The sequence below is a fragment of the Mus caroli genome, unplaced genomic scaffold (genome assembly GCF_978045245.1).
Source record: "Mus caroli unplaced genomic scaffold, Mus_caroli_1 scaffold_1, whole genome shotgun sequence".
NCBI lineage: Eukaryota > Metazoa > Chordata > Mammalia > Rodentia > Muridae > Mus > Mus caroli.
Window position 1 is genome coordinate 31,353,333 of NW_028227256.1, and position 69,490 is coordinate 31,422,822.

The window sequence follows — 69,490 nt, forward strand, 5'->3', positions numbered from 1 at the left end:
GGGGTTAAAAGTAGGTATTGCCCTAGCATAAGATCTGCACTCGTTTCCCAGTACTCACATGACTGGGGCAGATTACAACTGCCCAAGAATCTGGCCCCTGAGGTCACCTGCACATATGAGGCACACACATATACACATCAATAAAATGAAAATAAACATTAAATCACCGTGTGGGGAGTGGGGGAGATGATATTGGAGGTGATGGTGTTTATGCATGTGGACCAGAGTTCTGGCCCCTCATACCCACACGGATGCTAGGCAGTCATGGCAACCCACCTAATTTCAGCATTTGACAAGTGAAGACAGGAGTCCTCCAGAGCAGATTGGCTAGTTCAGCTGAGTGGGAAGCTCGCCTGCTTAAGAGGCCTCTAGTGAGGCCTGTTGATTTTGATAGCCAAACACAGCAAGGCAGCCTTGTGTGTCTACGAAGGGCCTGTAGTGTCAAGACCTTTGGGGCTTTGGACTTGACCTGGCAGGGCAGATGAGGAAAAGATAAAAGGACAGACACAGAGCCATGCGAACAGAAGAGCTGGGTTAGCTAGGATCTGCTGAGCCGTGAACTCTGCCTGATGGAGACATGCTGCCAAATCAGAAACTCAGTATGTTTACTGTATCAACAGCACCTCAGCGACTTCTGACAGTTTAGGTCTAGGGCAGGAAAGTCAGCTCCAGAGTTTGATCTACCCACTGCCTCAGGCTCCTCAGATGCAGCGGCGGGGGTGGGGTGGGGGCGGGGGCATGTGTATCAACCCAGTGGGTATGTGTTTGGCTAACAATGATTTTAGATGGCGTAAGCAATCTATATCTATCAATAGTCTCTGGAACATTAGGAATTTTTCTGCTGGTGTCCCACATCTAGGATGGCTCCTTCCTAGAACAGTTAGTGGTTTGTCTAGTAATTAGAGTTTAACCTGAGGACAGGGCCTAGTGTATAAAATGGAGGCCTGGTTACAAAGTGGAATCTATCTTGTCACGTTGGGGTCCTACATTCCCCACTTCACAAGAAGGCCCAATCATGGGGCTTCAGTGTCCATGATTTCTGGGTGCAAGGGTTGATATTGAGATCTGAGGACCACCAATTGAACTGCACTAATCCAGTCTCTAACGAAATTGGTTAACCCGTCTAGTATGCACAGCCCAAAGGTTAGTAAAGGTATAACTAACAAGTGGTCCAGCAAGGGTAGAGATTAAGATAGTGAGTCAAGGGGATCCATTAAACCTGCTTTCACACCATCCTTGATTTTGTTCCATTTCTAATTTTCTGTTCTATATTCTCCTTCTTGGCTCTGCCATATTATCCCTAACTATGCCAGTCTGGTCTACATAGACACAACATTCTTCTCTTTGTACGACATACAGTCCACCTTGCTGTAAGAACAATAGACCTAATCCTCTTCTATTCTGCAACCCAATTTCAGCCAGGGAAGAGGGTGATTTTTCTAAGTCAGACACTGATTTTTCTAGTCTCTCAACATCCTGTCAATAGCCAGCCTCCGTGCCTGATAATGAGCATCTTGCAATACCAGAGCAGAGGTTCTAGTGCCTATGGCCCTAGCAATACCTATATCTAAGAGGGTAGAGAGAGCAAGGGCAGTTATGGGTTCCATTTTGGATCATTTATGAGCCCTAGGAGTGAGATGATTAAAGACATCTTTTCCTGAACGATATGCTATTCTTAGGATGAGTTGTACCAGGACACAGAAATCAGAGGAGGCATTTAAGACTCCAGTGGAATGCATGGAGTTAGACCAATAGAGCATGCCCACCGTATGTTTATCAGGAGGTGCCCTAACCTGCAGGGATAATCAGCGGGGACCTAGGGCAGGGGAGAGAGAGTGAGAGAGACAAGAGACACGAAGAATGAGAGCAAGACAGTTTGTCTGATCGAGCTCTGAAAAACTTTATTCTGGGATGGCAATATAAGAAAGAGGAGGCTTCAAGGGACGGGGGAAGAGTCCGGGGGCTCTCCAAAGGTCAGGTGGCAATCTTCAGTTCTTGGAACCAACTGTCACAGTGCCCTCTCTACCCACAAATATTCTTTCTGTTATGACCATGAACATTTTCTCAGGGCTGTTTATGTAAGCTAGAAAATTTCCACAAAGCCATGGTTGAGGCCTTGGCTCCCGGCATCTCCTCCCTTTTAATTATTTTGATTAAGGCATTATGGGACTGGGGTGATCAATAGTCATCTCATCCTTGGATGAGTGGGCGTTAACCAGCAGGAGGAGCATTGACCTGATTCCTCCCGTGGGTACCATCATGACCCATAATCATGGCTCTTGGTATCTTTTGGGGAGGGGAGGCAGAGCCTTAGAAAAAAATCCTTAGGATAAGGTTGAAAAACAGATACCAACTTCCTTGAAAACTAGGTTTGTCTCACAAGGAATTCAGAGATGGTCCGAGTGAGACCTTCCCCTGCGGTGCTTAGCCTTGCAGCCCACACTGGTGCCCATACTGGATTCATTTTATGAAGAACCAGTATGCACAGGTCTGACTCCTATGCAGTTCCAGAAGGGGAATTATCAACCTCAGGTTCAGCAAGGCCTCTGTCAGCCAAATCAAGTCTATGATAATGAATCTGCAAAGGTCTTCATGCCATGGAATCAATCTGCTGTCTTATAAAACCAGTAATTTTGTTAAAAATGAAAGGCCCCAAAGTTACTAATAATAAAATGCTTATTAAAGGTCCAGGGAGGGGCATCAAGAGTGTGAACATGGAGGACTTCCACCAATTATCAGCAGCGGCTGGAAACTGTTTTTTCTGGAGCTCCAAATTACGTTTATGTAACTGTTGGATTTGAGTCTCCACTATGCCTGACTCTTCAGAAAGAGACAGGTGCCACCTTTCTCAGTGGTCAGCAAATCAAGTGCTTGTCGATTCTGTAAGGCAACTTGGGGGAGGGAAGTAAATTGTCCCTATAAAGAAGCTAATGTCTCAACTGATGCTTCCTCTGCCAAGGCAAATTGTTGGGATAATTTGGCAGTGGTGAGAAGAGAATGGGTTAAAGCTCCTCCAGCCAAACTGGCAGCCACAACAGAGGTTACCAAGGAGATGCTGGCCACTACAGGGAGGAAAACAGCTCCCTTTACTAATATGGGGGATGGGATGGGAGGGGGGACTATTCCAGCCCAAATACTAGTTGGTCAACTCAAATAGTTAGCAAGATCAACAGAGGAACTAGGGTCACAGGAAGACACAACAATTCTTTATCTATGTTTTTGGATAGAATTTTAGTAAGGGTACCATTACACCAAAAAAAGAACCCTTCAGGGGCAATCAGATCCTGACTAGGCGAGCTAGTTTGATTGCACAATTTATCCTTGGAACTAGTATAGCAGAATTTAAATTGCTGTTGTTCGGGGATCAAAAACAAGGATACTTCAAAAAATTGGAGAAAAAGCTTTATGACTGGCACCAGACATATTAAAAGGGATGGGATAAGGGACAGCTGTCAATGGAGGACGTCCTAATGCAGCACAAAGGAAGCAGGCTGAGACATTTCCTAATCCAGTAATATTGGCAAGTGTCAGGCCCTCTCTTTTGAATGATTGATGTAAAAACAACAGTCTTCCTGGAGGGCTGCACAGAGTCCTCCCTGTTGAAGGAATAAAAAATCAAGTCCCCTCCTGTTCTGAAAAACTACCTCAGACAAGGAAGTTAGAGGTTCTTGCAAATAAGAAATAGAAGTTTCTATTTTTTCTTTATCTGTATCTATTGCTGCTCTAAGAAGCTCATAATTTTTTTCCTGGCAAAACTAGGGCAGAAGTGCTTGTAGCTGTGCCTCCCACAAAAGCATATGGAGACATTAGTTCTAAATCTCTAGTAATTAATTTCTCTATTGATAGTAAAATTTCCTCCAGCAGGCATATTCATCAACTTAGTGTTGCTTACCATTACCACAACTTCTAGGCCTTCCCATACTGTTGGATGTAAAAAGGGATGGATCAGGGATGTAGGCCCAATACAGCTTCTCTATCGTCATTGTCAGGACACTCTACAAACTCACGATCAGCTTCATCCTTTGTCCCAGCATCAGCATGTCTCACTAACCACTCTGGCAGCTAGCATGCTCCTTCAGCATCCTGCAGAAAAAACTCAAACATGCCTTCTTCCCCACACTCAGAGAGTTCCTTGGTATAGAAATTTTAATATTTTTGTGGTGTACAGGGATATGATTCCCCCTTTTTTTTCAAAGCCAATTTTTCAGAGTGCAACGTGCACGTTCAACAGTTCCTTGTCCCATGGATTATAAGGAATTCCAGTTTTATGTTTAATTCCAAATTCCTTACAAAATTGTATAAAGTTGTTTCCAGTATAAGCAGGGCCATTATCTGTCTTGATGATTTTAGGCAACCCCATAGCAGTAAAAGCCTGTAAGCAATATCAATTACATTTCTAGAAGCTTTTCCTGTGTGTAGAGAAGCAAAAATGAATCCTGAACAAGTGTCAATACAGACATGTATATATTTCAATTTTCCAAATTCTGAATAACGAGTTACATCCAGTTGCCAAATATGATTGGGCATAAGGCCTCGTGGATTAACCCCTAAACGAGGAACTTGAGACAATGGAAGATAGTCAGGACATTGTTTTACAATCATTCTAGCTTGCTCCTTATTGATCTTATGTCAGAACCTTAAGGTATGACTAGAAAGATGAAATTTATTATGATCACATTTAGCCTTGATAGAGGGATCCCACCAAATGTGTCCTATACTCACGCAATCCCAGGAGGAGCAGAAGAAGGATTCAACTCCCCACATCATCACCGCTGGGTCTTGTTGCCATTTTTTGCACTGGGGTTAACATAGAGGTGAAATGTGCTGAGGAATCCATCAGCCCAGGATAGTCCAAGTGGGTGAGTTGGGTCGAAGTAGAGGTTGAGGAAACAGGTGCCAAGGGACACAGTCATGCTCTGCTGGTAGGAAATGCCACTGGTGAATGCATCTCTCAGAACCCAGGTTAGGTTCCAGAGCAGCTGAGGGCTAGAACCAATGAGAGAGCTGGCAACTCCTGGAAGCAAGAAGCCCATGCCAATAAGCTTAGAAGCACTGGAACTTGAGTTTTTATGGAGTCTCTTGGTCTCAGGCAACATGTCACCTTGGGGAGACATAGACTGGGTTTGGATGTGGGTCTGCAAGACATGGGTGTGTGTGATGTATCCAGGTAGCAATCTCATCAATCCTGAGGGCAGTGGGTGTTCTTAGGACCACGACATAGGGTCCTTCCCAGCAGGGCTCTAGGGTTCCCTTCTGGTGCCTTGACAGGAAGACCCAGCCTCCAGAGCAATAGCAGTGGGGAGGATGAGGTGGTGCAGCCTCAAAAACAGCCTTCAGGTGAGGCCAGAGCTCCTTTTGGGTGTAGGCTAGATGCTCAAGAGAGTGAAGTAAGTGGCAATCATCATTTTCAGCTAACACTTCAGATTTTAGGTTAGGTAAAGTGTGTGTGTGTGTGTGTGTGTGTGTCTTCTAAACATGATTTCATAAGGGGTTAAACCCAACGTATAGAGTATGTGTTGAACCCTATAGAGGGCGAAGGGGAGGAAAGCCATCCAGTTTCCGCCAGTCTCCGGGTTTAATTTAGTAAGGGTCTCTTATAAAGTTCTATTCATCCTCCCTACCTGTCTTGAGCTTGGGTGCCTATAAGCACAATGTAGTTTCCAATCCACTCCAATGGCTTTAGCCATCCCCTATGTTACCTTAGTGAAGAAGACAGGTCCCTTGTCAGAGCTTGGGAGGGCTGACATTCCATACCTGGCAAACACCTCCTCTGGTATCTTCTTGATCACTATTTGTGCTGTTTCATGCCTGGTAGGGTAGGCTTCAGTCCATCCTGAAAAGGTGTCTACAAGCATGACCTGTTGGTACCTGTAACCATATTTCCCTGGTCTTACCTCTCAGTAAAGTCTATGTCCCAGTGAGCGTCCGGTTTGGCATCCTTTATCCTTTGGTTGATTCTCTGCATTAGTGAGCTTACAGCTCAAGCATTTGTAGGCTATCTGTCTGATCTGGGACCTGAGGTTGAGGATCATTAGGTCTGCCTTTCCTACCAGATCCTCAGTTTTCTTGGTCCCCAAGTGGGTTGTCCAGTGTATATGCTAGAGCAGACTGGCTGCCAAATTGATGGGCAGGATTATTTTGCAGTCCCTGGTGAGCCACCATCCATCAGGCTTATGGGTCATAGGCAGTTTGTGAATAGAGAGAACATCCTCTTTGGAGTATTCAGGCTCATCTGGTTGGATTGGAGCTCCTGGGTCAGGCAGATGGAAAGTCAAAGCTGCCACAGGATTGAGAGCTGCTGCCTTGGCTGCCGAATCTGCCCCATTGACTGCCTTTTGCTTCAGGCATCATTGCCTTTTGGTGTTGTGGGTAGTGTATAATAGCCAGTTTCTTTGGAAGCCAAAGGGCCTTCAACAGGTTTAGGGTCTCCTGGTTTTTGTTGTTGTTGTTTTGTTGTTGTTTTGTTTTTTGTTTTGTTTTTCAAGACAGGGTTTCTCTGTATAGTCCTAGCTGTCCTGGAACTCACTTTGTAGACCAGGCTGGCCTCGAACTCAGAAATCCACCTGCCTCTGCCTCCCGAGTGCTGGGATTAAAGGTGTGCGCCACCACACCCGGCTTCCTGTTTGTTTTTAATAGTCTTTCCGTCAGCTGTCATGAGTCCTCTCTCCTGATAAATGGCCCCACGGACATGGGCTGTAGCAAAGGCATTTCTGCTATCTGTATAAATGTTGAGTCTTTTGCCTTTTTCCATTTTTAAGGCTTCTGTTAGGGCTATGAGTTTGCCCCATGGTGCAGAAGTGCTGGGTGGCTGGGCAGACGCCCATATAGTTTCTGAGTCTGATAACACTGCCACCCCTGCATACAAGCACAAAGCTTTACCGTCCATAATCCAAGTGGCTTCTGCATTCGGCAGAGGCCCGGGCTGTTAGGTTTTTCCCAACTCTGTGCACCTGGCTTAGTATGCCCATACAATCATGTACTGGGGTCTCCAAATCTGGGTCTGGTAGCAGAGAGGCTGGGTTCAGGGCAGCGCTTGGTAGGAAGTGGATACACTCAGGGTTTAGTAGCAGGCTTTGGTAGTCAGTCATGCGTGCATTGCTCACCCATTGATCTGGTGGTTGTTTGAGAACCCTTTCAATGGCATGGGGAGTGGTAATACAAAGTTCTTGCCTCGGAGTCTGTGTCCTTGGCTAGCAAGGCAGTGGTAGTGATAATTCTCAAACTCGGAGGCCATCCAGAAGCCACAGGGTCTAATTTCTTTGATAGGTATGCTACTGGGTGAATCCAGGATCCTAACGTTTGAGTGAGGACTCCTTTAGCTATGCCTTCGCTTTCATCTATATATAGATGAAAGGGCTTGGTGATGTCAGGTAGTGCCAATGCCGGGGCCACCAATAAGGCCTGTTTGAGTCTATTGAAAGATCTTTCCTGGGCCTCAGTCCATTGGGCTCCCCTTTTTTTTGGTGGCCTCATAGAGGGGCTTTGCCAATTCTGCAAAATTAGGGACCCAAATGCGGCAGAATCCTGCCGACCCCAAGGACTGTCTGACCTTCTGTTTTGTGGTGGGTGTGGGGATCTTCAAAATGGTATCTTTTCAGGCCTCCGATAGCCATCATTGGCCCCCTTTTAGGATGTTTCCCAAGTATGTTACCTCTTGTTGGCAGATTTGAGCCTTCTTAGCTGATGCCCTGTAGCTTAATTGCCCCAGTGCCAGCTGGACAGAGGCAGCTCCACCTTCAGAGCAGACCACCTCAGCCCCGCGTTAAACCTCGGGTTAACAAAGGCAAATGCACAGAAGACTGGGAAAGTCATTCTGGTTTAGTGTTCCTCCGTGCACGCGTAGACTCAGAAGTAGAGCCCAGAGCAGTGATGCACACCTGTAATCAGGAAGCAAGACAGAAGGATAGCTAAGTTTAAAAGGCCGGCCTAGGGTATATACAGGGACCCGTCTCAAAAAAAACAAAACAAAACAAAACAGAACAAAGCAAAAATCAAAAACAAAACCAAAAACAAACAAAAACGTTTGGAGACAGTTCCATACTGGAGAGAGGAGTCAGGCACAGACAAAACTCAAAAACAACCAAATAAGCAAACACATCCACTAGCTTGCAGTTGCAGCTCACAGCCCGGTGCGGCGAGCACTTCCTGCTAGCGGATGCCACCTCTGCTCCCTTCTCCCTGCTTTTTTTCTCAGTTTCCATTTCTCTGTTTGCTTGTTCCACTCAGGAACAAGAAATCTTTTACTCCGGGCCGAAAATATGGGAAGGGGCTAGCAGTAGAAACCTCTGTATGGACAACCCACAATGTTATCTTGATATTTTAAATATTACTTTTAACTTCAGTATCTATAGTTTTGCATATATAATGTAGATAATAGTTGATATAAATAGCTGAAATAAGTTACTGCTGGAAAAAAAAAACTAGTTCATAGGGTTATGAAGAAAGCTAAAGTCTATTTGCAGATCGATGACCCCTATGGCCCCAGTTTCCTGAGACTACGCCACTGTTTTCATGCGAGGTGTTAGGAGCAGCAACAAGACACGAATAGCAACGAATTAATTACAAACTATAAAAAGAAGCTGTTCCCATACCGGGAGTCGAACCCGGGCCGCCTGGGTGAAAACCAGGAATCCTAACCGCTAGACCATATGGGAGCTGCCAGCAGGTGTCTCTCCTTTGCTCTTATGTTACCTACGTCATTAGGGCGGCTTGTGCAAACTCCACCCTCCAAAATCTTCAGCATCTTCGCTTCCCAGGAAATAGTGAGGAATGCCCGCATCCGGTCGCTGCCGGAGCCCGTGACGCGAAAGGTAGAACTTTTTCCGTGCGTGGGAGTGAGCCTAAAGTCAGCAGCCGAGGGCACAGTCCTCACCCTATCCCGGCAGCCACAGCGTCGGGCTTCCCAGAGCCCACCACACCCGAAGCCCAGCCGCGCAGTAAATGCCTTTGTGTCTGGTTCTACATTTAATCTCGTGACTCTGGTGTGATTAGCGTTCCAGAAGTGGTCCTCAGGAAGAATTTATGGTCAAAAATTTTGTGTTCTCGGCCCTCTCTTCCATGTAGAGATGTCACTTTACTGACTGAAGAATGCTAGGAAGCTCGGTGGATGCCTTTCATGCTTCCAAAACTGGGAAGGCAAAGACTAGTGGGTTCTTGCGAGGCCATAGCCCTTCAGGTTTACAACTGTGCCCATCTCAAATTAAAAACAAAACGAAAGAAGAGGGTCCTTTTCTTTCTACTCATAATAGCCCCAAATATACAGGCACCGGAGAGCTAAAGGGGGAGAAGAATGTGCTGTCACAGGTTTGTAATTTTTCTTGCTGTTTATCATTAAAAATTGGTAGCTTTATGAGATAATTTTCGGAGATACACAGCCAGAAATGGACGGTGGTAGAAAAGCTGGGTGCCGGACTCACTTAACATCCAACTGAAATCCCAGAAGTTCATTACGATTCCTTTACTACGGTATTAATACAATCCCAAATCCCAAAATCACATAAATTCCACTTTCTTTTAAAAACTGATTTAAGGGCTGGTGAGATGGCTCAGTGGGTAAGAGCACCCAACTGCTCTTCCGAAGGTCCGGAGTTTAAATCCCAGCAACCACATGGTGGCTCACAGCCATCTGTAAAGAGATCTGACTCCCTCTTCTGGAGTGTCTGAAGACAGCTACAGTGTACTTAAATTAAAAAACAAACAAACAAACAAACAAAACCAAACCAACCTGATTTAAGAGGGTCTGGAGTGATGGCTCAGTGATCAAGAGCACCCCCTTGCTGGGGTGGGGTGTAGAGGATGAAAGGGGGGCCACACACCTTTAATTCCAGCACTAGTGAGACAGGGGCTACTGGACCTCTGTGAGTTTGAGGCCAGCTTGGTCAAGAGCAAGTTCCAGGACAGCCAGAGCTACATAGAGAAACCCTGTCACAAAACAAAACCAAAAACCAAATAAGCAAACAACAACAAAAGAGCAAACCCTGTGTCTTAGGGTTTCTATTCCTGGTCAAAACATCATGACCAAGAAGCAAGTTGGGGTGGAAAGGGTTTATTTAGCTTAAGCTGTTCATCACTAAAGGAAGTCAGGACTGGAACTCAAGCAGGTCAGGAAGCAGGAGCTGATGCAGAGGCCATGGAGGGATGTTCTTTACTGGCTTGTTTCCCCTGGCTTGCTCAGCCTGCTCTCTTATAGAACCCAAGACTACCAGCCCAGAGATGGTCCCACCCACAAGGGGCCCTCCCTCCTTGATCACTAATTGAGAAAATGCCTTACAGTTGGATCTCATGGAGGCATTTCCTCAACTGAAGCTCCTTTCTCTAACTCCAGCCTGTGTTGACACACAAAACCAGCCAGTACACCCTGACTATTCTTCGGAGGACCCAGGGTTTCCTAGCACCCACAGGAGACATAGGGCCTCTTCTTGCCGAAGGGCAGAAGGCACCACATGGTACAGACATACACTGGGAAAGCCCCCATACACTGAAAATAAAATGAGAGCTCTGTGACACTTACTGTAGCTTTTATTTATTCAATTTTTCTGTACAAATTTGTGTTTTTACAATTTGTAAGTAGAAAAACCAATACAGGCAAAATTAACAAATTAGGAAGAAATATTTACACCCCGCAAACGATTACATTCCCCTTCCCAACACAACTGGATAGGTCAGGAAAAAAAAGTGAAGCAAGACACAGTTCCCAGGTGAGAGAATACACCACTTCAATAAGCTAAATGCAATCAGGAAGGTCACCTTGATTCCCCGGAAGAATGACAGTTATTTTTACCTTTTATAACAGAAGTAATATTTCCTGCTAGCTATTCTGGTATTTGTGTGTGTGTGTGTGCTGTCTTGTCTATAAACTTCCCAGGGCTTAAGTGATCCTCCTGCCTCAGCCTCTAAGAGTTGCTGGAGCTACAGGCATGTGCTGCTACACCCAGCCTGAGGTACTTTTATTGACTGGAATTGTCCTGATCTACCTTATGTTTCCAGACTCCCTTTCTTTTCTGTCACCATTTCTGCAGGGCTTCACTATCCCAGCTGGCTGCTGCAGGTTATTCACTAGGTCACTGTCATGCCCTGAGACAATGGGCCTAGAACAAGGTGCTCTCCACACTGCCCAGCTTTGCTTCATCAAACTTCATAACTCAACTTTATGCCTCGAAAAGCTGGAAACTGTGCAAACTAAGGACATTTCTAGGTGGGGCATCAGCTGAGACAGGGGCTGCTTATAAAAGAAGGCCTGAGGTAAGGTGGTAGCATCCATGGCGGCTATGCTCAGTGCCTCCCAATGTGGATGCAGGTCAGGCAGGCCCAGGGTCCAACTCCTTCAGTTTTTTCTGGAGGCCTCGGAGCTGACTCTGACCCCAGTTGATGCGAGTCTGGAGACTGGCTATATCTGCAGCCAGCTGTAGGCCTGGTGAGAGAAGAGGAATGTCATCACGGTAAGATCCATGGAGTGCCCCCCCCCCCAGCCCCCAAGACTGCAGGGGTGTTAGGCCTCCCTAGCCAGTACAACAGTCCTAAAACTCACCATCCCGGAAGCTGGCTTGGGCCTGCCGCAGACTGTGAGGAACCAAAATTCCAAACCAGTTCAAGGGATCTTGAGGAACTACAGCAGATCCTACCTCTTTGGTCTTGGTGGGGCCCTTGCGCCTGCGCAGAGCTGAAAGGCCATACAGTCCTCATGACCACAATGAGCTTAATCCAAGTTCATGATTCTGAGAAACACTGAAGGTTAGATATTTCCCCAACCTTCTCCTGTGTCTGGAAACAGTAACACCTTCCCCTTTGTAATCCAGTTGACTCTGTCTATTCTGACTTCCAGGACAGACAATTCTGTTTACCTAGAACAAGATTACAGACTGACTGCCATTTTACCTAAAGGTCATGAAATGTCCCCAAGCTGTTTCAGGAATGATTAACTGGGATTGGAGGTTTATTTCCAAGGAACATCTAGATATAGGGATATACATTTTCTGTTCTGCTGAGTTCCTTTGACTGCAAAACTCGTCCCACTATAAAAGAGTCCACCTTTAACTTATTGCTTAGGGATTAAAGTACCAGAGCAAACTCCATTTTGTTCTCAGACTTCATTTTAAGCTAACCTGCCCTCACAGTGACTTGGCTCCCACCCTTGAGTTCTGAAAAAAACAAAACAAAACGAAATGAAAAACAAAAAACAACCAACCAAACAAAAATCCGAAATATTCTTGGCAGTTGCAAAACAGACGTAATAGCTGTGGCCAGTCGATAATAATGGGGTGGGCTAAGAAAACATGATTCGTTCCCAGGTGAAGATGCACTTTTTAGATGTGTGGTCCCTCCTTGTGGTTTGACCAGATGCTATGAACCAATCAGCTTAAACGCCAACATTCCTTTAACCCTCTTACCCAATCATGTTATGCCAAGGAGGCTTGGAATAAGCCCCATTCCCTTAGACCTCCTCGGGCCGCTCTCCTATCCTGTTACTTGAACCCTACCTATCAAAGTATAAGAAACCCCCCCTCCCCACCCACCCCCGCCCCACAGACATTCAACTCTCCAGCTCAGACGCTCTCCATTAATCAGATTCCAAATGAAATAATTTCCTTAAATGTTCAATGAGTTTTGTCTTTAGCACTAAGTAAGGGCTGACAGGTGGAAAGGAGACTTACATGCTTCGCTAGGCCCCACTTCCTCGGGGGTCTGGGCGTCAGCTTTGATCACCCTGAAGGTCTGGGGTCCATCCTGGGCCTCGCTGGAAAAAAAAAAAAAAGGGAAATTGGATTTCTGGCCGCGCGGGCCTAGGTCCTGCCCACCCACTCTCCAAAGGGGGTGGGGGGCTCACCTGGCACGCACGCAGACCTGAGGCTCCATACGCGAGGCATACTGCAGGGGTCCTACCGACTTGGCTCCCATGGCATAGCGAGCCTTGGCAAGTGAGAGCCAACCCTGGGGAGACAGGAAAGACTTGAGACTGTTTCTCTCCCTGTGCCCGCTTTCTATCCCTCCCTCCATTCCCCGTGGCCCACCTCCTCCACCCTGGCGTTCAGCGCCGCCCGCTTCGCCTCCAGTTCCTCCAGGTCACTGAGCAGCTGTAGGCACTTGGAGTCCAACTCCTCTCGCAGAGCCTGGACCGCCATGGCCCAGCCAGTCTTGGGACACGCGCGGATGGGCGGAGTCACTGCCTTCCAAGCCGCCGAATCACTGCACGGCCATGTGCATGACAGCCAATCAGCGCTCGAGATCCGCCCTTGGGGGGGCAGTACTAATCGTGGCCCGGAAGTCAAAGGCTTCAACCTCCGGGTGATCCCTGTCACCAGCCAGGACGCGGATTAGCGCCTGGAGCGGGATACTTCTCGAATCCGATGGCTACGAAAAGTCGGACCTTAACTTGAATCTAGGAAGCCATGCGCACAGTTCCTGCTCTTACTCTTCGCTAGCCCGCGGCCTGACCAGCTCAAGCACCGGTGAAGCCGCAGACGGACTAACTAATCAGGTCGGTCTTAGACCACGTGACATCCCAAATCTGGTTAATTAATTGGTTGCCCGTCTGACCAATCACCTTGCGACGCCCCCCGCCATTCGCCATCTTAAGATGGGGCACTCTGCCCGGCAGTGGAATTGAGTGAAGCCTCTAGAGGCCTTTTTGGTTGAGGGCGGAAGTGATCACTGCGTGGTGCAGGCAGCGCCAGAAGAGCTGGGACTCGTGAGGGAGCGGCGCTCATCATGGTAGGATGTTTTGATTTCGTGTTCTGGTTTAGCGGGAAAGAAGGGGACTAACGGGAGGGCTGAGTTGTGATCCTCGGTGCTCCGAAGTGGATGGTGACCCTGTGTGTTCTCTAGCTCCGTCGGGAGGCTCGCCTGCGCCGCGAGTACCTGTACCGCAAAGCCCGGGAGGAGGCGCAGCGATCTGTTCAGGAGAAGAAGGAGCGAGTCAAGCGTGCTCTAGAAGGTAAGGCCTCCCTGTGCTGGTGGATTACAAGTCCTTGCTCGAGCATACTACACGGAGGTGCAAACGCATTTGAACTTCATGTATTTGTATTAGGGTGGCTGGTCATCTTTCCTTTCTCTGCCCGTTAGGTAGAACCTCACTGCTCACTGGTTTCTGAATGATCCCACCATGTGATAGTATGGCCGTTTACGCTACAGTTGTCCATGTCTACAGGTTGATTGCTAGTTTTGCTTACAGAATATCTAGTTTTTATTTAGTTTTAAAACATTGCCTCGGTCGGGTGGCGACGGCGCACGGTTTTAATCCCAGCCCTCCAGAGGCAGAGACAGGCCGATCCCTGAGTGCGAAGCCAGCCTGGTCTACATAATGAGTACAGCCAGAGCTAAAACAAAGAATCCCTGTCTCGAAAAACCAAAAACCAAACCAAATCAAGCAACAAACCAACAAAAAAACCTTTGCCTCATCTACTTGATTCCCATCTTAGGGAATGGGTCTGCAAGAATCCTTGGTATTTGTTTTTGTTGTCTTCTTCAAAGCAAAATTAGAAAAATCTGTTATTGATTGTTATAATTGTCTTGCATTTTTAAACTCTCCTTCCATTTAGAATTTGACATTCGTTTTACAAGTTAGTTTAAAACTTTGCCTTAATTTAACTTTACATTAATTCACATTTTCATTTGCCCTAATAATGAAGATCCTCTATCACAGAGCTTAATTGGAAATGTTCTATTTATCCCTATCTTGCTTTTGTATCCAAGGAACTTCATGTCTCCCGCCTGATTGGTAGTACAATATCCCTGGTGCCAGTGATTGAATTCTGTTCCTGTAATTTAGGACTATAAAGTATATGTGTGTCATGTAAAGTTTGTTTGAGTTAAGAAGCATAATGTTAGGGCTGGGATTGTACCACAGTTATTAGAGTGCTTCCTAACATGAAGGAGGCTCTGGATTCTGTCCCCAGCCTGACTCAACTGTGCCTGGGGGCCTGTGCCTGGGGGCCTATGTCTATAATCCTAACACTGGTAAGGTGGAGGTTAGAGGATCAGAGTTCAAGGCTTGCTTTGGCTGCATGAGTTTCAGATCAGCCTGGGTTATATAAGCATAATGTTAAGTATCTGTGACCCATTACCATAACTTAAAAAAAAAAACAGTTTGAAAAAAAATGGCTCAAGGGTTCAGAGCACTTCCTGCTCTTTGAGAGGACTCAAATTCATTCCCTACTACCCATATAGAGTGACTTACAACTGTCTGTAACCCAGGGATCCAGTGTCCTCTGGCCTTAGCAGCTACCTGAACACATGTGAATTCAGGCAGGAATACATACACAGAAAAATGATCAATATATTAACATTTACAACCATCTATTATTAACTATATTAAATATTGCATTAAAAAACTGTTGTAAGCTATTATTTATGTTCACATTATGCCTACTTATATCCCTAAGTTATTAGCGTATGTGTTTGGCTTTGTATTTGTTTGGGTTGGGGGCTCAGTATTGTTTCTAAGATGCAGAAGAAATGGTTGGACTTTTCTACTTGTGGGTATCCCTAGGGAGCATCCTTTTCCTGTGGCAGAGGAGAGCTTATGTTCACTTGGTAGCTAGCTTGACAGAGTGCTGCTGTGACCCTCTCCCTTCCCTCGCGTGCTGGAGATGCAGAACTGGGCCGCAGCCCTTGCTGTCCCACCTTAGTTCACAGAAAGAATCTCTGACCCCCAGCCAGCTGAGGCCATGCGCCTTGAGGTGATCTGTACCTCCAGATAGCAGTGTTCTTTTTTATATTGTTTTGTTGTTACTGGTTTTTGAGTCAGGGTCTCACTATGTAGACTTGTCTGGCCTCACTCTTAGAGATCCCCTGCCTTTGCCTCCTGAGTGCCGGGATCAAAGGCAGGCGTGCTGACCACCTTAGTAGGCAGTGTGAAGACTTGGAGGTCACTGGTCTTCCTTCCTACTTAAGAAACAATTTCTTTCTGTCTTTTAAATGTATTTATTTATTTAAGTATGAGTGCTCTGGTTGCATGTCTGCCTATATGCCAGAAGGGGGTGTCAGAGTCCTTTATGGGTGGTAGTGAGCTGTGGTATGGTTGCTGGGAATTGAGCTCTGGACCTCTAGAAGAGCAGACAGTGTTTAACTGCTGTGCCATCTCACTAGCCCCTTTGTATTGTTTTTTAAGCATTTATTATTTTTGTAGTGCTCCTCAACACCAAGGTCTTCTTCGCCTGCAATCAAACCACTCCCCAGTGCATTATCAGATTTTCTTTAGGTTTTTGTCTGGTTATAGAAATGACATTGATAATGAAGAAGTATTTAGAAAATGAGCTCCCCAGTAACCATTAGTTGTCAATTAGATGAAAAGAAGTTGATAACTAGGGGTGGTGGCATACCCTGTACCCTGTTAGCAACACACTCAGCAGCAAAGCCACAGACCTCTCAAGACCATATCTCCAATAACACGTAAAGTAGTTGGTTTGTTACCTCTGTTCCTTCTATATTTCTGTACTGACTCTGTTGAGGATGTTAAGGAAGAAATCAGGGGCTTTCACATTAAGTCCGCACACTAGTGAACCACACAGTGTTATATACATTGTGTCTCACTCTGCCCTTCTCTTCCTTGCAGAAAACCAGCTGATTCCCACCGAGTTACGCCGGGAGGCTCTAGCCTTACAGGGGTCCTTGGAGTTCGATGATGCTGGTGGAGAAGGTAATCTGGGCTCTGCAGCCCTCTTCCACACTGAACCAACTTCTGTGCCCACTGGGCTCCAGGTCCTCTTCAGCCACACTGGACAATTTCCCACCTGATGGAAGTGTCCAGGTGAGCAGTTTCTATACCTGTCCCCAGGTTCCTCCTGTCTGCCCCTGGGTGCCATCACAGGGGCTCTCCCCGAACAAATGCCTTCGGTTCTATTTATACAATAAACACAGTAGCTTTTACTCTTTGCTCGCTGGAGTGTCTGCTGGAGCAGAAGTGTCCTTAGCACTGGTACCCAAATGTGTCACTCAATAAGCAGGAAAAGAATCATGGACATTATGGATATTTGTTGTGAGGAAAGGGAGTCTCTCACCGCTGGTTTTAGCTGTTCAGAGCTTTGCCACCATAGACTGCTCCATTGCTCATTTGTGTTTGCTCACCAGTAGACTGGTAGCTACTCTCCTGGCCACTAGAGGTGCGTTTCCACCAGGCTCTCTTGAGCAGAGTCAGCATTTTCCTTCCCTCTTGTTCTTCTGACAGGTGTAACCAGCCATGTAGATGATGAATATCGATGGGCCGGGCTTGAGGATCCTAAGGTCATGATCACTACCTCCAGAGACCCTAGTTCTCGCCTGAAAATGTTTGCAAAGGTACTGGGGGGTCAAGGAGTAGGGGATGCCCAGGCCTAGTGGCCCCAGTTCTAATTCGGTGTTGGTCCATGGGCAGGAACTGAAGCTGGTGTTCCCAGGTGCCCAGCGCATGAACCGAGGTCGGCATGAGGTTGGAGCACTAGTGAGAGCTTGCAAAGCCAACGGGGTCACCGACCTGTTGGTGGTCCATGAGCATCGAGGCACACCCGGTAAGGCCTGCTGGAGGGCAAGCCTGCTAGAGGGCAAGGGAGCTTGGGCTGTTGTCATGGCAGAGTATCTGACAGCCTCTCCCCTACAGTGGGGCTCATTGTCAGCCATCTGCCCTTCGGTCCTACTGCCTATTTCACACTGTGTAACGTGGTCATGCGGCATGACATCCCTGACCTGGGCACCATGTCAGAAGCCAAGCCCCACCTCATCACTCATGGCTTTTCCTCACGTCTGGGCAAGCGGGTAAGTATGGGAACCCTGTGGGGAGGGCTGAGGCTCAGGCCAGCCCTATGACTCTCTGTCTCTGTGTCCCCAGGTGTCGGATATCCTTCGTTACCTATTCCCCGTGCCAAAAGACGACAGCCATCGGGTCATCACCTTTGCAAACCAGGATGACTACATTTCATTCCGGTGGGTCCATGGGCTGAGTGTAGGGCCTGTGACCTTTATATTTCCTCAGCTAACCCACATCCCATACTGACCCACATACCTACCTCTGCTTCCTTTTTCCTCAGGCACCATGTCTACAAGAAGACAGACCACCGCAATGTGGAGCTGACTGAGGTCGGGCCTCGATTTGAGCTCAAGTGTGAGTTTAGGCTTTAGTTTATGCCTGAGGGAGGTTAGTGGGGGGGTCCTTGACTGTGCATGGTGTGACATCTCTCCCCTCACCCTAGTGTATATGATTCGCCTGGGCACACTGGAGCAGGAGGCCACCGCAGATGTAGAGTGGCGCTGGCACCCCTACACCAACACCGCCCGCAAGAGGGTCTTCCTGAGTGCCGAGTGAGCTGAGCTACTTGCCAGTCAGGATGCAGACTTGGAATCCTGGATCAGAGACTTGTCACAGACAGATTCACTAATCCTAAGTGGAGACTGGAGGGATCTAAATAAACCCTCTGTCATCATGCTCCCAGCTGCCTCTAACTGGTCACAGTTGGCCTACTGTCTGTCAGGACAAACCTGAAGCCCACAGAGGGTCTATGGGTTGAGGACCTAATGACGGTGGACTGAATAGTCACCCTCAGGCTGGGTTAGGGCTGCAGATCTGCACTGGAAAGTGGTTACTTTCTTCAGAGTTGGGCCCTGTGAACACTTTTTTTTCCTGTGGTTTAGGGTCAGTTTTTGTCACCAGCGGCAAGCCTACACCCTTTAATTACCAGCCTAACTTACAAGCAGGGGCACCCTCCTCTAACTGCGAGCTTTTCCCCTCAGCCTCTTTGTTGGAAGAGATAGCGACTCTAAGACTTAATATTTCATAAATAAATGCCTAGGCCAACAGCTAGCATCTATTCTCTGCCTAGCTCATTACTCAGTTCCTTGTTTGTTTTGTGAGTGCCCTATGACTGGTTACCTCAGTTTCATGCGACCATCTCCTGTGCCTCTTTTCCAGAATCCCCTCTCTCTCTCTGCAGTATGTCCCATCTCCTGTTTCTTGCCTCAGCTCATTGGCCATACTTTTCTATTGACCAGTGATATTTCTATACAGAACACAAGAGATTCTCTGCACCCTCCCTCTTTCCCAGGAGATAGAGTGACACCCACAACCTGCCTACCATATCTCTGCCTATCTACATCTACAATGGGCCTGTCCATCAGCCACAGGGAGAGCTAGTGTTGCCCAGGGAAGGGCCTCAAGAGGCTGTGCCACAGCAGTTCTCAACTTACTGTTCTCTCTGTATCCAAAACCCTGAACTTCCCCAAGGGCCCTGGGTTTGTGTAGAGTGGTTGTCAAGACCCTACAAATGCACTAGAGCTCGCAGAGAGAATTGGTGATGGGATCTGCCATACAATTAGGAGGAGGCCTCTGAGGAAGCATGTCAGACAGGATAAGGGAGATGTCTGCATGGTGTCATGAAAACCTAACGATAGTGAGAGAGAACAGAAGCCGTCTGGATGATGTGCAAGGCCCTTGAGGTCCAATAAGATGAGGAAGGTTAGGCCAGTGCTCTGGGACTGATGGGCCCACAACTGCAGCTCATGAATCCAATTCTCAACAAGGCCTCTGGGATCCTCCCATGGCTTTGCGTGTGGGGTGTGTGTGTGTGTGTGTGTAAATTGCAAAATGCAAGTAAAATCATGTGATCTCCTATGGTTTTTGTTTGTTTTGAGACAGGGTTTGTGTAGCCCTGGCTGTCTAGCTGTCCTGGAACTCACTCTGTAGACCTAGCTAGTTCTGAGCTCAGAGATCGGCCTGTCCCTGCCTCATGAGTGCTCAGACTAAAGGCGTGCACCTCCACAGCCCAGCTCTGCCCATTTCTTATGGATACCATAAGGGATTCTTGTGGAGCTGATAGTTTAACAGAAATTGGTTCTAGAGGTCATGGTGTGAGGTGAGGGTGTTCAGTCCCTAAGGCTGAGTGTGTTGGGGATGGGGGGGGGGGGTGTTTGCTCTTTGGCTTCTGATGGTTGCAGTAACCCTTTATATCGCCTCTTGCTACCATAGCACTTCAGTGTCAGCGTTCATCTTCAGTGCTGAGTCTGTTGACCTAGTCTCTTGAATATTTCTCTTAGAAGGACCTTTGTTACTGTACTTACTGCCCATGGTCTAGGTCCATCTCATTTACAATTCTGAACTTGTATCTTCAGAGACCCTTTCAAATGCACTCATATTTACAGATTTTAAGAATTAGGATTTTTTTTTTCTTGTAATCTGTAAGAGTTGCCTGCATATATATCTGCCTGATATATCCTGATGAGGCTAGGAGAAGGTGTAGCATCCCCTGGGTCTGGAGTTACAGACAGTTGGGAGCCATCATCTGGATCCTGGGGATTGAACCTCCATCTTCTGCGAGAGCACCCAGTGTTCTTAACCCAAGCCTGCCTTTGTAAATGAGCTTGCTGTCTCTTGCAGCTCTCTCTCTACACTCTCTGTCCTGCCTGTTTAGTGTCGTAATTATATAATAGAAAGGTTTCTTTTAGGGTCTTGCCCTTTTGGAGTTCTGAGGGCCTCTTGGATCTCTGGGCACCTCTTCATCTAGAGTAGGGAAATTTAAAAGTATCTCCTTTCTGAATTCATTTGGCATGAAGTTCCCCTCATATGCCCATAATTTTGGCCTCTTCATAATGCCCCAAAGATCTTGCATGTTTTATTCACACACACTGACATGCATCATTGGCCTTGACTGAGTGATGCGGTTCTGCCTTGCTCTGAAGCCCCGACCTCCTCTCCTGTATGCAATCCTCTCTATTCCGAGGCTTCTTCCCACTGAGCTTCTACCTGACCTGCACTTTCCGCTTTCTACCTTCGTCTCAGTTCAGGTTTTCCTCTGCGTGTGTCTTTATCAAATTCTACTTTCACATCCTGAATGGACTTTCTGATTCCATGCTGATGTTTGTGTTCTCTCGGTGAATATCCATGTCCTGTCTGAGTTGATGGATCGCTTTGTTATTTTTTTGAATTGTGTGTCTGAGTTTCATGTAAGTCGTCTTCATCGGGGGCCAGTATTGTGGAATTGGTAATTTTTGGAGAAGACAGATTGTCTTGGTGTTTCCTGTTACTCCTGGTGGTGTGTTGAGACCTAGTGTTTTTATTATTCCTAAATCCAGGTTGCCTTTCTGCTTTTAGTGGGAATGTTTTCAATATTCAGGAAAGACCAGTAAGACTGAGTTGACATTTTCTTTTAGACTTGTTCAGGCTCTATCCCTGATCTGCACAGGAAGTCGGGGAGCCACTGTCCAGCAATAAACCCACCGTGAAAGTAGTGTCAGTTAACTACGAAACAGGCATTCCTTAAATACCAGCTAGTTTGGGGGAGTAAAGGTCACACTGTGTTGTGCTAGTGTATTGGTTACTGAGGGCATGAGTGGAGAGAAGAAACACCACAGCAGGACTGGTTATTACTGCTAGGTCTCAGTTAAAACAGAACCCAAAAAAACAAAAGGCAGATCCGCCATCTAAACCCTGGGGCCTCTTGTTAGGTACGTTTTGACCTCCACCTGCCTGTCTCCCATCCAAAAAGGCAGTCTCTTACTCCATCCCCTCTTCCTCTCTCCCACCCAGAAGTCCCACCTACTCCTTGCCTGGTGATTGGTCTCCTGAAATCTTTATTCATTAGGGGCTGGTTCTGCCACAAAGTGGGCATGTGTAGAAGGAATGGTTGAAACAATGAAGCGAGTAGGGGAGGTGTGGGAGCTTGAATTAAGAGTAAACTGAAAAGAAATCTCAAAGACATACACTCAATGGACTCCAGTCTCCTCTCTCTGGAGGTTAAGTCACATGGCTATAACCAGGACAGCCAATGTTCTTTGGAAGAGAGAGGATAAAGATGGGGGAAAGAGGAAAGTAAAAGGTGGGAACTGTCATGAGACTGGTGGTCTGCTGCATTGACCTTGGGTATCATAAATTAGGAAGAGCTGTAGAGGAACAAGAGCTGGATGGAGACTGGGTGTGTGGCTGGATTCTGTTTGACCCCCTGACCTAGTTGACTGAGGGTATGTGCGCATGTGTGTGCATGGGTATGGCATCTAACCTCATGGTGAGCTGGAGCCCCAGTGGGAGGTTTAGTGATATTCATAGAGCTCTGCAGCCATCTCCACGATCTAATTTTAATTCATCTTTATCCTTGAGAGAAACCTCACATTCACTGTTAGGATTCCAGCCTGGGCTCTGGCAGCCCCAACAACCTATGTTCTACCAGTTGTCCTAGAGGCCAATTAAACACACAAGTCATAGCGAAAGGCATCCACCCAAGTCCACCTTTGGTCCTGACATGAGGTTTAGGTTTAAATAGAGGTCCAGAGGTGTGCATAGCTGAGCAGTCCTGGCCAGAGTGTGCTGCCATTTGTTGCTGTGGACTCTGGCCATCTGTTTATCATTGGGCTCCAGGGTCCTGCTAGTTGGTCTGACAAGTTGTTAGAACTGAGTGAAACCTCTCTCCTTGGAGCCACTCCCTGGCTCCAAGCTTCAACTTTTCTCCTCACAGGAGATTCCTGAAGAAAACCCAGTTCCTTGGAGATTGCCACTTCAGTAGTCTGATGGAAGGGAGGGACACAGAGAGCCTCTGTTTAAAACATCTTTCTGCCAGGATGGGTACACCCTCAGCCATGACTCTTTAGCTCCTCCCAACTGTGACCATGACCTGAGCCCCTTGCAAACACTGATCTACTTTTGGTCTCTTCAAGCCTGCCTGTCACACTTCATATGAGTAAAATCATGGAATAGATTATCTTTTGTGACTTGCTGCTTTGCCCTACCATAATGTTTCCAAAACTTGTAGCTTATGTCAAGACTTCATTTCTTATTGCCAAATAATCTGCTGTAGGCATGAGACCATACTTATCAGTCAGTTGATGAAAATTTTTGCTTTTCAGTTATGCACATTTGTTCTAAGTATCATTTAAGTTTCTCTTTATTTTGTCTTTGTAATTTATCTATTTAGGAAATATGCTTCTCTATAGCTTACACAGTCTGTGGTATAGTTTACACACATTGTGCTGTCATTTAACCTGTGCGTGTATATTGTATTTCCTTTGAATTTATATGTCTGGTGGTTCTTTTTAGACAGGGTCTCATGTAGTTCTGACTGTCCTGGAATTTGCTGTGGAGACCAAACTGGCCTTGAACTACCTCCTGCCTTTACCTCCCAATTGCTGAGATAAAAGCCTGTGCTACCATGCCTGATCTGATTGTTCACTGCTAAATAAAGTCCCAGAAAAAAAAAAAAAAATTGTGCTGAGGTGGGGTTACTGTCAGAGGGAAGCTACGGGCCAGCCATGCTGACCGGGTTCATCATTCAGAGCCTCTGGTGCTGCCAGCAACATGTATGAACGCTTGTTGGCGTAACCTTCCTCTAAGGGAGTGTGAGGCAGATGCCCAGGTCTGTCTCAGAGAAGATGACAGTCTACGGCAGTGGTTCTCAACCTGTGGCTAGTGACCCCTTGAATGACCCTTTCACGGGGGCCATCTAAGACCATTGGAAAGCACAGATGTTTATATTACAATCATAGCAGTAGCAAAATTACACCTATGAAGTAGCAATGAAAATAATTCTATAGTTGGGGGTCACCACAGCATGGGGAACTATATTAAAGGGTTGCAGTGTTAGGAAGGTTGAGACCCACTGCTCTTAGGGAAAGGCCAGCATGGGTATTTTTTTAAGAATTATTTTATGTATATGATTACACTGTCACTGTTAGACACACCAGAAGAGGCCATCAGATCAATCCCATTATAGATGGTTGTGAGCCCACCGTGTGGTTGCTGGGAATTGAAATCAGGAAGAGCAGTCTGTGCTCTTAACTGCTGAGCCATCTCTCCAACCCCCTAGTATGTAGTATTTAAGGATGTCCTTTTTGGCGCCAGCAATACAGCTTGGTACTTACTACCAAGCCTGACAACTTGAGTTCAATCTCCAAACCTACATGAAAGGAGAGAACCCAAACCCACAAGTTGTTCTCTGACCTCCACACATGCCCCCATGCACAAAATAAAAATATAATAAAAAATTTTGCCAGGTAGTGGTGACACGTACCTTTAATCCCAGCACTCAGGAGGTAGAGGCAGGTAGATTATTGAGTTCAAGGCCAGCCTGGTCTATAGAGTGTATTCTGTTAACCTACACAGAGAAATCCTGTCTCAAAAAAAAAAAAAAAAGTCATTTTAAAGCTGGGAACAGGGTATTAATGTTCCTCCTTCTCTTCTCAAGCTTTCCTGCCTCCCTGAAGCAGACCTGTAGGCAAGTCCTCAGGGAAGAACCCAGAGTGTGAGTTACTTCTCAGTTGCTGTGAGAAAATGCAATTTAAGCATTTAAGACCTGCGGTAAGACCCCTGACTCTCGGTCAGTGGTACTTACTTGGAGATGCCCCTGAGTGAGACACCGAGCTGCAGATCAATGCAAACACAAAAAGTTTATTTTCCAGTGTGTTCCAGTCGACCTTCAATCAGTCCCTCAAGGGGAGTGACTAGAATGCTACCCAAATGGCTATTACAAGCCGTTTCTATACTTTTTAGGGGCCCAGGTTATATCAGCAAGGTTACAGTTCAAACTTAATTGGCTCAGCATATTGACCTTTAAATCTATTGGCTAGCAAGCATGACACGCATTTGAACTTTACGTGGGACTTTCCAGAGGGTCAGGTACTTTCTGAGAATTTTTTACTCAAGAATGTTCCTGTGGGTGGAGAAGAGAACTTTTCCTAGCCATGACCTGAGGCGGGAGGGAAAGCTGTAAAGAGGGTGTGGGACTGGAAAAGGCCCTTAGGATCCTTCAGTGCAGTCCATTATGGTGGAAGGCAAGGCTACGAGAAACCATTAGCCCTGAGTGATAAGTGGTTGTCTGGCTAGCTTTATGCAGTCCAAGATCCAAGCCTGGGAAACGATGGTGCCCAGTGTTAGGATGGGCCCTCCGGCCTCCAACCCTAATCAGCGTAATCCTTCACAAGCTTGCCAAGAGGCTTGTCACCTAGGTGCGTCCACATGCTGTCAAACCAGCAGTTAACCCGACTACCACGGCTCCACCGCGCCTCAGCTTGACCCCTAAACAGATCACTTTTAAGCAGTAACTTCCATCCCTTACCATTTTACAATGCTAAGGCACATCCTTTCCAACTTTGAGCATCTCCATGGAGATTCTCTCCAGGAGAGTCCTGGCATAGCAAGAAATGATCAGTGCAGAGGAAGACCCAAATCAAGCAGTGCAGGCACCAAATCCTGCTGTTCCACATGGGCTCAGCGTTTAGGGACTCAACGTGATCATTTGGACTTAGGTAAACCCACTCCTCCAGGTCTCCACTCCCCGTGATAATACGCACAGCCTGAGACTGGCCCCATGCCTTGCCTGCCGCTCTCAGCAGATGTCTTCATTGGGGTCTTCATTACAAGTTAGGTTTTACCTTCACAGCTTCACGCAGGGGCCTCCATGACCAACCTGCAAGGGCCCCCACCCCGCCACGCCACACCTTTCCTGGCTTTATCTGCTCTCAGAAACCATGGAATATGACTCCACAAACCTCTCAATCTTGTATTTTTTTTTTTTTCAAGACAGGGTTTCTCTGTATAGCTCTGGCTGTCCTGGAACTCACTTTGTAGACCAGGCTGGCCTTGAACTCAGAAATCCGCCTGTCTCTGCCTCCCAAGTGCTGGGATTAAAGGCGTGTGCCACCACCTCCCGGCTCAATCTTGTATCATCTATGGCAGGAAAACCAAGATCCACATAGATGGTGCTGCCTGGTTCTGCTGCTAAGAAGTAGCCCGGTGTCCTTGGGCCAGAGCTGTATCCACTTCAGTTTGCTCACGTTATGGACCCACTTTACAAAGCCGTTCCTTCTGTAGAACAGGGAGCCCCTCTCCAGGGTCAGCTCCGGCTCCTCTTCATAACACATTTGCATTTTCACAGGTTGGAGCTTCTGTGGATGGGATTTTGCCTGCAGGACACCATTTGTGTAGCCCAAGGGCTTTGATAGATCCTTCTCAGTGGCACCAATTGCTTTAACAGTTCTAGCTGCATTCTTCTTACCAGACTTATTGCTGATCCATCTTGAAATTTCTTCCTCCAAATAAATTTGTCCATTACCTTTAAGTTCACTTTCACTCCAGTTCACAGGGCATGTGCAGAAGGAAGTCATATTCTTAGAAGTTCACAGGAACAGGCTTTCATCCAGTTTCTGGTAGGTCCTTGTTGTCCTCTGTAACCTCGAGGTGAGCCTCTAGTGAGCGGCTCCATTTCTCCAACCATTCTCCGCTTCCCAGCTCCCACCAAGGACCTATAAGCCCTGCTTGCAGTTTTTAGTTGCTTTTCTAGCCCAAAGTTCTAAATTCTTTTACATTCCTCCAATAAAATGAGGTCCCACGGGTCTACTGGCCACATGGCCTGCCTTAGCACAGCAACAGCCCCGCTCTTCACAGTCACAATTTCAGACCCTAAGAAGTCACCTAACGGAGAAGGGAAAGTTAATTCTGGTTCATAGTTCATCGGGGCCAGGAAGTGATGGCGCCAGGACCTTGAGGTAGCTTAGGAAGCAGAAACCGATGAACACTGGTACCCAGCCAGCTGTCTCTCTCTCTTTTTTGTTCAGTCAGGATTGAAGCCTAGGGAATGGTGTCACCTATTTTTTTTTTTTTTTGGTTTTTTTGAGACAGGGTTTCTCTGTATAGCCCTGGCTGTCCTGGAACTCACTTTGTAGACCAGGCTGGCCTCGAACTCAGAAATCCGCCTGCCTCTGCCTCCCGAGTGCTGGGATTAAAGGCATGCGCCACCATGCCCGGCTGGTGTCACCTATTTTTAGAGTGGTTCTTCCATCCTCAACCTGGTCACTATAACACCTCACATGCTTGTCTAACACAGCGATTCTCAGACTTCCTGATGCCGCCACCTTCAAGACTGATCCTCATGTTGTGACCCACCCCTCGACCATAAATTGTTTTCCTTGCTACTTCATAACTGCAATTTTGGTACTTTTATGAATTGTAATGTAAATACTTTGGAGGAGACAAGGTTGCCAAAGGGGTCAGGTGCAACCAATGGGTTGAGAAATGCTGGTCTAGAGGTTAAGTGTCTCTCACAGGAGTGCCTGGAGGTTTGCCTGTTGGATTAACAGCCACCACCACGCAGCCTCCAGAGAGCACTGAGGCGTCGGGTGGCTTTCTCCTTAGACTGTGTTGTCTTGAGATGCTGATCTGATTCTGAGTCATTGATCCAGAACACTGAAACCTCTGAGGAGGCTGGGGAAGCCCAGAGGACCTCTGCAAGAGGCACTGACATCCTGGGGACTGCTGAACTTAAACTTCTGCTCACAGAAGGAGAGGGATGTGCTTGCTGTTTGCCGAATGCCCAGCTTGTAGAAGGTCCCCGGGGAAGCTTGCCAGGCCTGATTGTTCTCAACAGCAAAGCAGTGGAGTGTCTGGGGGCTGAGGGTGTATGACATCTTCTATCTCTGCACCCTTTGTTGGTTTATTTTTTTTTCTAGTGAAAAAGGAAGCTAGAGAATAATTGAGTATTAGGGGCTATCAGTAGTCTCAAAGAGTCTCCCTAAAGCACTATTCCTCAGGTTTTCCACTGGAGCCTCCCCAACCCCCACCCTGCTTTGCAACAACAGATCAGGCTGGCCTCAGAGCACCCATCAACAAACCCTCAGTCCTCAGCTCTTGAGTGACCCGAGGAACAAGGGCTCTGAGCATTATTTGTGTAGTTCCCTCAGATCAAGGTACAGAACATTCCTGCCCCCATTGACCAGCAACCAACCAGACTGGTTTTACCTAGATGAGCAGATTTCTGCCTCAGTTTGCTTTCAGCGGCTGTAACAAGCACCACGACCATGCCAAGCAATTTGAGGCGGAAAGGGCATATTGGGAGAAATGACAGTGGGTTATAATGGGAAGTACATGTTACATACTTTATTTTTTTTTTAAGGGGTTTTCCTTTTTTGTGTTTTTTTTTTAAGATTTATTTATTTATTATATGTAAGTACACTGTAGCTGTCTTCAGACACATCAGAAGAGGGCGTCGGATCCCATTACAGATGGTTGTGTGCCACCATGTGGCTGCTGGGATTTGAACTCAGGACCTCCAGAAGAGCAGTCAGTGCTCTTAACCACTGAGCCATCTCTCCAGCCCCGTTACATACTTTCTTATTCCACAAGGAAAAAAAACAAACAAACCAGGGAACAGTTACAGTCACATCGAAGCAAAACCCAAGGCCAGCAGTGTTGGTCAAATTTTGCAGCTCAATGTTTGATACCCGGTATTCATTCACAACCTTCTGCCTGTGGCAGTTTGAAAGAAAATGATTCCCATTGGCTCATATATTTAAATTTTTGACTCCCAGTTGGTGGACTGCTTAGGAAGTGTTAGATGGTGTGTCCTTGTTGGAGGAGGTGTGTTGGGTGGGCTTTGAGGTCTCAAAAGCCCATGCCAGGCCCACTCTTGCCTTCTCTGTTTGCTGCTTGAGGATATGTAAGCTCTCAGCCGCTGCTCCAGCACCATGCCTGTCTGCCTGTGGCCATGCCCCATGCCATAATGGTTATAGACTCACGACCTGAAACCGTAAGCCATCCCTGCAATAAACGCTTTCTCTTAGAAACCGCTTCTGTCATGGTGTCTCTTCACAGCAATAGAGGGATAACTAAGACACAGCCCCATGTCTTTGTCTCTGGTATCTGCAGCATACACAGCTTGTCTAGTAAGCTCAGGCTGGCTCCTCTCTCTTGCAGTCCTTCACCGATGCTCCGGAGCCTCCAAAATGCAGGGGTCTCCACGGCAAGTAAGAAGGCTGTACCTATACCAATGGCCTCTCTTCAGAGTGACTACCACTCAGTCACACAGTGCCAAGTCTCAGCTGCTCTTCCTGACTGCCTCAGGCCTACAAACCCAATTCCATGTAGGAGGCTTTTACACATTATCAAATCCAGCTAAGAGCTCGAGATATAGCCTTGCCTCCAGCCCAGGCCACAGCTTCTATATGCTGACCCAGAGGAAGGAATTTCCAGCTTTCGTCTCAGTGACACTGGCCTCTTATTAATTGCAGCCGCTATTTCAGCATCCGTTATTCCAGTAGAACAAAGGTCTCACTTCCAGATTCTTAATTCTAATTTACCACACAAATGGAACTGTGAGAAAGGCACTCAAACTTCCCTCAGAAACATTATAAGCCAGTCTCTATCATCTTATTTTCCAAGGTCCTAAAGAACAGTTCATTAACACTTAAGGGCTTTTCTTTTTGTTTTTTGTTTGTTTGTTTGTTTTTGGTTTTTCGAGACAGGCTTTCTCTGTATAGCCCTGGCTGTCCTGGACCAGGCTGTAGACCAGGCTGGCCTCGAACTCAGAAATCTACTTGCCTGTGCCTCCTGAGTGCTGGGATTAAAGGCGTGCACTACCACGCCACCAAGCCCAGCTTTTTTTTTTTTTTTTTTTTTTTTTGACTGATGTGATGATTGATGTGGGAGGACCCGAACTCACTGTGGGTAGGATTTACCCTGGGCTGATGGTCCTGAGTGATGTATGAAAACAGGCTGAGCAAACCAGTGAGAAGCAAGCACTCCTGGTCTCTGGCCCAGTTCCTGCCTACCAGGTTCCTGCCATGAGTTCCTGGTGTGACTTCCTTTGATGGTAGACTATGATTTTGGAAGTACAAGGGACATAAATCCTCTCCTCCCCAAGTTGCTCTGGGTCATGATGATCACAGCAATAGAAACCATAACAAAGAGAAGACGGAGTTTATTTGGCTTTCAGGTCACAGTCGGTCACTGAGAGAAGCCACCTAAGGAATTCAAGTCAGAACCTGGAGGCAGGAACTGAAGCAGAGCCCTCTGAGGAATGCTGCAGTACTGGCTTGCTTCCTCCTACTTGGGTACAAATGATATTTTATTCAGACAGCTTGCTTGTACCGGTCAGGACCACTTGCCTGGGGTAGCACCACCCACAAGTGCCAACATCAGTTAGCAATTTAAAATATACATCTATACATACATTCATGCCCACAGGCCAGTCTGATGGAACAGAGGCAATTCTTCATGTAAGGTTCCCTCTTCTTCAGGTGTGTCAAGTTGATAACCAATATTAGCCATCACAGATAGGCGGGAATCCTGAAAAAAACAGACGCACATCTGGACTGCCAGACAGTTGGATATATTTGGGGCCAGATAAGAAGATAGACATTTATACAGATCAGTGGTCCCAGATAAATACAGCCACCCCCTTCCTTGCTGACTAAGGTTAATTCCAGCCAACAGAAGACAGACCATGTCCACCAAGTAAATTACCCCAGTGGAGACCCACCCCACCCACCCACCCACTCAACCTTCATATGGGCAGATTTACTTATTAGCCAAACTTGAGCCTATGAGAAAGATCCCCTTAGTAAGATCCCATCTTTTGGAGAAATAGACACCACTAGGTTTTCATCCCTGGCTTAGACAGATCTCCAGCTACCAAAGTAGAGATTTCTCAGGCACTGCTCAGCTCTCCTGTCCCCTGCACATTACCATAGCTGACCCCTTGACCTCTCAGAGCTGCCGCTGCTCCTGGGTACTGGAATGGTCTCCAGTAACCACTGCCCACCAGTGACATCTACTGGTGCTACATAGGGGCCTGCCACGATCTCTTGGTGACACCCTTCCATCTGCTCCGGAGGCTCTTGGCTTAAGATGACTGCCATTGGTCATCTCAGAGATTCAGCTTCTGCGGACTCCACCATTGTCACACAGATCACAGACCTTCTGTGTACCACCTCCCTGGGTCGCCATCAACCCCTCCCAGCCCATCCACCAGGCATTCACAATCCCTCTGGCATTTATTCATGGCCATCTTTTGCTTCTTTGGGAACCGATACTCCAAGTCCCCACAGCCACTCACGACTTTATTGCCCTTCACCCTGCTCCTGAGGATGCTGACTCCTTAACTGCTGTTAGTAACATTCACTGACCTCCAATGAACTCAGCAATTACTGTCCATCCTCAGTCATTCCTGCTGACCCTCTTAGAACACACAGGTGTGAACAGTGACTCCCCAAGAACTTATAATAAGTAGGTTAGAGTCCCCCCACTTTTGAAAACTCAAAACAATGTATTTCTTCATATACACATATACATAATGTATTTTGGCTATATCCTCTCATTTTCTACTCTCATTCTTCTTCCTGCAGATCCCCCTCTTCACAAGCTCCTCTCCTACTTTCATGTCTTTGGTGTGTGTTTGCCCCATTGCATTTAACTGAGCTTGCCTGAGTAGGTTGAACAGGCATGGCGGGGGGGGGGGGGCGTCATTTATCTGAATGAGGGAAACCAGTGGGTGTAGCACTAAGGAGTATGCCTCCCTTCCATAGCTATTAACTGTCTGTAGCTTCTCAGGGAGGCATGAGGCCCCCTGTGCCCAACTTACTGATGATGGAACTTGGGTGGGCCCAGTGTTAGAAGAGCACACCTGCAACTGCTAGGTCACATTTAGGAGACAATGTTTCATGGCACTCCCAACCCTCTGCAACGTTACCTGAGCTTCGGAGAGTGGATACAGATGTCCCTTTTAGGGCTGAACACTTAACTCACCCTCAGTACTTGAACCAGTTTGATATTACTCTCACCTCCCAATATTAAAGCAAGGTCCAGCAAGCTAGCGTCTACAAACCACATTTTTAAAAAATTGCGACCAAATCCAATGATTGGTGTCAATGTGGTTTCTAAAACTTTTAAAATTTTTATTTGGCTGGTTGGTGGTAGCACATGCCTTTAATCCCAGCAACTCTCAAGGTAGAGACAGGTGGATCTCTGTGACTTTAAAGCCAGTCTGATCTACAGAACTAGTTCTAGGTCAGCCAAGGCTACACAAAGAAACCCTGTCTCAGAGAAAGAAAATTTATTTTTATGTATCTGCCAGTATATCTGCGCCATGTGCAAGCCTGGTGCTTGTGGAGGCCAAAAGAGGGCATTGGGTCCCCTGGAACTCAAGTTTCTGGTGTTTGCAAGCCATTGTGTGGGTGCTGGGACTCAAACCTCAGTCCTCTGGAAGAGCAGTCAGTGCTTTTAACTGCTGAGCCATCGCTCCAGCCCTCCTAACATTTTTTTTAAATTATATTTACTTGAGTGCTTCTGCATATGGCATAAGGAGGTCAGAGGACAATGTATGGAAGTTTTTTTTTTTTTTTCCACCATGTGTGTCAGGGGATGGAGCCCTTATTGATAGGTGTGGCAGCAAGGCCTTTACCCGTTGAGCCATCTTACTGTCATCTTCCCCATTTCAGTGAAAAAGTTTTCATACTATCACCCTCATGCTATCTGGCTGTTTTGCATTGTCACCACTGGCAGACCCACAGTGACGTAAGACAGAGATCTAGCGATAAAACCCAATAAAATCTTGTCTGGCTTTTAAAGATGCTATCCATTCCTTCATTTAAACACTGTGATAACCAAGTTGACAGCCTTTTACCAATGATCCCACTCATCTTCCAGTGACTTAAAGCACTTCTTTTTTTAGTTTTTTCGAGACAGGATTTCTCTGTATAGCCCTGGGTGTCCTGGAACTCACTCTGTGGACCAGGCTGGCCTCAAACTCAGAAATCCGCCAGAAATCCGCCTGCCTCTGCCTCCCAAGTGCTGGGGTTAAAGGCAGTGTGCCACCACTGGCCAGCATGCTTAAAGCACTTTCAATCTGCCTTAGCCCTACTTTTGCACACGACCCCAAACGGATCTCCTCAGAGTCCTCCCTCAACAGAGAGTTGGCAATGCTTGAAATTCTTTGGTTCCCCTGTGGGTGGTCTGCTGAAGTCTGTTTTGGAAGGTCCCCCCTTTTATTTTCTTTTGTGTGTAGGGGGATACACCCTCACTATAGAGCCTGTGTTGTTGTCCAAGGACAACACTCTGGAGTCGATTTTCTCCTTCCACCATGTGGGTCTAGGTATCAAAGTCAGGTTGTCATGTTTAGGGGCGAGGCATTTACCCACTGAACATTCCACCGTCATTAAAACATTTTCCCTCCCTTTCCCTCTCTTCCTTCCTTCCTTCCTTCCTTCCTTCCTTCCTTCCTTCCTTCCTTTCTTTCTCTCTCTCTCTCTCTCTCTCTCTCTCTCTTTCTTTCTTTCTTTCTTTTTCTTCCTTCCTTCTTTCCTTCCTTCCTTCCTTCCTTCCTTCCTTCCTTCCTTCCTTCCTTTTTTACTTTGAGACAGGATTTCATCACAAACTAACGTCAAATTCACAATGTAAGCTAGGGTGACCTTGACTTTCTGATTTTTCTTGCCTCCACCTTCTGAATGCTGGGACAGGCACTCTACCAATTCAGCTACAGACCTTGGCACGGCCTCTTCTCCAGTCTTTAGTCTCCAGGACCCCAGGAGCTTCAGCATAGATCTTCTTCAAACTCCTGAAGGGGAACGGAGTGAGTGTTGAGACCAGTTTTCCTCCCAATGCCTCTCTATTCTCTCCCTCCCTGAGGGGTATGGGTTAAGAGCCACAAGTTAGGACTGAATTCTGGTGTCCCCGCTTTTCCAGCAGGTTCCAGAAGTGAAATCACATGCCCTACCCCCAGAAATAGGCCTTTTCCCAAAGCAAAGTGCAGAGAATATATTTATTCGAAGTCTGCCATTCCCCGACCTCCCTCATATTCCGCTGTCGCCCGACTATGAACCTCAGCGCTCGCAGGCTGTGTGGCGTTGCCACTCATCAGGACTCCGGAGCAACCTTGGGAACCCGGCCTGCGAGATTGAGAACGCGGCCATCCCCCTCGAAAGGCCCATGGGACTGAGCGTTCCGTGCGGACTCCACCAGCTTCACCGCAGCCGAAGCACCCGAGGCTCCAGTGGAGAATTGCGGGACCCGCAGCTACTTGGACCGCCAGTTCGGTTGCGGTGGCAGCCAGCACCTGTGGGCGGGACGAACGGAGTGAACTCCTAGTGCCATTGGCCGAGGGGCCTGCCAATTACCGGTCTTCATTGGCTGCTGGAATGGAGGCCCCGCCTCGCAGTGGCTAAATTCTCGGAGTCGGAGCACTCCTTGTGGAGACCTCACGAGCGGGTCGCGACATGAGTCGCCATACGGACTTGGTGAGGAGCTTCTTGGAGCAGCTGGAGGCCCGGGACTACCGGGAGGGGGCAATCCTCGCTCGTGAGTTCAGCGTGAGTGACACTCCAGCCATCAAGCTTCGCAGCCAGGCGCTCCCCACGGCTGTCCACCTGTGCAATATGAAAGCTCTGCCTTTTCCTCTCAGCTCCCGGGGCGTCTCCTCCCTGCTGCTCTCCGCTTTCCTCTTCCCGCACTTCTCTCACCCTGACTCTCCCAGCCTTCCGCACTTTACCCGCAGGTGCCCGGAGGGTGAAGACGGCTACTGTCTAGGAGGAGCCAGACACACTCAGGTGTCGGTGTCGAGCTCCGGGTGCAATCTTCTCCCTAGCGGGGCCGGCTTCCGCCGGGGAGGGAGGCAGCACACCTGCGCTGGACTCCAGTCCCCAACCCGGGCCACTCCTGGGTCACCTTGTAATCCCAGGGAGGAAGTGGTTTGGGGCAGCAGAAAGAGGAACAAGGAAACTTGTCGCCTAGCCTAGGTTTCGCGTTTCCAGTCTATCCTAGGGCTTTTCAGAACTGTGGCCCTGGGAGATCTGACCTCATTTTCACCTGTTTTGAATTGTGAATGCTAAAAGACAAGCGGGTTTGAAAATTAGGTGGTTTGGGTAGATGCACCTAGCACGAGTTGGGTATTCACTGGCTATATTAACTGTATGCACCTGCCTTTAATATGGTTTACAAAGGTTGTAAACGTTACCTCGGACCAATCAAGCTTGTGAGAGATACTGCCACTCAACTGCCATGGCACACAACACATAATGACGTATTTTAAATAGAGTGACGTGATCCAAATACGTAATACACTATCTCAAACTTAGAAATATAAATGATAAAGATATAAAAATTAGTGTGACATTGCAGCCTGGCATGGTGACATATGCTTGTTAATTCTAGCAGTTGGTAGCCTAAAACTGGGGGGATAACCATGAGTTCAAGGCCAGCCTGAGTTACATAATTTTGTGACCACTCTGGAATACTCTGGAGATTGTTTCAAAGAATGAAAAAGATAGTTTACACAGGCCAATATGTAAACCAGTAACAGTGAAACTCTGGTGGTGCATGCCTTTAATCCTAGCACTTGGAAGCAGGGACAGTAAGATTGCTGTAAGTCTGAGGTCAGTCTAGTCTACACAGTGAACTCCAGGACAGCCAGGGCTATGTAGGAAGACATTGTCTCAAAAACAATCAAAAAACAAACAAACAAACAAATAACCCCAACTAACTAAATAAGCAAAACAAACAAAAACCCAACAAACCAACCACAATACCACAACAGATACAACAAACATTAATAAGAACAAAATTTACAGCAGGGTGATGGTGGCACACACCTTTGATTTCAGAACTTGGGAAGCAGAGCCAGGTGAATCTCTGAGTTCAAGTCTAGCCTGGTCTGCAAAGTGAGTTCCAGGACAGCCAGGGCTACACGGAGAAACCCTGTCTCGAAAACCAAAAACCAAACCAAACCAAACCAAAAAAACCAAACCAAGCAAGCAAACGAACAAACAAAAACCCCAAACCAAATTTATTAAGTTAATAAGTAAATATACACACAAGCATATGGATAGGTTAAATGTGAGTCTAGATAATTTGCATATGTAAATGCTATAACAGAAGAACTATTAGCATAAAGTATAAATTTTATAAGCAAAAAGATATGCATAAACATGCACGTGGTGCATCTTTCAGGTTGAAGAAAACAGTTTTGAGGGCTCCATGCAGAATCTTGCACTCAGTCACTCCAGGGCTTTGATTTTCTACCTCCGTAATCAAAACACCCACTGTAGGAAGAAGGTGTCTCTGGGGGCTGGAATAACCTGACCAACATAAGTAAACCACTTTGGAATGGTGGCCCAAACACAATGCCAGTCATTGCAATTATGAACACCCGATAAGAGTGGTACTCTTCACCAGTTATAATAATGCACCAGCTATAAAGCACCCATAGCATCTTCTTACATGTTATATGTTAGACCTCATATCTATAGCATATTATCATGCTGTTTCTTGTTTAAAGTATTTTTAATTTTTATTTGGCACATGTAGGTATATGTGTATGTATGCATGTGTGTATATACATACTCTCAGAGGCTGGAAGAGGTTATTGAATCCCTGAAGCTGGAGGTACCAGCACTTGTGATCTGGCAAGTGCTAGTGCCAGGAACCAGACTTGGTTCTCTACAAGAGCAGAAAGCACTCCTAACCACTTAGCCATCTTTTCTAAGCCCTATTATTTTTTTGAGACAGGGTCTTGAGACAGGTTCAGGCCGGTCTTGAATTCACTATGTAGCCAAGGATGACTTTGAACTTGTTTAAATTATATGTGTGCACACATGTTTTAGGGGAACTGTGGACAACCATGAGAGCTACTTTTACCCTTCTATCTTACCTTGGGGTGAAAGTCAGGTTATCTGGCTTGGTGGCAAGCACCTCTACCCACTGATGCATCTCCCTGGCCCCAGTTTAATTTGTTTTGGGGGTGGGGGTCTTATTCATGCCACAGCACCTATGTAGAGTCAGAGGACAATTTTCTGGTGCCGGGTCTCACTCCTTATGGCGTGGGATATAGGGGTTGAGTAGAAAATCTTCAGGCCTGTGCAGAAAGTGCTTATTGTAAGCACCGAACAATCTTTTGGGTCTAAATGATGCATATTTTATTATGATTTACAGTACATTTATTATGATTTACAGTACACATACATGATTGAATGTGCAGATCTGAGAGGTCTGGATTCAACCTTTATTGGGGTACCTCCTTGTGGGGCCTTTGGCAAGTTACTCGACCACTACCTACATCAACGTTCATCTGCACAATGGGGAGAGTGGATAGCCCCCCACTTGGGATGTCTAAATCCCCTAGCACGGAGCCTGACTTTCACCTGCTGTTCTAGATATTATTACACAGATGCTAGTACGGATGGGTCTCACTCTGTTCTTTCTGCTCATGGTGCCTTCCACTAGGACATTAAGGCCCGCTCAGTGGCCTGGAAGTCTGAAGGTGTGTGTTCCACTAAAGCCGGCAGTCGGCGTGGGAACACGAACAAGAACCGCTACAAAGATGTGGTAGCATGTAAGTCAGTGGGTATCTTGAGGGAATCGGTGCCACTTGCACAAATGCTGGGTGGCAGTGCCCATTTGGCCGCACCCACCCACAGCCAGCCCCTCCCACTCTTCGTTCCTCACCTCAAACCCCGCCCCCCGCCACTCCCCAAAGCATGCTATTGCTTGTGCTTGAGGTAGCTGCATTACTCCCTGAAGCCACAAGGGGGCAGAGCTCCACTAGTGTGCTGTCACCCTGCTTGCTTTTGCCTGGGAGGGCGGCAGTGACTTGACACCCACCCCTCCACATGTCCCACCCTCTCCCAGATGATGAGACAAGAGTCATCCTTTCCCTGCTCCAAGAGGAGGGACATGGAGATTACATCAATGCCAACTTCATCCGGGTCAGGCTAGTGATCAGGGGAGGGGTGGCTTTGGGGTGGGTTGGGACAGGCTTCAGAATCTCGTTAATGAATGGGCCTTTCCCAGGGCACAGATGGAAGCCAGGCCTACATTGCGACACAAGGACCCCTGCCTCACACTCTGTTGGACTTCTGGCGCCTGGTTTGGGAGTTTGGGGTCAAGGTCAGCTTTGCGGGACAGAGAGAGAGGGGCATGGTTCTGAGTCCCTGTCCTTCCGATTTCTCCTTACTCAGTGGCCTCCGTCTTCCTTACCTTTTGTCTAGGTAATCCTGATGGCCTGTCAAGAGACAGAAAATGGACGGGTATGTATCCTCAGCCTCCTAGAATGCAAAGAAGGCTTGTGCAGGGAGGAGGGGAGGCTTGGAGTCTCCTTCTTGTCCCTAGAACCAGAGTTCAGTCCCTGCCTGACTCCACTGCAGGTCTGCAAAAGCCACTGGTCCTAATTTTGCCTTGATCTTTTTCCTTTTGATCATGGGGTTGTCCCCACAGTACTGGCAGCCCGGGATTTCCATCAGCCCACATCATGTACTGAAGAGTCTCCACCCTGGTCTCTCTATACCCTTGCCTGCTTCTTATACTCCCCTCTGCGGATGCTGGGCTTGGCTATTCTCGGATGAGCCAGAGAAGGCTCTGCTTTGGGGATGTCCTCTGCCATGGGTTTTACCATTGCCCATTCTGTTACCTGGACCTTCACGTGGTGTCACACCCCCACATGCCCACCTCTAACTCTTTCCTGTGTCTTACCATTTTCCTTCATAGTTCTTGTCTACCTCAACACATGGGATAATTCTAAATGGGAAATGTACGTCACAGTAGTATGACGACCCTCCACAAGCTATTATTTTTACCTTTGACTATCTTCTTACTGGGATACAATTCTCCCATTTAGCCAGGCATGCCAGCTCCCTCATGTATGTACTTCAAGTTCTTAGGAGGCTAAAGTAAGAGCATCAAAACTTTGAGGCTGCTGGGCGGTGGTGGTGCACGCCTTTAATCCCAGCACTTGGGAGGCAGAAGCAGGCGGATTTCTGAGTTCCAGGCCAGCCTGGTCTACAAAGTGAGTTCCAGGACAGCCAGGGCTATACAGAGAAACCCTGTCTCGAAAAACCAACCAACCAAACAAACAAAAAAACCTTGAGGCCAGCCTGGGCAACTCAGGGAGACCATCTACACGTTCACCACCCCGTTAGCAGTCCCAGCCCATGTTTAGAGTCACAGGCAACCCCTAGTCCCCTAGTCTCCTTTTGATGCCAGCAGATTTGCCTACTCGGCATCTTTAACATGAAATGGAATTGTGCGGCACGTGCCTTCCACGACTGGCGTCTTCCTCTTTGTGTTCTCGGTTCTTGCATCCTGAAGCATGGCCCTAGTGTACTTCTTCTGATTGCTGAATAGCACCTTGAACGTACCACCTACATCTCACTCCTCCTCTGAGCAGTTTGTAGATGCTGGATTGCTTCTCTGAATCACACCTCTGTGAACTTTCGTACGCAAGCCTTTGTGTGGACATGAACTTAGAGTTTGCACTAGGTGGAATTGCTAGGTCATAGAGGAACTCTAATTTTAACTCTAGTTTAAGGAAGTGACAGGCCATTTTCCAGAGTAGCTGTGTCAAGTTACATTTCCATCCACAGTACACAACTCATCTCCTTACATTCTCGCCAACAGTTCTAATTCCTTCTCATTTTGAAAACCTTCTACTTACTGTGTATAGGGGCATGTGCATGTGTGCACATGCGTGCCATGGAATAGGGCAGAGATCAGAGACAAATTTGGGAAGTGGATGTCTCTTTCAACCATGTGGGTCCCTGGGATTGACTTGGCAACAAGTGTCTTTACCTATGAGCCATTCTGCCTGTTACCCCTGTTCCCTGCCCCCCTACCCCCATTATAGCCATTGTTGGAAATATGAGGGAATCTCTAACTGGGTCTTGTAAACCTTGTGGTAAAATATAATTAAACATAAAAATCGCCATGTAAGGGACTGAAAGATGTCTCTGGAGGTTAAGAGCACTTGTTACTCTGTAGAGGACCTGAACTCCTAGGCAGTACCTGCATCAAGTAGCTTATAATTGCCTATAACTCCAGCCCCAAAGGGATATGATGCCCTCTTCTGGCCTCCTTGGGCACCCAAACACATTTAACTTTCATTCAAACACACACACACACACACACACACACACACACAGCATAAACTCCTCCTCCTCCTCTGGTTATCTTCTGTCCCCATTGTTGCCTGTCCTAGCTGCACCGTGTAAATGGGATTATAAAATATGTGTCCTGTTTTTGGTTCCTTTCCCTTGATGGTTTTAAGGTCTGTCCATGTTGTCATGTGCACCAGAATGTCATTCACTGTAAGACTGAATATGCCATGGCTTTGTGTCATGTTTCCTGTACCCATTCAGCTGCTGATAGACAGTTGGGCTGCTCTCCCTTTTAGACCACTGTTGGCACACACTGATAAAACAGTTTATGTTTGCTTCTGGCTTTCGTTTTCATTTGTGTGAGTCAATGCATGTCTATGTGTGGTTATGGATGTGTGTCTCTGTCTCATGCATTGGCTGGCCTGGAACTCACAGAGATCCACCTGTTTCTGCCCCGCTGCTTCTGCTGTTGCTAGGTTTAAAGACTTGTGACACTCGGCTGGCTCTTCTGTTCCTTTAAGGGTCCTCCCTGAACTCAGTCCTTGAATTTTCTCAGTTTGGCTAGAAGCTGGCAAGCCCCAGAGATCTCCCTGTCTCTGCCCACCGCTGAGCTGGGGCTACAGGCATACAAAGGTGCCTAGCTTGTTATATGGGTGCTGGGATCTGTGCTCCAGTGTTCATGGTTGTGCGGCACTCTTAATTGCTGAGCGCTCTCTCTCTCGAACTGTCTATTTTTTTCAATTATTTGAATATAAATGTGCAGCCGAATTGTTTAAATTTTTTTCCCCAGTGGCTAGAACTTTGCGGCTTCTCTTGGCTAGCGGTTTTAGTCTCTCCATATGTTCAGCCACCCTTGCTATTTTGTATGCATTCATTGTGTGGTGTGCACATATTTAGAGATCAAAGGAGGATGTCATGTGTCCTGCGCTATCCACTTTCTGCTTTTTTTTCCTTGACTCGGGTGTTTCTCTTAGCCTAGAGCTAGGCTGGCAGCCATGCCCTAGAGCTCCTCCGTTCATTCTTTGCCCCTATGATGTTGGAGTTACAGGGGTATACCAGTCATCTCTCATGGGTGCTGGGTCTTTGAATTCAGATCCTCATTCTTGTTCAGCATCTGAACAAGAGCCATCTCTCTTACCCATGAGCCATCTCTCCAGGTCAACAGTTATTTCCTTCCCACTCATGGGGATGGAGAGATGGCTCAATGGTTAAAAGTGTATTCTGCTGTTGCAAAGGACCCACATTTGGTTCCTAACACCAACATCAAGTGGCTTACAAGGACTTGGAACTCCAGCTCCAGGGCACCTGACAACCCTGGCCTGTGCAGTTGCCTGCATCCACAGGCCTGTAACATCCAATTAAAAATGATAAAAATAAGTCCTTATTTGTTTGTTTGTAGATAGGGTACCTCTGTGTAGCCCTGGCTGCCCTGGAACTCACTCTGTAGACCAGGCTAGCCTCAAACTCAGAGCTCTGCCTACCTCCACCTGGCAAAAAATATATCTTAAAAAAGAAAAAAAAACCCCACTCATTTTTGTTTTGTTTTTCATGTGTTTATTTGTCTGTTTGTGTGTTTTCTCTGGACAGACATATATTCAGGTTCCATTTTAAAATTGTGTTATTGTTTTTAGTACTGAGTGGAAAGAGTTCTGGATAAAAGTACTTAGCTGGCCAGCACTAGAGAGGCAAGAGAGTTCGAGGCCAGACTGGTCTATAGATCAGGATCCAGGATAGCCAAGGCTACACTGAGAAACCCGTTTCAAAAAAACAGAAAAAAGAAACCTTGTGATGTAGCTCAGTGGTAGAGCCAGTGTTTTGAAGAAAGAAAAAAAAAACAAACAGAAAAAGAAAGAAAGATAGACAGACAGACAGACAGACAGAAAGAAAGAAAGAAAGAAATAAAGAAAGAAAGAAAGAAAGAGAGGAGGAAGAAAAAAAGGAAAGAAAGAACTGCCCAGCCTGGTAGTGCATGCCTTTGACAGGCAGAGGCAGGTAGATCTCTGTGATTTTTACACTAGCCTGGTCTACACAGCAAGTTCCAGGATAGCCAGGAATAAAATTTACAACTTTGAAATTTTATATCATATTTTTTCTACTTCTTGATGTTGTACGCTTGTTTTCATTTATGACACATGAAATAGCTTATACTGAATAATAATAAAAAATTGATAGTCCTCTGTTCTAGCGACCTTACTGAGTTTATTGGGCATGCATTCTTAAGTAGCTTCCCCATGAAAATGAGTCACGTCATATATAGAGCAAAGCTTTGTTTCTCTCTTTTCCAGCCTGCATGTTGACCCCCCCTCACCCTCTCTCCCCTCCTCCATCACTTCCTCTTCTCCTTTCCTCCCCCTTTGCTTATGGATCTTTTCCCATTCTCTGATTATCCCCATGGTAACCAGCCACATTTTGCTACATCTTTGTCAAGGACAGAGGATGCTGGGTTTTCAGTGTTGCATAGTCCAGTGCTTGATTGTGTTGACTCTGGTTAAAAAGTGTTTCAAGTGTTTTACTTTTCTAGGAAGGCAGTGGAGACTCTTCTATATATTTTATCACATGGCGCTTTCTCTTTCCCTGGCTTCTGTTTGCACAGCCTCTCTTCCCTGCAAATTCTTTGTCATGCTAAGCCATGATCCGTGCTTCTGCGGCATGGTGGAATCACTGGGTTCCTTAATGAAATGGAATCACTGGGTGTCATAAATGAAAACAAGCGTACAACATCAAGAAGTAGAAAAAATATGATATAAAATTTCAAAGTTGTAAATTTTATTCCTGGCTATCCTGGAACTTGCTGTGTAGACCAGGCTAGTGTAAAACTCACAGAGATCTACCTGCCTCCTTAGTTCCTACAGCTTAGTGACAAGGCACCACCCTGCAGAGCATGGGTCTATGATACATAGTGGTCCATGCGATTAGTTACAGTGCCAGGCCATAGGAGGATATCCTGAACTGTCTCCCCCCCCACCCCACCCCCCCACCCCACCCCCCGGCAAGATGAGAAGCTAGCTTCTGTGCTGTGCAAGTATTTATGTGATACTCTGCAGCTGGCCTCCACAAGTGGCTCTGAAGGTGACTTCCCCATTCACTCCTTGCCTTCCTCACCTTACTTTCCAGAGGAAGTGTGAACGCTACTGGGCCCGGGAGCAGGAGCCTCTACAGGCTGGGCCTTTCTGCATCACCCTGGTAAGTTGGAGCAGGGGTGGGAACAGAGATGCAGGCCTTGGGTAGTGGGGGAGATCTCAAGGAAGACATAGGGAGTGAGAAGCCTTGGGCTAGGCTTGGAAAGGTGAACCATTTTCTCATAGCTCACTCTGTGAAAAACTCAGAATGCATGTAGGGTACGTGCTGTTCCCTGGCCCTAGCAGTGTTAACTATGATTACAGTTACTGCGGTAACCAAAATGGACCTGTTCCCCTTTCTGCAATTCCTGTTTTACAGTGTTCTTTACTGGAGGAAATCCCTCCACATACAGGTACTTAGCCATTAACAAATGCAAGGAGACCATTGTGTTACAGAACAATAGGACTCTCTTATGCTCCCTGTAAAAGGATTCGTTTGTTTTGTATACTCATTCCTCTTTCCCAGTTCTCACAATAGTTTCCTTGAATGCTTTGGGAGAAATTTGGGCCAAAAAAATTTTAAAAATATCATCAGTATAGAAATTTATTTGAATTAAAAAATATGTGGCTACATTTACAGTAGCATAATACCTAAAGGACATATCATCATTGGTTGTGCAACCATTAAAAAAAATTCTTTTGAGGTTAAAAAAAAACCCCACATGTAATAAGAATGAAAAAGGAAGCAAAAATATAATAAAACATAAATATAAAAATATAAATATAAAATTTATATAAAATGTAAATTTCCCGAGGAATGGGAATCAGACACACTAAGCTTGTCCACCAGAGTCTGACCTGTAGGACGTGCCCAGCAAGGTCTCCAGTCTCAACCACTGGCTAAGCCAGGAATCCTGGGAATGCAAGACGGCACCGCAGGCCTAAGAGTTTTAAAAATGTTTTTAGTGTTTGATTTTCAATTAAGAATGCTTTACTTTCATGTGCACACCTGCCATCCCAGCTCATGAGAGGCGGATCCAGAGGAGGATCTCTGGTTTGAGGCCAGTCTGCGCTCTACAGCAAGGCTTGTCTCCAAAGCAAAACCAAACCCCAAACCTTTGCTTTCTAGAAATGTGAAGTGTGTTATTAAGATCTCTATTTCTCTTCTGTTTTCTCTGTCCCCTTCTCACATGGCGCTTAGACAAAGGAGACAACACTGAATGCAGACATCACTCTCAGGACCCTTCAGGTTACATTCCAGAAGGTATCGAAACGTTAAAAGGTGAAGGGACTCTGGCATGGGACGAGCTGTCTCTTCTCCTGTAAATGGACACTCATGATTCCAGTCCGTTCCTGTCACCCTCAGTTAGTACACAATGGACTTGCTTGTCTCTATGGTGCTGAGGGTGGAGCTCACAGCCTTGTGCATGCTATGCAAATCCTCTTAGTCTCCTTCCTTATCTGGTGGATTTAAATGGAATAAGCTTAGAACTGTAGTAGGTGATCAATAAACATGTTTTTTTCTTTTTTCTTTTTTCCACTCTCTGTTCCCGGCTCAGGAATCCCGCTCTGTGCACCAGCTACAGTATATGTCCTGGCCAGACCACGGGGTTCCCAGCAGTTCCGATCACATTCTCACCATGGTGGAGGAGGCCCGCTGCCTCCAAGGACTTGGACCTGGACCCCTCTGTGTTCACTGCAGGTTTAGGAAATTAGCTTTATGAGGATCTGGTGAGGCAGAAGGGAGAGGATGAGACAGAAAGGCAAGGGAGAACGATTGTGGCTGGGAGCCCGCCTGCTCTCTCTCTCTCTCTCTCTCTCTCTCTCTCTGTCTCTCTCTCTCTTTCTCTTTTTCTCTCTCTTTCTTTCTCGTTCTTTCTTTTTATTAAAGATTTATTTATTATATGTAAGTACACTGTAGCTGTCTTCAGACACTTTTTCTTCTCTCTCTGCCCCTCTTGCTCTAGCCCCAACCCCCCCCCCCCCCACTTGCCCCACTTGCTCTGGCCCCAAGCATAAGTACATTGAAGCTGTCTTCAGACACACCAGAAGAGGGCATCAGATCTCATTATGGATGGTTGTGAGCCACCATGTGGTTGTGGGATTTGAACTTATGACCTTCGGAAGAGCAGTCAGTTAACTGCTGAGCCATCTCACCAGCCCCAGCCTTCCCTTTCCAGTGGTAACTCTTGAGAAGCCTCTGGCCATATATTCATGATACAATGAGCTGGAATCGCTAGCTGGAATAGACTGCCTGCTGGAGAGTAAGCATAGAACTGATTGTTCACAAGTCTAAGTGAATAAAAAAGGTTTTCCTGTGCCAAAGAAATGCCTCAGTGGGCAAAGTCCTTTCTGTACACATTCTTTTTTTTTTAATTTTTTTGAGACAGGGTTTCTCTGTGTAGCCCTGGCTGTCCTGGAACTCACTTTGTAGACCAGGCTGGCCTCGAACTCAGAATCTGCCTCTGCCTCCCGAGTGCTGGGATTAAAGGCGTGCATCACCACGCTCGGCTGCTGTACACATTCTTGAGTTCAGCTCTTCATTACCCAGTCAAACCCAGGGCAGGTGGCTTGCCCCCTGTAACCCCGGTGCTGGGTGCTGGGTAGAGACAAGTGAACCCATTGAGGGGTTGCTAGTCAGCCAGGCAAGCAAATTTGTGAGCAGCCTGTTTAGTAAGAGACCCTTTCTTAAATTTAATATTGACCTTTGGTCTCCACACTCTGTCAACACACAGACACACACACACAAAGGGTGCACACTAATGTACAAAAAACCCCAAAAGTTATTTAAAGTTATAATCTAGGGATCCTGCAATTTAAGAGGTACTGATCTCCTTCAGGTCAGCTCAGAAGGGGTTGTGGTGTCTGTACAGATAGGCAGTCCTGACATCCCAGCACTTAGGAAGCTGAAGTCAGAGGCTAGCCTGGGCAACATAGCACAAGACCTGTGGGAAAAGGAGGAGGAACAGAATGGGGAAAGGGGCATTATGGGTAGGCTATGATGGCGTCTGTTCTGATTCATGATTGTCAGTGCTGGCTGCGGACGAACAGGTGTCCTGTGCGCTGTTGATTATGTGAGGCAGTTGCTGCTGACCCAGGTATGACGTCCTCTTCTCTGTGTGCAGTATGTCCCATGCCTGCCTACCAGGGTCTGGTCACACTTCCCCTCTCTATCCCAGACGATCCCTCCCAACTTCAGCCTCTTCCAAGTGGTCCTGGAGATGCGGAAACAGCGGCCTGCGGCAGTGCAGACAGAGGTATGTGCTTGCCTGTCTTCCTGTTCCTAAGGACGAGGGAGGCTTCCTTAGCTTCCCAATCTCCCCTGCTCAATGACCACTCACCCCAACAGGAGCAGTACAGGTTCCTGTACCACACAGTGGCTCAGCTATTCTCCCGCAATCTCCAGGACACCAGCCCCCAGTACCAGAACCTCAAGGAGGTACAGAGTCCCCAATTCCACCCTTTCTGCCAGCCATCAATACCTATACCCCAGTACCAGAACCTCAAGAAGGTACAGAGCCCCCAATTCCACCCTTTCTGCCAGCCATCAACACCTATACCCCTCTTGGTTACAGCAACTGACTCACTGTGAAAGGCACCTTTGCCTCCTCAGAACTCCTTCCTCCCCCTAAGCTCACCTAAGCACCCACAGTGACCTGCATCAGGGCTATGGCCTCATGACCCTCCCTGCCTGCTTCCCTGCAGAACTGTGCTCCAATCTGCAAGGAAGCCTTCTCCCTCAGGACCTCCTCAGCCCTGCCTGCCACATCCCGGCCACCAGGAGGGGTTCTCAGGTACTGGGCTCACTCTGTCCCTGGAACATCAACCTCTACAGTCTGGGTTAGCTTTTCCCTTGGTCTTCTTCCAGAAGGTAATTAAGCAAGTACATTTTTTTAGAATTTCAATCTCTCTCTCTCTCTCTCTCTCTCTCTCTCTCTCTCTCTCTCTCTCTGTGTGTGTGTGTGTGTGTGTCCTTACCTTCCACGTGTTTTGAGAAACAGTCTCACTGTGTACATCAGAGCTTCTGGGGACTCACCTGTCTCTGTCTCATTGTAGGAGGGCTGGGGTCTCAGACACTCTACCACATGCGTCCTTCCTAGTCCCACTTGCCAATCTGGCCCTGTCCCTCCTGCTGTGGGGATTCTAGGGACACGGAACCTCTGCTTTCTGCCCTCGGGTGGCCCGCCCCTTCCCTCCTTTCCTGCTCTGAAGACTGGGGCAGGCAGGAAGGAAGCCCGTAGCCTGGGCTGAGCTTGCTCCCCCCCCCCCCCTTGTGCTAAGCGCTTTCACTTCCTCTGCTTGTTGCCTGCTGCAGGAGCATCTCCGTGCCTGCGCCCCCGACCCTCCCCATGGCCGACACTTACGCTGTGGTGCAGAAGCGTGGAGCTTCGGCGGGCACAGGGCCGGGGCCGCGGGCGCCCAACAGCACGGACACCCCGATCTACAGCCAGGTGGCTCCACGTGCCCAGCGGCCGGTGGCACACACGGAGGACGCACAGGGGACAACGGCACTGGGCCGAGGTGAGTTGAGGCCCTCCGCGGGTGTGGAGCTGAGGGCGAGTACCTATTCGCATCTTCCCTGCTCTCCTAAGGCTCGGGAGGGTCTAAGCACCGCTCGGAGGTCAGCCCCAGATCCAGCATGGCCACGCCCCTAGGCTACTAAACGTCGGGGTTCAAGCCCCAAAATGAGCCCCAGGTCAGGTCTCAATTGGGAGACTGGGCTGTCTAAGCCAAGGCCCCAAAGACAGACCTCCGAACTTGGACACGCCCATGGACACGCCTCCTACCGCTACCTGGGAAGGGAAATCGGTAGCTGTGCTGCTCTAGAGTCCCTGGAACTCTTAAAAGCAGCTTGAGCTGACCCGTAGGGGTTCTCCTGCCCTCAGTTCCTGCGGACCAAAACTCTTCCGGGCCTGATGCCTATGAAGAAGTAACAGATGGAGCACAGACTGGTGGGCTAGGTAAGTCAGAGCATAGGGTGCAGCTTTGGAGAGCCCCAGGACTTTGGGAGTTCGGGCTGGGGCACTGGACTCAGGTTCTCCTTCATATACCTGGATCTGGAGCGGTGTGGGTTTGGAGGAGGTTACCCTGTCACTCCTCAGCTTCTGCATGGAACCCTTCTTCCCTTAGGCTTCAACTTGCGCATCGGAAGGCCCAAAGGGCCCCGGGATCCTCCAGCAGAGTGGACACGGGTGTAACGAGTGCTGTGCCAGTTATAGCCTGCCACTCGGTGGTGGCTGGACTCCTGGAACCACCATACTGCTGTGCAGTGTGTTATGTATGAGTGGGACTTGTGGGCCTGATTCAAAATAAAAGTTTCTCAGGGCAGAAAAAAATAGGGGTTTTGCTCCAGTGATTCTAGCAGTCAAAGCCTGGGGCTAGGAGAGGTAAGTGGGGGGAGGTGGTGGATCTATCTATTCTGAGACAATTTAAGGAAGCAGGTCAGGAGTGGCCATCACCACCCTCCTCCCCCGTGTACACCTACCGCAGAGTGCATCCCAGACAGAGTCCTAGCTTACAGAGCCCTCAGACAGGTGCCTATCAGGATCAACAAGCTGACCTCCAGCTAGAGACGCGTCTAGATAGATCCTCACGTAAAATGAGCTAGAAAGATCTCAGGCTCGTCAGAGAAGTGCAACACCAGCCAGGTAAATAGTGTGCCATCCAGAAAGACGGAACTTCCAGCCTCGACTTTCCAAGAATGTAGATCCTCCAGAACAAACATATGCACGATGCTCCAGACCCCGATCCTGCCCCACCCCCACCCCGCCCCACTGCCACAATGTCACCAACACGGCAGGGTCTGTATGGCAGTTGTTCATCCAGTCAGTCCTGGCTATGCTTTCTCCAGGCTCTTGCGATTCCTGTCTTGAATCTGATGAAGGCTCCTACCATGAACTTGCGTATCTAGGCAAACATTAAAATGATTTTCATAGAATTCAGTGAGGAGTGAGCCAAAAACTCGGCTCAAGAGCCTTACGTGGCTTCATGGATGTCAGACCGCAGCTAGCTGCAGGCTCCCAGGTTCATGGCGGTCCTGGGAAGCATTTGCCTTTTAGTGTTGGGGGAAGGAGTTTATGAAACTTGCCTTATTTGGCCACAGTGTCTACTCTCATTGTCAAGTGCTAGAAAATCTGTGCCACGAACAGCTCGGCCAACAGGAGCCAGGGATGACTGGGAAACCTTGGGAATCTTTAGCAGCTCACTGAATCTAAATTCTAAGGTGAAAGACTCGGGGTGGGGGGTGGGGCGGCTGGAGAGATGGCTCAGTGGTTAAGAGCACTGACTGCTCTTAAAGGTCCTGAATTCAAATCCCAGCAACCACATGGTGGCTCACAACCATCCATAATGAGATCTGATGCCCTCTTCTGGGGTGTATGAAGACAGCTACAGTGTACTTAAATCTTTGGGCAGTATCGAGCAGGGCAGTATCAAGAAGAGTGTCTGAAGACAGCTACAGTGTACTTACATATAATATTTAAAAAGGAGAGAGAGCTGTGGGGGGACTGATCATGCTGAGAGGCAGCTGGGAGCAGAGGAGGGTCAGGGTGCTCTATTTAGAGCACGGGGGCTGGGGCTGACCATCCTGGAGTAACAAAAGGAAGGAGAGGAGGGATAGGGTGACATTTGGCACATAGGTTAATCTCAAAGCCAGAACCATTGAATTCCTTGAGACCAGCCAGGAAAGCAGTAAATTCCTGGAAATGGGGAGCTGTTGCCCAAAGAGGAAGAATTGCTCATCTCGAAGGATGAGAAACCAACAGAAGTTAACCAGGTTGGCTGCCGTTAATAGGATTAATTCTCAGCTCAGTGAGCACTGTACGGGTCTTAGCTGTCCTGTGTGAGAACAGGGAGTGACTGTATTGAAGTCTAAGAGTCTCTGGGATCGGCAGATGGGAAGACTCCCAGGCAATCTGTTGGCTGTCAGTTCCACCCTAAGAATCTACTCTGAGTCAGATGGCTACTCACTCCTGACTGGTCTCTGCAGCCCGCCTTCTAAGCCTTCCTCCTATTCCCCTTCTGCTCAGAGTAACGGCCAGACTGCTCAGTTTGTTACTTTTATTAATATTGAGTGGCAACTTGACAGAATCTAGAACCGCCGCATAGGCGGCAAACATCTTGGTAAGAGGGTCTGTGCATTGTGTGAACAGAAGTGGGAGGACTCACTGTCGGGATGGACAGCACCATTCTATGGCCTGGGGTCCTGGGCTGAATGATAAGCAAGCAGGCTGGACACCCGGATTCATCTCTGCTTCCTGACTGCAGATGGGATGTGACCAGCTGCCTCCTGTCCCTGCTGTGAGTTCCTCGCCATGACGGACTGTACCCTGGCCTCAAATAAAACCGTCCTTCCTTAAGTTGTGTTTGTCATGCATTTTGTCCCAATAATAGCAAAGTAAGTCATACAGGGAGTAAAAGTCTGGTCTGGGGAAAGTCTTAGGTGGTCTTTGATCTCCTTCTGAAGAAATGAGATTCTGTTGTGTTGCTTTTATGTTTGCTTTGATATACTTGAGACTAAACCTTGGGCCTCATATGTGGTAGCCTGGTGCTTTACCACCAAGCTAGACCCCCCCGGCCATCTTGTAGCTATTTATTTATTTATTTATTTATTTATTTATTTTTAAAGTATAAAACCAATTATCTCCATGGGTGTTGTCTTAGTTAGGGTTTTACTGCTGTAACAGACAACATGACCATGCAACTCTTATAAGGACACCATTGAATTGGGGCTGGCTTACCGGTTCAGGGGTTCAGTCCATTATCATCAAGGTGGGAGCAGGGAAGCATCTAGGCAGGCATGGTGCAGGCAGAACTGAGAGTTCTACATCTTCATCTGAAGGCTGCTAGTGGAAGACTCCACTCCTAGGCAGCTAGGACAAGGGTATTAAAGCCCACACCTACAAGGCCACACTATCCAACATTGCTGCTCCCTGGGCCGAGCATATACAAACTATCACAGGTGTTTTGCCTGCTTGTATGTCTGTACACTGCATGCAGAAGCCAGAGAGGCCTTCAGATGCCCTAGAACTGGAGTTACAAGTAGTTGCTAGCTTTCAATTGGGTGCTGGGATTCAAACCCAGGTTCTCTAGAAAAACAACAGGTACTTTTACCCACTGAGCCATCTTTCCAGCACCTATTTACTTACTTAGCTCGTTAGTTGTTTTGAAACAGGGTCTCATGTAACTATGATTGACCTTGAAATCACTCTATAAACAAAGACTGGCCTTCAACTCCTAATTCTCCTGCCTCCACCTCCCAAATTCTGAGATTACTTACAGTAATCATGCTTGATTCACTAAAATATTTTTATTTTGGGACACAGTCTCAGTGAATTTTCTCAAGCCAGCCTCGAACTCACTCTTTAGCCTATACATAGCTTGAGGGTTTGTTTGTTTGTTTGAGTGTTTTTTATTTTTTTATTTTTTATTTACCAGACGGAGTTTCTCTGTGTAGCCCTGGCTGTCCTGGAACTTTCTTTGTAGGCCAGGTTGGCCTCGAACTCAAATACCCACTTGCCTCTGCCTCCTAAATTCTGGGAGTAAAGGCTTGCACCACCACACCTGGCTATAATCCTTCTGTCTCAACCTCCCACAGAGCTAATAGTATGCCTGTGCTACCAGGCCCAGCTGTTGTTGTTTCTTCTTCTTCTTCTTCTTCTTCTTCTTCTTCTTCTTCTTCTTCTTCTTCTTCTTCTTCTTCTTCTTCTTCTTCTTCTTCTTCTTCTTCTTCTTCTTCTTCTTCTTCTTCCTCCTCCTCCTCCTCCTCCTCCTCCTTCTTCTTTCTCCTCCTCCTCCTCCTCCTCCTTCTTCTTCGAAAACAAGACACATTCTTCCTTTTCTTGGCAACATATGGCCAACCATATTTGCTTTCTTGCTTCATCAAGTAACTATTAATCCTCCTTTTGAGACCTGTAGTAGAGATTATTGACTTTTGTAACAAGTCAGGCGGATAGGGAAGAGAATCTTTATGAAGTCAAAGAGTAAAGTTTAATGATGGGATCCAAATCTGAGCTAATACAATCGCTAGTGAGGATGGCTTCCAGACAAAGGTCTCTCAGAGCATCTGGGTTGGCAGTGGCAGGTCTTTGGTTGTTGATATGGGTGTCACCATCCAGGCCTCAGGTGTTGCTTGGAGCTGAGGTGGGACACACATTTGTGTTTTGCAGAACTTCTTTCAGAGTTGTGACAGAAACCTGAAAGGCAGGTTTTAGTCTCTAATTCTCAGTGACCCCACCCCCACAAGTCAAGAAAGTATGAGAGAAATTGGAAACTAGTTTGTGGATTTATAAGCATATGTCAGGAGGAAGCAGAGGGGCTGAGATTTTGACAAGAACTGAAAACAAGCAAGGCCGAAAATAAGTGGTTTAGAGATAGGCAGAAAATAGAGCCAAGACTATAATCAGGTCTTAGGGGGAACCAGGGTATAGACTGTGATTTTTTTCGATGAAACGTCAGATTTGTCAATCCATCCCCTGTGTGATCCCTACTTAGAACATTTATCTGTCTGGCACCTTAAAATTGTATGTGATAGCCGTGTGGTGGTGGCATACACCTTTAACCCCAGCACTTGGGAGGCAGAGACAGGCAGATTTCTGAGTTTGAGGCCAGCCTGGTCTACAAAGTGAGTTCCAGGCCAGCCAGGGCTATACAGAGAAACCCTGTCTTGAAAAAAAAAGCCAAATTAAAAAAAATTGTGTGTGACACACACACACATATTCAGCAAGCAGTACTTGACTGCATTATTTTTGGAACTCACTCTGTAGAGCAGGCTAGTCTTGAACTCACAGAGATCTGGCTGGCCCCTGCCTCCTCAGTACTAGGATTAAAGGTGTGTACCACCACTATTCAGCATTCAGACATTTAAAAATATGTGTTATTAATATTTTCCTCCATGAACCTATATCCATGGGAGACTCTGCATCATTTTATAGAATGATGCCTATCATCTTATAATTTAAACAAAACAAGTAGAAACACAAATAGCCAAATTAATGCTTGAAAATGTGTTCAACATCTTTAGCTATCAGGGAACTACAAATTAACACTCCTTTGAGAGTCTGTCTTGTCTCAGCCAGAATGTCCAGCATCAAGAAAACAAAGTGCGGGTGAGGACGTGGGGGAAAGAGGACTCTTTGTCCACCGTGGGTGGGAATGTAAACTTATGTGGCCTCTATGGAAATCAGGCTGGAAGCTCCCTAACAGATTGAAAATAGAACTGCCAAATGCCCCAGCTATACCACTCTTGGGTGCAAACCTGAAGGACTCTTAGTTGACACGCTATGGATAGTTGAGCATTCATGCTTGTAGATATACATGGTACTGTAGCTAGAAATTAGAGCACGAAGAGATCCATCAACAGATGAATGTATTTTTTAAAAATGTGGTACCTCTATGCACAATAGAGTCCAATGCAGCCGTGGGAAAAGTTAAGGCATGACATTTGCAGGGTGTGATTGTGAGTGGAACCTATTACGTTACTCAAATGAAGCCAGACTCAAAGGAAGTAGCCACATCTATCTTGTTTGTGGTGCTTACATTTAAAATGGTGTGTGTGTGTGTGTGTGTGTGTGTGTATGTGTGTGTGGTTAAAGGCATGTGTCACTGCCCTGGAACACTTATCAGTTTTTAAAACTTGAAAAGCACCATGTTTTCTAGATACCAAGTACAGGAAGAGGAAGCAATAAACGGTCACTGAAGTGCCAAGTGCCAAGACATCAGTGCAAAAGGGCAGAAAGCAAACAGAGGACTGGCTTAGGTCTGACTAGCTGAAGGAGAGACAGGGTAGTGGGGCTTCTTCTAGGGTTTGCACCAAAAAGGAGCATCACCACAGAGTGCCTGTTCCTCGGGGCCACAAACCCAAAGCTGACGGTGTTAGACCCAAGGGAAAAACATTTCCAGGACTGTCTGATTAAGTAAGCTTTATTTAGATAGGCCAGATGGCTGCCTTTCCCTAAGTCGGGGTTTCAGAAAACAGCCCCTCACTGGTTGCTTTACAGGGAAGGGTTAGAGTTGGTAGAGAACAGCTATTGGGATGATTGGCTGTTAGCACCTAGCCAGAAAGAGCAGGAGTAGAGAGGGCTCAAGGCTGTTTGTGGGATAGATAGAGCAGGAATACATCGGGTGGAAGTGGAGCCACCATAAGTGTCCAGGAATTTAGCAAGGCAATGGGGTGGGCATCCATTATGGGGTTACAGGTTCAGCATAGGTTGAAAACAGTTTGCAGGATTCCTTAGGTTTAGGAAACCGAAGCTTGTTCTTGGAAGATGTGGAGTGTTAGTATAACAATGTATAACAATGTGGCTCCTGTTTTGTTTTCAGTGAGTCTAAGCACATGTGCTAACCACTTTTCTGGTTGTGGTGGTCAAATTGCTGTCAAGGAGCAATGTAAGGGAATAAGGGTATTTGGGCTCAGGTGTTCAGGGCCCATAGTCCACCCTGGTGGGAAAGGCATGTCGGCGGAAGTGCTGAGGCAGCTGGCCTTTGTTAAGGCCTCATTATTAAGGAGCTGACAGAGATGAACACTGGTACTCAGCTCTTCCCTTTAAGTCCCTTTAAGTCCATGCCCATGAGGTCGGCTGCCCACATTCAGGATGGGTCTTTCCTTCTCTCATATGCACACACCACACATACATACATGTGAATGAAAAAGAGGCATGTACTCACAGGGCGTGGTGGTGCACAATTATCTTTGAACCCTAGGATGCTGAGGCAGGATGCTGAGATCTAGATTGAAGCCCATCCATCTGTCTCAGATACATAGAAACATTTCTGAGTGAAGAAACAAAGAAGTGTAATTCTCCACCCCCCCCCCCCCATGTTTCTCAGTCTTAGCTATCCTGGAACTGTAAACCAGGTTAGCCTGGAAGTCAGAGATCTGTCTGCCTCTGCCTTTGAATTAAAGGCGTGCCCCATCACCTGGCTGCATGTAACTTCTTTTAAGCTAGGGACTTAACTCAGAATCTCCCATGATACACTTGTATTCTACCAATGAACAACACTCCCCAAACACATGACAAGTACCCACTGTTTAAAATTTGTCTTCAATTTCTAAGGTACCCTCCCCTAACTCTCAAAATCCCACATCAGGATGGGGCTGTTTCTCCGTCTTTGACTTACTGTAAGGCATGTGGCCAAACTTGTGATCCTTGCCATTTAAGATGGGTTCTTCATGGACAGCGATTTCCAAGTCTCTAATTCTAAGTGAAGTTGAACAGGTTTGAGTGTTTATGATTGACACTCAGATCCCTTGTTCATTTTTCCACTGCATTTTTCATCTTTTTCTATTCATCTTTAAGAACAAAGGTTACCACCATCTTTATGGATAGGAAGTGTCTTAGACATGGGGAGGAGTGGACAGTTAGTTGGCAAGGTGAACATCTGTATGCTTTGATCTACTTATCCCACTTACAGGAATTTACTCTCTGGAAAGAGCTAACCCTTTAGCAGAAGGGGAGAGCTATATACCCAGTAATAGTCGTTGTTTTAAAAATGGAGAAATCAGTGTTGAAAGCGAAACTGTTTTGAGACTGTGCAATGTGGAGTGCTTCTGAGTGCAGGAAGCCACAGGCAAAGCAGCCCCATGATTACAACGGCCGAAGAGGAATCTGCCAGTGGCCTCATGAAAATGACCCATTCCTGGAAGGGAAAATGGAAAAAAGTGGGAGGAAGGGAGGTGGGACTACCAGCAGACAGTGAGAGGCCAAAGCTTTTAAATTCAGACTCCATTTTAGAGAACCTGACCTACGTTTGAACTCAGGTAGACTAACAGGCTGGTACCTAGCATTAGTTTCCAAGTTGCCATCTAACAAAACCTGAGCCTAGCTCCAGTCTCTAGGCTAATCCTCAACAAGATCAGCATCTCCAGGTTATTCCTTCAACAAACCTGCACCCCCAGGTTACAAGCCTACCAATGCAGAGGGGAGCAGAAACTAAGTTTATGCTTTGACTCCTAGCACCAGCCAATTATGTTAAAGACCACAGTAGATTTCCAATTAGATGCTTGCACACTTATCCCTTGTTTGCTGCTTACTATAAAGCCTGGCTCCATAGATATTCAGGGGTCCCCATCATCAAAACTGTCCTGTGTGATGGGGAGGGGGCTCCCGAACTATCTCCAATAGAATAAAGTCCCTGATGTGACTTGCATCAGATCGGCTCCTGTCTGTTGTTTTTTTTTTGAGGGGGTGGGTGGGTGGGGGCTCAACCCTTCCCTGGCACTACAAGGGCATCTGATCCCATTGCTGATGGTTGTGAACCACCGTGTAGTTGCTGGGAATTGAACTCAGGACCTCTGGAAGAGCAGTCAGTGATCTTAACTGCTGAGCCATCTCTCCAGCCTCCAGGAAATACTTATAATGGTAAACAATAAGCCAATCAAGAGATGGAGAGGGGTACAGGGAAGAGGAGAAAGATGTGACTGGGGGGGGGGTCTCTTAAAACTATGCCGTCCCCTGGGCTGCTCTGTGCAACATATCAAGCAGCCAGGGGCTGCTCACACCTGCAGCTTCCCAGTCTCAGCCACAGTAGCACAGCTTCCTGATATTTGTCTTCTTCTCTTCATCTATTTTCTGTTACTATAACTGAATGCGGTTAGAATAAATAAACCTTGGAAACCCAGGCCAGACTCAGACCAATGGCCCTGTGTGGAAACTTTGTATCTCCTTCCACCTCTGATCCTTAACCTAGCCCAGTGGCCCACTATCACCTGCATCCTGATAGCCTGGGGCAAGGCAGTCTACAACCTTTAAAACAATCTTGTCAGGACAAACTACTCCAGGAGGGAGAAAGTACAAGCTCTCAGGCCCTGCAGCTGAGTTTAATTCCCCATCCCCCAAACCTCTTACGCTAACCCCAAGCACTCCCTTCCCCTCTGGCAAGTACCCCTTTCCTGCTCTCGTTTCTGCCTCTCATTGTTTGAAATAAACAGCTCTGTCTGCTGAGGTCAAATTGGTCTCTTTTCTGCCTCTTTAAGCCACCACAGAAATCTAACAAAGTCCACAAATTCTTGCTGGTAATTTATAGAGAATAAAGGTTTGCTTGAGTCACTTAGTTTATGCAGGCAGAAATGGCCAAGGTCCAGGGGTGGCATTTCGTAATGCCTTTTCTGTAGAGCCTTGAGTTGGGGCAAGGCATGGCCTGGTGAAAGGGACACAAGCAAGAGACCTGAGCCAAACTGTTTTCTTCAATGACCTGCTCCTGAGAGAACCATTAGCCCATCAATTAATGAATAATTTCATGAGTTACCCCTGAAGTCTCCCCTGGGAGTCAGGGAGAGGGCTCACCTGTTAGGAGCACTGGCTGTTCTTGCAGAGGACTTGTTTGGTTTCCAGAACCTGCATGGTGGTTCACAAAAATCTGTAGCTCCAGTTCCAGAGGACCTGCCATCCTCTTCTGGCCTGCAAAGGCACCAGGCACCCATGTCACGTACAGTCAAAACACTTATCCACATAAAACAAGCAAATAAATATAAACAATTCTTTTAAAATGTCCCACCTGGTCCCACCCCTTACTACCTCATCACCAGCATTATATTTTAATGTGAACTTTATTGGAAAGGAACATAACATCATAATACTCCCAATAATTTGTTTGGTCTACCTAGAGGTCAATTTGTATGTGCGTGCTTGCATATGTGCATTCGTGTGTGTGTGTGTGTGTGTGTGTGTGTATTTTCATGAGCTCAGGTGTATATGTCGGAGGGTATTGTGACAGGAGTTGTTCACTTTGTGGTTTTGAAACAGAGTCTCTTTCACTGGGATCTAGTGTTCACTGATTCAATTAGGCTGGCTGACCAGTGAACTCCAGGGGTCTGCTTGTCTCTGCCTTTCTAATTCTGACATTGTAAGCAAATGTCACCATGGCCAACCTTTCCTGTGGGAGCTGGGGGCAAGCTCAGGTTCTCACATTTGCGCAATTCCTTACTGATTGAGCCATCTGCAGATAAGCATAACTGGAGGTTCTGTTCTTTTCTGTTCTGTTTTTTTGTTTGTTTGTTTGTTTGTTTGGAGTGCTGAAGACCAAAGCTAGGGTCTCATGCAACCTAGACAAGTTCGCTGTCATGGAGTTATATATCCTTAGCTCCTATTTTTCTTATGATTTGCCTTTGAGCTGGTTTTACATCTGATAATTCTTTTTATATGGTGTCAATTTAAATGACAGTAAAATGATAAAAATTAAAGTTTACGTTTTATAAAAGCAAAAATAAAAGCATCCTCTGAAATTGCCCCATCATCCTAGGAGCACAGTCTCTGTATGGGTGTTAGGCTTTTGTTGCATGTCCTGCGGTGGGTTTATTTGGGACCAGACCCAACAGGGGAACTTCCAGCTTGTTTGTTGCTTTGTCTTGGGCCCTGGTCCAGGTCAGTAAATGACTGCAATCTTGGGTTAGTGAGGCCTTACAGGCCCAGGCTCAGGAATCCAGGTGGTGAGAGTGACTTGCAAAATGCAAAGGGATAGTTTGTTTTCTTAAAAAGCCCCTTACAGGTTGGAGAGGAAGCTGAGCAGTTAAAAGCAGGCCTGTTTCTCCAGAGGACCCTGAGGTCTCTTTTTCTTTGTATGTGCCTTGTTGTTGTTTGAATACATGGTCTCTCTGTGTTACCCTAGCTGGCCTCGAAATCACCAGGTAGACTAGGTTGGCCTGAAGTTCACAGCTATCCTCCTGCCTCTTAAGACCACATTGCTGTTCCAAATGCTCGAATATCAGGCAGCCAACAGCTGTCTTCTTTAGGGACCAGCACATACTGACACAAACATATATAAATTAAAAAAGAATTTTTTTTCTAAAAATAAGGACAGGTAAATATTGAGATACACATCTTTAATCCCAGTGCTCTAGAGGCAGAACCAGGTGGGTCTCTGTGAGTCCAAGGCCAGCCTGGTCTACATAGTGAATTCCAGGACATCCAGGGCTATATAGAGAGACTCTGTCTCAAAAACAAACAAACAAACAAACAAACACCCCACACTTAACATGAGTCAGGGTGTGACTCAGTGGTAAAGTGCTTGCCGTTCATCTATGAAGCTCTGGGTTCTTAGGCAGCACAGGGCTGTGGAGGGGGAGAGATCTTGCGACTGAAATTGAAGTAGACAGGGTGTGATGCTTGCTGCTTCGTGAGGATCTAGAGTCAGCTGGGAGACAAGCCTCTGAGTAGGCCTGTGAGGGACAGAGACATTCTTTCAGCCACAGTTGTTAACTGATTGGCATTGCAAGACAAGGAAAGGGGGGAGGGGAAGGAGGCTATGGCGACAGTGGTGGTAATGATACTTCTGGTTTTGTTTTTGTTTAAAAAAAAAACACAAATTAAGTGCTAACATAGATTTTTCAAAAAGAGAGGTGTATTTTATTCATATTTACCCAAGGTGATATGAAGAGCTCTCTGAACAAGTTGCTGCTCTCATGGGAGGAACCGTGTGTGGACACCCCAGGGTGGTCGGAGAGCTCAGTGAGTGAGACTTTTGGTCAGGTCTGTCCTAGTAGTCCTGAATGTGAGACAGGGAATGTAGCACATGATGTTATTTTCTTGACTGAACCGTAATTTTCTATTTCTTTGTTTCAATTTGTTTAATAGACACACACACACACACACACACACACACACACAAAATTGTATGTATTAATGCTAGGTTTTGATACCTGTGTACATTGTATGATGTTAAAATTAGGTTAAGTGTATTAATTTTCTCAGTTATTATTTCTAGAGGGTGAGATCTTTCGAAATCTATGTTTTTAGATTTCCAGCTCACTATTGTTATCCAGTCATGCTACTGTGCTCATGAAAATTTCTACCTAACTGAACTTAGTTTGTAAAATGGATTAGAAATACGTGAGAACCAATTAGCAGAGTGCTATCAGTCTGGGAGGAGGGTTTATACCAGGTTGCGAAGGGGCTTCCTCCACGTCTAACAGTCGAATGAAGACATTCTCAGCCTCCAAAACTTATTAGTGAACGCTGCAACAGGCTATGTGTGCTCTGATCAACCCAGACCTCAACACATTTGAAACATCTTCAGGGGCTGCGGGAAAGCTCCTGACCCAACAGCTAGCTCCAAAGGAGAAAGCATACTTGATCTGCCTCGAAGGTTCTGACCTGATGGCGACCTGCCAAGCTACATGCCTGGGAAGATTTCACAACTGCTGTCTCCAGGTTGGGTGGCCGAAACGAACGATAAACTGGGAGGTTATGGGACTAGAAAGGTCACCTAACATTTGGGGTATGAAGATGGGTCCGCGGGATGGGCAGGGCAGGCGTGGGAGGTTCCTTCAGATCATTCAAGCAATCTGTCTCGGCCTCTGCGCTACCCTGCCTGCTCCGTGCTGGTGCTACCTTCAGAGACTCAGTGCAGATCCCCCAGGCTCTCTCCGGGAAACCCCGAAGCCTTGGGCTTGCTGGTCATATACTTGGGGTCCTTTATCACTTTGTAAATTGCTCCTCTCGTAGCCCCCTAAATAATTTATTTTGTATCAGTTCCGGGATGTTGCTAGATCTCAGCCTCCAAAAAGTCAGTTCCTTGCCCAGCTGGAAGATGCTACCTATTCCCTTCTCTCTTCCACTCTGACCGTTGATTTCATCACCGGGTGGCTGTTGCTGTCTCAGCAAAAACCCGTGCTCCCTTGACTTACCGCTTGCGGACAGTAGTGAGTTGTCTGCTCTAGCTCAGTGCAGGTGGCAGCAGGCAGCAGGCCAGGTAGCAAGCTCAGTACCCACCTCTGTCCCAGGTGCCTTCCACGTGGATAGCTGTGAACAGGAATGGTTCTTGAAACGAATCTGTAGTGTGGATACGTCCTCCAGTTTGCAGGTTAGGAAATTTAATCTTGGCCCTATTAAGCACATCATACAGTTAATGGTTGGTGGAAGCCACAATAGAAAGAAAGCCCGATACTCCTCTCTGTAGACAAAAACGTTCTAATCCCCTAGACTGAGATGATGCTCTGTGGGGGTGTGGGGCAGACTCAGAACAGCACTGTTGTACCTACAGTTTTAGTTTAGTTTTGTTTTTTCTACCACTTACATTACGAAGTCCTAATGATATGAGACTGATTTTTAATAATGTACAATCTATAAACCGATGTATTGGGAACATGGTTATTTAACCATTAATCGGTTGACTTATTTTGATTTTTGTTTGTTTTTTGTTTTTGTTTTCGAGACAGGGCTTCTCTGTATACCCCTGGCTGTCCTGGAACTCACTCTGTAGACCAGGCTGGCCTCGAACTCAGAAATCCACCTGCCTCTGCCTCCCAAGTGCTGGGACTAAAGGTGTGCGCCACCACTGCCCGGCATCAGTTGACTTATTAGCTGTGTTTTTTACTTGGTTCGGCGCTGACTTTTGGAATTCAGTGTAACTCTGCAGTCACAGCACATCTTCATTTGCAGCTTCTCTTGGGTGGTGGTGGGAAGGCTCCAACCAGTGGTGTGTTGCTAGCATTGCATTCCTGAGCACCCTGCTGGCTATATGCTCTGGGTGTCTCACCCGGCTCAGATTTTCTCATCTAGAAAACGTGGACTTTGTAAATCTGCCAATTTCATAGGGTTGCTGTGAAGGTCAAAAGACAGAACCAGAGCTCAGAAGCCCGGTGCAACACCTGTTGGAGACTCGGTTTTCTTTCCTTTTTTTTTTTTTTTGGTTTTTCGAGACTCGGTTTTCAAGGCGGCCTGATGTGACAGTTGGATCTAGGAAGAGTGTTGAGATGCCAGAGGTTTATCTATGTACTTCTTTAGGAATTTTAGTTACATTTTAGTTTGCTGTGACCAAATGCTTGACCAGAAACACCTAAGGGAAGACCACTTTATTCTGGTTTCCATTTTGAGGGGATCAGTCAGCTGTAGTGAGAAATGGTAGCCATGGAGGCTGGGGCCAAGGGTCACAATGCATCCACAGTGCTCAGCTAACATTCTTCTTTTTATTTAGTCTAGGTTTCCAGCCACTGGGATGGTGTCCTAGCTAGGATCTATCTATCTACCTACCTACCTACCTATCTATCTATCTATCTATCTATCCATCCATCCTTGACACAGGTTAGAGGTATCTGGGAAAAGGCAATTCATTTGAGAAAATGACTCCATCAGATAGCCTATATGCAACTCTGTATTTCCTGATTATGTGTGTGGGTGTGTGGGGGGGGATAGTCTACTGGGGGGGTGATGCCAACCCTGGGCATCCGGGAGTTGAGGGGATCTTTGTGCAAATGAAAGTTTGTTCAAGTGTGTGTGTGTGTGAGAGGGGGGGGTTTTAAAACATTTGCATAAATGTTTTGCAAAGTGAGACAGATAGCACAATTACAGTGTTTGATGAAAAATACTAATTTTTCCTGTTGTTTACCCTAGGAAGATGGCTCAGTGCATCCCAAACAAACTTGAGAGTCTTGAGCTCTGATCCCCACCACCCACTAAGAAGTTAGAGGTGATGGCACACATTTGTAATCCCAGAACTGGAGAGTGAAGTGGGGGAAGCATCCCTGAAGCTCACTGGCCTGACAGTCACTAGGCAAAGTGAGGTTCCCTTTGCAGGTTTTAAGACTTGTTCACCAAAGAATTTAGAAAGCTCAAGAACGATTTTATTAGAGTTTAAGAAAAACAGTGCAGGGCATAGGTTAGGTGAAAATCTCAGCAGTCACCTATAGCAGATGGGGAAAAGTTTATGCCTTTTAAGTTTGTCACAAAATAGAAGTAGATTAAGAAAGAAGTCTGGGGCTGGAGAGATGGCTCAGCGGTTAAGAGCACTGTCTGCTCTTTCAGAGGTCCTGAGTTCAATCCCCAGCAACCACATGGTGGCTCATAGCCATCTTTAGTGTGATCTGTTGCCCTCTTCTGGCATGTAGGTGGACATGCAGATAGGGTACTCAAATACATAAAATAAACAAATAAATTATTAAAAAGAAAGAAAGAAAGAAAGGAAGGAAGAAAGAGAGAGAGAGAAAGAAGGAGGTGCAAGCTAGGCATGGTGACATGCGTCTTTAATCCCAGGCAGAGGCAGGAGGATCTCAGTGAGTTCAGGGTCAGCCTGGTCTACAGAGCAAGTTCCAGGACAGCCAGAGCAACACAGAGAAACCCTGTCTTAGGAAGAAAAAACAAGGAGAAGAAGAAAGAGCGCTCTAAAGGTGGGAGTGGGCTGCCCAGCCAAGGTCAGAGGCTGTAAAGTGCCTGGCCGTGTTATGTGCACAGTCCTTACACCCCTCTCCTGGCCGTGTTATGTGCACAGTCCTTACACCCCTCTCCTGGCTATGCTATGTGCATGGTCCTTACACCCCTCTCCTGGCTATGCTATGTGCATGGTCCTTACACCCCTCTCCTGGCTATGCTATGTGCACAGTCCTTACACCCCTCTCCTGGCCATGTTATGTGCACAGTCCTTACACCCCTCTCTTGGCTATGCTATGTGCACAGTCCTTACACCCCTCTCCTGGCTGTGTAATGTGCACAGTCCTTACACCCCTCTCTTGGCTATGCTATGTGCACAGTCCTTACACCCCTCTCCTGGCCGTGTTATGTGCACGGTCCTTACACCCCTCTCATGATTTCACACTTGCTTGTTAGATGATATCAAATCAAGGTAAGAAAGGGTTCCAGGCTTTCTCTGTAACCTGGCTTCTTTCATGCGTTAATCTTCATTCTGCTTCGTAAATTCCTACTCTCCTATCGCAACCTCATCAAATCTGTGATGACCAGGCTCAGTGAGAGACCATGCCTCAAAATATCAGGTGGAGCATTATTGAAGAATCAGGAACATATCAACCCCAGACACACACAGACACACAGACACAGACACACACAGACACACAGACACAGACACACACATACACACAGATACAGTCACACACAGACACACATAGACACACACAGACACACACAGATACACACAGACACACACAGACAGACACACACACACAAGCCTGCATGCATGCAGGCATGCACACACTTGGAGGCATGCACACCAGAGAGAATAAAGAATGGGGCTTTTGACTATTTGTTTTTTAAGGTTCTTATTAAGGTAGTCACATAAATGTATTCTTCCTAAGATGGCATGAGCCTTGGGTGAGAGAACTGTACCCTATTTTTTCCGACTAGCCACGTGCAGTGGTTTGAATAAAAATGTCTCCTGTAGGCTCATGTATTTGAATGCTCAGACCAGGGAGTTGAACTCTGCTAGGATTAGAAGTACTAGGAGGTGTGGCCTGGTTGGAGGAAGTCTCTCTCTCTCTCTCTCTCTCTCTCTGCTTACAGATGAGAATGTAGCTCTCAAGTCCTGATCCAGTGCCTGCCTACATGCTGCCATGCCCTCTGCATGATGATAATAGGCTGACTGACTGACCCTCTGAAAGTATAAGGACGCCTCAGTTAAGTGATTTTCTTTATAAGAGTTGCCTTGGTCATGTAATATCCAAATTGAATTCAGAGACCACCCTGTACCTTCCTCCTTCGAAAAAGACTTTCCAAACTGTCCTAGCAGGCAAGGTGCAGAGTCAGATAAGGAAGCTGGCTGACTAAGGAAATGTAAAAACATAGTTTTAGCAGTCAAAATGACTAAGCCTACAAGCTGCCAAAACAATATTAGCTGTTCTCAGAGAAATAACCGTATTTCTCAGAGAAATAAGATAGCAGCTCCCAGAGAAATCTCCCTACCCCGCCCCCACACTGAATTTTGAAAAAGACCACAAACCACCCTGACCTTGTCGCTAGAATCCCCCTGACGTTGATAGCTGTGACGTTAATAGCTGATCCATTCAAAATGTACAATTACTTTGCTGACCAAATCATAATAACCCACCATGGGGGCAAGCAAAGTGAGTCACTAGGTCAAAGGGTTACTTAGTCACTACACAAACCAACCAATGCCTGAAAGGGTTACTTGCTACACCAATGAGAACCCTGTTGCTCAAAATTTCCCCTTACAAAGGTATAAAAAGTGTGTTCTTTCTTTGTTCTGGGTCTTTCCTCTGGCCTGTGTGATTAGAGGGGAGTCCCCAACATGTTGGATCAATAAAAATCCTCATGTGGCTTGCAGTGATGGCAGCGGTCTCTGTGGTCTTTGTGAATGAGGGTCTTTTGATGAACTACAACAGTCATTCTAGTTTTTTTTTCACAGCAATAAGGCAGTGACTAAGATATCATGGAAAAAATAACTTAACATAGCTTATTATTGTTGGTTTTTTTTTTTTTAAACTTTAGGCCAGAGAAGAACTAGTTTGTGTGGCCCACAATTTAGGATGAGTGTTTAAGATAGGAGAAAGGTAATTGAATTAATGGCCCACATTTATCTTTCTTTCTTTCTTTTTTTTTTTGTTTTGTTTGTTTTTTTGTTTGTTTGTTTTTGGAGACAGGGTTTCTCTGTATAGCCCTGGCTGTCCTGGAACTCACTTTGTAGACCAGGCTGGCCTCGAACTCAGAAATCTGCCTGCTTCTGCCTCCCGAGTGCTGGGATTAAAGGCGTGGGCCACCACGCCCGGCATCTACATTTATCTTGTTGCTGTCTTTGGGCCAGGAATGGATGGCTAATTGTGTTTGTGGCCCTCAGTTTACACTTTTGCTCAGTGACCAATTTAAGCTGCCATCCACCCTTTTGGATCATTTTCATGAAGCAGCAAACAAGCAGTTTGAGGGTTACTTCATGAAACCCTCTGCTGACCTAGGCCTAGTCCTGGAAGCTTCTAGGCCTAGCATGTGTCTAGCCTCTGGGACTTCCTGCTGAATAAGCTCAACCTCTTTTGTTCTTTCTGAGCTCTGGATGGCTGGTTCAATTCAGAGATTCTGGCTCAAACTCCTCTCCCAGCTGACTGATTCAATCTGGCTTCTCTCAGCCTCTGAATGACTCTGCTTGGCCTAAAACTAACTCTAGCAATCTTTTCTAAGCTTCTGGCTCCTTCTCATTCTCTTGCTTGTTCTGTCTTTACCTGTCTCTAGCTTGTTCTCTCTTCAGTCTGTCTCTGTAAAACTCTCCTGGTAACACTGTCTCCTTCTCACTCTCTGAGCTGCTCCACTCTCCCTCTCAACTCTACTGCACTGCTCTCCATGAATTCTACTGTATCCTGTACTGCACTCTCTTCCTCCTGTGCTGTCTGTCTCCCCCTTAAGTAGCTTCCCTTTCCACTCTCCTCTCAAGAGAGTTGGGTGTATCCTATTCTGTCAAATCTTTCTCTGATTTGTCACTTTGTCTGCCACTCAATTAGACATCACTTTCAAACATGGGTGCTTCTTTCTACAAACTAACTTTACCTTCATTGTTTGGGCTTAAAGGTGTGTACTCTGGGCATGTCTGTATTCTAGCCAGAGAAATTAGAGGTGTATGCTAAGGGCTGAGCCACACCCTAACTAGAAACAGGTTCACGTATCTGTAACACTTTCTTTTTTTTTTTAAAGATTTATTTATTTATTATATGTAAGTACACTATAGCTGTCTTCAGACACACCAGAAGAGGGCATCAGATCTCATTACAGATGGCTGTGAGCCACCATGTGGTTGCTGGGATTTGAACTTCGGACCTTTGGAAGAGCAGTCGGGTGCTCTTACCCACTGAGCCATCTCACCAGCCCTCTGTAACACTTTCATTCCACCTTTCCTCCCTGGCTTTGCCATCTTCTCATTTTAATAAATCACATCACTGGAGGGGATGCGTGTCAGCCTCCCTTCTGGGCTCACTGATTCCGTTTCACTTCTGTCATATTTATCAGTGTCTGGTACCTGCTGAGCTATCTCTCCCGCCCAGGTTTTCTCAACTTCTAACCTTTGTATTCCTCTTTAACTCAAATGTACTGACACATTGGTACAAGCATATAGCTGCGTGGTTTCTTCTTGTTGCTTATGGCACAGGGAGAGCAAATGAAGGGAAAACTGTTCAACAAGGAGGAGCCAAGCCAGGACAGTTATGAAAAGACCAGTTTCTCAGGTAGCAAAAAAAAAAAAAAATGTACATCTTCCTTTTACCACAAAATGACCAAGTCACAAGAAGGTTATAAAGAGTGACTATGAAGAGTTTTGGGGACAAAGCCCTGGATTTGGTACCCCTATTAGATTAGACTTTACCATTCATCATAGTATTCCAATTAAAGAGATGAATAATCAGTGAAAAGCAGAGGGGAGGGGGCTTAACCAATATACAGTTGGTAAATGAACTAGTAAAGTGGTCCGGTGACTCCCAAGTTTGTCTTCTCATACCACCAGGCGCTTCCCATGTAAATGTAAGAACAGGGGAAGGGGTCAAGAGGGGTGCACAGCTACAAAGTGGTATTTAAGTTGTGGTCCAGCTGATGGTTGTTTCAGTTCTGGTTCTGCAAGGTGGCCCTAGAAAGGAAGTCCTTATCGCTTGCGGGGACAAACTGGTTCTTGGGAAATAACAATGTCCTTGTGATCAAGGACAACTGTCTTCATATTGGAGGGTGGTCTGTCCTTTGGCGATTAGCTGTTTCTGGGGTCTAAAGTCACTGCAGATTTAGGATGATGCAGTGTCTTAGGTGCCTTTTGGAAGTCTGGAACAGAGAGCATCGTGAGATGCTGACAGAGTGGGCAGTTCTCTCTGAGCTTTCAGCCTTAAGAGGTATGAGATAGGTTAAGTCTTAGCAGTTTCTAAGTGGGAGCTTCTGAGCTAGGATGTCATCAGAAATTCCATTTTCAAGGAAAAGGCATGTACTAACCCCCATGTGTTACCCGGGTGGCTTCTGAGGTCATTTTATCAGGTTATAATTCCACCCAAGGCACTTTCAAGCCACCCAATAATTTCACTTATTAAAAGAGAAAGGAAGAGAATGAAAGGGATTCTCACAACATTTTAAAATGTGATTCCAGAGCCATACAGATGGTTTATAAGGCCAATTATATTTATATCTATATACATATACATGGCTTAATTAACTGCAGCGCTCCCTCCAGAAGCTCATACCCACACCTGAGAATATGCCTTTCTTCCTTTCGCTGAGCACTTCTTTTTATCCTGATCTTTGTGCTTAAAGTCTATGTTAAAATATTGGTAATGAAATATCCAACTATATACTGAACAGTGGTGGCTCATGCCTTTAATCCCGGCACTTGGGAGGCAAAGGCCAGTGATTCTCTGTGAGTTCCAGGACAGTCTGGCCTACAAAGTGAGTATCAGGAGAGCCAAGACTACACTGAGAAACCCTGTCTCAAACAAACAAAACAAATAAATAAATTAAGGAAGGAAGGAAGGCGAGAAGAAGGAAAGTACCCAACTCTGTGTTGAAGCCATGGTTCTGACTGGGCTTGACTGCAGGTCCTAAAAGATTAGGGACCTGCTGAGGATGACAGCAGAGAGCTGTGCCTCTGTCCCCATACTCCTGACAACACAAATCACAGCCCACACAGACACAGGGGAGGCAGAGAGAGATGTCGGGGTTTGCTCTGATGTTAGTAATGGAACAGCCACGCCTGTATGGAAGATTCTTCACACTGACTAGGTCTTCATGGTGTGGAGAGATGTGGGTTGTAGATCGGGAGTCTGGTTTATCTTGGCTTATCAGGTTTATTCAGTCCCCTTTGTAGCTGCCAGTTTCCAGCTTCTATATTTGAACTAACAACCTTGACGGTGAGGTGAAATCCTTTGAAGGTATTATCTTAGGTGACTACTCCTTTCTGCTAGTCCAAAAGCTAAAGATGATACAAGGAAAGTTAGAAATTGCATATTTATTACCTTTGATACGTACCCAACATAGTCAAACTGCTGTCTTATATTATAAAGGCCTACACTGAATAAAAGTTTCATGTCTGACACAGTCAAGAGTAGAGAAATGGCATGAGGAGATTGTTTCTAGCTTGCTAACTGCGAGGCAACCTAGGGTGTTTTTTTTTTTTTTTTTTTTCCCATCATTCTCAGGAGTCTGAGACACAGGAAGCACAGTTCCTCAGGCAGAGAATCCTGGGACTCTGCGAAATAAACTGCAAACCTCAGGAAGTAGCCTTCACATCCTCTTCTATGAGAAAGTAACTTTGTTGTTAATTATAAGAAGCAACACATCTAGGAGTCCGACTGCAGACAGATGTCACAGTCTGCAAGGAGGTTTGGGTCACTCGGAACCAAGGAAAGCTACTGCTAGGGGAACAGCACCTGGTGTGAGCTGGAAATGGTGGGAAAATCTTTATTCTGCCTTCTGTATAAAAGACGCTGAAACTTTCAATAAATGGTGCATTGACGAGCTATCAGTGTGCATCCCCTGTGTCCTGGCTAATGTGACTCTCACTTGGGACCACAACGCACTAGATGTTGGCAGTCAAGGATGGGGGATATCAAGCTCTGATTCTGAATGCTTGCTTGCTTCTATAAACGAAGCCAGTTATTTATAGAATTGGTTTTTCCCCTAAGACAGGGTCTCATTACATAGGTCTGCCTGTCCTGGAACTGTCTCTGTAGACCAGGCTCTGGACTTGACAGAGCTCTGCCTGCCTCTGTCTCTGGGAGTGTTGGAATGAAAGGAGTCTGCCCCTAAGCCTGGCTCAGAATCATCTTAAAAGACAGCTATACTGCAAAAACTGTCCTTGTCCATCCTGGTTCTAAGACACGCCTGATTGCAATGGGATTTCCCATTGGTGACCATGAGGTGCTAAGAACATCTGCAGATGACTATTGAAGACCACAACTGGAATAAAACAGTGCTGAAACTGTTACAGGAACCAGCGCTAAAACCTATGTACGATGTATAAATTTGTAACAGGGGTCTGGTCTTTTCTAGAGCATGAACTCAACGGACTCTCTAATAGACTTTCTCCTTTTTCCACTTGAGAACCTAGTTGAATTTCATGTTGATCAGTATTCATTCCTGTTACAAGAATGGCACTAGATAGCATCTAGAACCTACATAAGATACACACACACACACACACACACACACACACATATACACACATATACACACACA

At 46.6% G+C, this 69,490-nt stretch overlaps 3 protein-coding genes, 1 long non-coding RNA gene and 1 other non-coding gene across 7 annotated transcripts; 2 read left to right on the forward strand and 3 right to left on the reverse strand.

Moving 5' to 3' along the window:
* Window positions 1–8,582: 8,582 nt before the first annotated feature.
* Trnae-uuc (transfer RNA glutamic acid (anticodon UUC)) lies at window positions 8,583–8,654 on the reverse strand. The gene has a single exon. It is a non-coding gene; the product is annotated as a tRNA-Glu (tRNA).
* A 1,848-nt stretch (window positions 8,655–10,502) lies between these two features.
* On the reverse strand, window positions 10,503–13,282 carry Vma22 (vacuolar ATPase assembly factor VMA22). Its single transcript, XM_021162145.3, has 5 exons — window positions 13,008–13,282; window positions 12,824–12,927; window positions 12,651–12,733; window positions 11,528–11,659; window positions 10,503–11,410 (listed from the first exon to the last, which is right to left on the reverse strand). Exons 1-5 carry the CDS (start codon window positions 13,116–13,118, stop codon window positions 11,298–11,300), a joined length of 543 nt encoding a protein of 180 aa, XP_021017804.1. The 5' UTR covers window positions 13,119–13,282; the 3' UTR covers window positions 10,503–11,297.
* Window positions 13,283–13,423: 141 nt separating this feature from the next.
* Imp4 (IMP U3 small nucleolar ribonucleoprotein 4) lies at window positions 13,424–18,773 on the forward strand. Its single transcript, XM_021162139.3, has 9 exons — window positions 13,424–13,707; window positions 13,822–13,930; window positions 16,550–16,633; window positions 17,162–17,271; window positions 17,348–17,480; window positions 17,570–17,724; window positions 17,798–17,892; window positions 17,997–18,070; window positions 18,159–18,773. The coding sequence occupies exons 1-9, from the start codon at window positions 13,705–13,707 to the stop codon at window positions 18,269–18,271; spliced, it is 876 nt and encodes a 291-aa protein (XP_021017798.1). The 5' UTR covers window positions 13,424–13,704; the 3' UTR covers window positions 18,272–18,773.
* A 9,122-nt stretch (window positions 18,774–27,895) lies between these two features.
* LOC110297355 (uncharacterized) lies at window positions 27,896–33,777 on the reverse strand. Of its 2 annotated transcripts, XR_015046844.1 has the most exons (4): window positions 33,531–33,777; window positions 33,194–33,266; window positions 29,886–30,001; window positions 27,896–29,761 (listed from the first exon to the last, which is right to left on the reverse strand). It is a non-coding gene; the product is annotated as an uncharacterized LOC110297355 (long non-coding RNA). The 2 variants fall into 2 exon arrangements; XR_002378277.3 differs by having other exon boundaries at window positions 27,896–30,001.
* On the forward strand, window positions 33,754–47,952 carry Ptpn18 (protein tyrosine phosphatase non-receptor type 18). Of its 2 annotated transcripts, none has more exons than XM_029471067.2 (15): window positions 33,754–33,945; window positions 36,926–37,034; window positions 37,331–37,407; window positions 37,493–37,588; window positions 37,690–37,728; window positions 42,685–42,753; window positions 43,831–43,893; window positions 44,189–44,331; window positions 45,661–45,727; window positions 45,809–45,886; window positions 45,979–46,068; window positions 46,335–46,423; window positions 46,945–47,150; window positions 47,516–47,590; window positions 47,760–47,952. In XM_029471067.2, exons 1-15 carry the CDS (start codon window positions 33,925–33,927, stop codon window positions 47,825–47,827), a joined length of 1,290 nt encoding a protein of 429 aa, XP_029326927.1. In that variant the 5' UTR covers window positions 33,754–33,924; the 3' UTR covers window positions 47,828–47,952. The 2 variants fall into 2 exon arrangements, with proteins under 2 accessions (XP_029326927.1, XP_021024991.1); XM_021169332.3 differs by having other exon boundaries at window positions 33,755–34,017.
* Window positions 47,953–69,490: the final 21,538 nt, after the last annotated feature.

What these genes read in the sequence shown, in the direction of transcription:
- Vma22 (XM_021162145.3), bottom strand. Translation starts at nt 13,118, where the DNA reads ATGGCGGTCCAGGCTCTGCGAGAGGAGTTGGACTCCAAGTGCCTACAG. An exon ending in TGAACGCCAGGGTGGAGGAG is followed by an intron (nt 12,928 to 13,007) that starts GTGGGCCACGGG and finishes CTGTCTCCCCAG; the next exon opens with GGTTGGCTCTCACTTGCCAA. An exon ending in CAGGTCTGCGTGCGTGCCAG is followed by an intron (nt 12,734 to 12,823) that starts GTGAGCCCCCCA and finishes TTTTTTTTCCAG; the next exon opens with CGAGGCCCAGGATGGACCCC.
- Imp4 (XM_021162139.3), top strand. An exon ending in GATGACTACATTTCATTCCG is followed by an intron (nt 17,893 to 17,996) that starts GTGGGTCCATGG and finishes CTTTTTCCTCAG; the next exon opens with GCACCATGTCTACAAGAAGA. An exon ending in GCCTCGATTTGAGCTCAAGT is followed by an intron (nt 18,071 to 18,158) that starts GTGAGTTTAGGC and finishes CCCTCACCCTAG; the next exon opens with TGTATATGATTCGCCTGGGC.
- Ptpn18 (XM_021169332.3), top strand. Translation starts at nt 33,925, where the DNA reads ATGAGTCGCCATACGGACTTGGTGAGGAGCTTCTTGGAGCAGCTGGAG. An exon ending in CCACCAGGAGGGGTTCTCAG is followed by an intron (nt 46,424 to 46,944) that starts GTACTGGGCTCA and finishes TGCCTGCTGCAG; the next exon opens with GAGCATCTCCGTGCCTGCGC. An exon ending in AGCACAGACTGGTGGGCTAG is followed by an intron (nt 47,591 to 47,759) that starts GTAAGTCAGAGC and finishes TTCTTCCCTTAG; the next exon opens with GCTTCAACTTGCGCATCGGA.